Source organism: Pistacia vera, unplaced genomic scaffold (assembly GCF_008641045.1).
Source record: "Pistacia vera cultivar Batoury unplaced genomic scaffold, PisVer_v2 Contig323, whole genome shotgun sequence".
Lineage (NCBI taxonomy): Eukaryota > Viridiplantae > Streptophyta > Magnoliopsida > Sapindales > Anacardiaceae > Pistacia > Pistacia vera.
The window spans coordinates 867,222-924,303 of NW_022196139.1; the positions used below are offsets into that span (position 1 = coordinate 867,222).

The 57,082-nt window shown below is 32.1% G+C and overlaps 4 protein-coding genes and 1 non-coding gene across 5 annotated transcripts; 1 reads left to right on the forward strand and 4 right to left on the reverse strand.

Moving 5' to 3' along the window:
• Window positions 1–23,110: 23,110 nt before the first annotated feature.
• On the reverse strand, window positions 23,111–23,183 carry TRNAA-AGC. Its single transcript has one exon. It is a non-coding gene; the product is annotated as a tRNA-Ala (tRNA).
• A 3,808-nt stretch (window positions 23,184–26,991) lies between these two features.
• LOC116137352 (transcriptional regulator SUPERMAN-like) lies at window positions 26,992–27,576 on the forward strand. Its single transcript, XM_031423037.1, has one exon. The coding sequence runs from the start codon at window positions 26,992–26,994 to the stop codon at window positions 27,574–27,576; it is 585 nt and encodes a 194-aa protein (XP_031278897.1).
• Window positions 27,577–39,265: 11,689 nt separating this feature from the next.
• LOC116137354 (putative MO25-like protein At5g47540) lies at window positions 39,266–43,165 on the reverse strand. Its single transcript, XM_031423038.1, has 10 exons — window positions 43,040–43,165; window positions 42,278–42,439; window positions 42,061–42,179; window positions 41,842–41,916; window positions 41,662–41,755; window positions 41,299–41,358; window positions 41,150–41,218; window positions 40,963–41,061; window positions 40,823–40,867; window positions 39,266–39,343 (listed from the first exon to the last, which is right to left on the reverse strand). The coding sequence occupies exons 1-10, from the start codon at window positions 43,163–43,165 to the stop codon at window positions 39,266–39,268; spliced, it is 927 nt and encodes a 308-aa protein (XP_031278898.1).
• Window positions 43,166–43,880: 715 nt separating this feature from the next.
• LOC116137382 (beta-1,2-xylosyltransferase) lies at window positions 43,881–48,112 on the reverse strand. The gene is made up of 3 exons (XM_031423064.1): window positions 47,335–48,112; window positions 46,693–46,842; window positions 43,881–45,444 (listed from the first exon to the last, which is right to left on the reverse strand). Exons 1-3 carry the CDS (start codon window positions 48,007–48,009, stop codon window positions 44,722–44,724), a joined length of 1,548 nt encoding a protein of 515 aa, XP_031278924.1. The 5' UTR covers window positions 48,010–48,112; the 3' UTR covers window positions 43,881–44,721.
• Window positions 48,113–49,834: 1,722 nt separating this feature from the next.
• LOC116137378 (pirin-like protein) lies at window positions 49,835–51,843 on the reverse strand. Its single transcript, XM_031423059.1, has 6 exons — window positions 51,705–51,843; window positions 51,564–51,613; window positions 51,429–51,467; window positions 51,305–51,333; window positions 50,595–50,761; window positions 49,835–50,506 (listed from the first exon to the last, which is right to left on the reverse strand). The coding sequence occupies exons 1-6, from the start codon at window positions 51,818–51,820 to the stop codon at window positions 50,002–50,004; spliced, it is 906 nt and encodes a 301-aa protein (XP_031278919.1). The 5' UTR covers window positions 51,821–51,843; the 3' UTR covers window positions 49,835–50,001.
• Window positions 51,844–57,082: the final 5,239 nt, after the last annotated feature.

Consider the following 57,082-nt stretch of genomic DNA (forward strand, 5'->3'; position numbering starts at 1 on the left):
TCATTCTGTCTGGCCCTTTGTTGACATACTTGAATAGATACTTGATTGATCTATGTTGATTATATATCTCAATATTTATGTAAGCATCAAACTTAACCAAAAGATTCCTATTATAAGAAATAACAAAACAGTTATCCAGTTTGATACCCTTTTTCTCAACAAATGCTCCATTATTTCGTCTTCTATACATTGGGTATCCGTTGTCATCCACAGATGTTTCATTGACGAATTTCTTTGGAAAATGTTTTTTACATCTTCCTTTTTCCATACATGGTGAATTCTTGTTAACATCACCGCACAGACCGTGGATCATGTGATTCTCCATAGCTGCAAAGGCGCCATCAGTTTCCTTATTTGGAATTTCAGCAGAAACTATTTCATCTATTTTGGATGCCGAAGGATTCTTATATTGGGAATGTAGAAAAACCAATATATGAGCATGTGGGAGGCCTCTTTTAGAACTCGATAGTGTAGATAATTGATAGAAACAATTATAACGTGTTCAGCAATAGTTGGTATAGCATAATTTCATATCATAAATTATCAACGAACTACAATTTGTAAAAAAAAGTAGAAATATTATTCGCTGGAATACTTTCTTGCCACTGTTTCACCAAAATATTCACCTTTTTTTTTATCTCTTGCATTAGCTTAAGCAATTTGATCTCAAAAACTTTGCAAACTGCAGTTATTCTACTTTCTTGATCACATTGTCCAATACAATTCTGTAGATATTATATCTCTGACCACTTGGGATTACAAGTGAACATCAGAAAAATATCTGGATATCCATAACATCTGCAGATCACCATTGCATCTTGATAATTTTGAACACGATATCAGGGACTGCCAGTGTGAGATGAAGGGAGTAATGTAGATTTCCCTAGATGCTATGCATTAACATCATCCTTTGAAATGGCATCCATCTGTAATACCCACATTCAAAAATATGGTAGGGATTATTTTATAGTCACAGTGAATATATTTAACTAGTTTTATAGAGGAATTCCATAAAAGTTTCAATAGGGGCAAAATGATCATTTCACACAGAATCACGTGTTCAAGTGAAAAGTCAATATGATAAATATAATGTATTAAGTGTGCTAGCCATGAGAATAGAGTGGTAGAACGATTATGGAAAATACACGTGATGTGATGCCAAGATAAATACGTGTTTGTAAAGCAATAGAAAGAAATTAAAGAATAAGGGTAAAATGGTCTTTTCACTCACAACTGTATGAGAAAGTGGGAAGTGAAAATGACCAAGAACATGTGTTAAATCCATTGAAAATGAGGATATATAGGTAAATGCACGTATGGCATAATTGGAATTATTATGAAAGTGCAAGGTCAAAATGGGAATATAAATATATATATATATATATTTTTATATATATATATATATATATATATATATATATATATATATATATATATATATTTTATTAGACATAAGGCTTCAATGACAAAAAACTAACCATTTGCACACCAAAAAGGCCAGCCACCTTCTTCCCCCATTTCTCCTCCATTTTCTCAAAGTCTTCCAGGAGAAATACATGAGAATTCATGCCTAAGTGAATATATGTTCATTTTGTGGCTTTCTAAGGTAAGAATTTTAGCAAAAGTTTTATTTGTGTTTAAAGTATGAGTGCTCGTGAATTTATGTGTTTTTAGCATGAATCAATGGAGAAAGTGAGCAAAGGAAGCAAAGAAAAGGATTCTTGCAAGAAAAAGTTAGTAACTAATCTAAGCTTAATTTGAGTAGTATAGTGAAGTTGATTCGTGAGTGTTTGTGTATGATGTATGATAAGAAGTACTGGCTGTTTAGATGCTTGTTTGATGGAGAATAATGTGTAGAAGTTCAGCCAAGATGAGAAGTTATGTAGATGTGATGTTTTGGTTGAACTTTGGATGAAATTTTGAAGAGTTGATGTTGGAATGTGGAAGTATTGAATCTGCCCATAATTGAAGTTAAGTTTGGTGAGTTTTTGCTCCAATTTTGGTGGATTTGGATAGATGTGGAAGTGTGGCCAACCAAGTATTTGCATGTGCATGTGAATTGTTTGATGAAAATTCAAAGAGAAATGCATGCATGAGTTTGTTAAATCTTGTTGAAGAAATTGTCTGAGAAAGGAAAGAATTGGAGTTGAAAGGTTATGTTAGGCTTAACCAAGTGTAAGTTTTAGTATTCAAGAGTGCATTTTGTTATGCCAAAATTTAGAATAACAATTGGTTATGTTAGTTGAATGAAATGAATGGTCTTTAGTGCATGGTTCAAGTTGCTTGAACTTTTAGCATTAGTTTCAATTGCATATTAAATTGTTGCAATAGTGTAGTATTGATGATAGTGAAGGATGGGTGATTATACTATAATATTACAATATGCCACAATAAATTGTCAAGCTTGTATGCTTGAAATTAGAAAGATCATTCAAAGAATGGCTTGGCCAAATGAGGATATTGTTGTTTCTTGTTCTGAGATTAGTTATAAACAATATGTAATAAGTGGTTTTATTGTATAAAGAATAGAAAAGCTTTCCCAAGTATAAATATCAAAGAAATTGAAGTTTAGTTTATGTATTAAATACATGACCATTTTAGAAATTGATTGGTAAGAGTATAGTTTTCATGCCTTATTATATATTACAAGCCATAGAATTTGCTAGAAGATCTTGAGAATATTTTGTATTGGCCAAAAGTTTAGTTAAGAATGTTAATTAGAATTTAGCCAAAGTATATATATGTTGTGCCATATGTTAGATTGAATTTAGAATGATTAATATGGCAATATAGATTAATGTATAGAATGTAGCCAAAAGAAAAGAAGAAAGAAGGGCATGTATAACAATTGAAGTTGATGGTCATGTAAGAGAATGCAAATTTATGGCATTAAGATTTGTATTTAGAAAGTTGTACAAGGCTTGTTTATTACATTAGAAAAATATTAGAGAGTTGTTTAATGACATGGTTATGTGACATATAAGTTTGAGAAAATCTAGTAGCATAATTGGGCAAGTTAGTAGACTTAATACCTATGTTGTGGCATAGCTTTTTATAGAAGAAAATAGATTTCCCAAAATGTAAAATTCATTCCCTAGTTGAATTGTGCCTTTATAATATCTCACTAATAGAATTATAGAAGAGTAGAATTTGTGAGAGATAATGTACTTGTGTACGTTTACATTTTACATAGCATGATAGAATTAAAGAATTATGTAGAAATTATAGAATTGCGTACGTACACACGATGCATAGAATTCAAAAATAAAGAATAAAATAGAAAATGTTTAAGTTAAACGTGTTACTAGAATAGAACTTTGGGCTTTCCAGAAAAGTATAGAAATAAAAGCCTTAGAATTAATAGAATACATGCCAGAGTCAGACACATATTTTGGGATCATGCATAGACAACATATAAATACATGACATAGCATAGCATGTATTTCAGAAATCCTAAAATTATTGGAAAATGTCTAGCTAGTTATTTTGCAGATTTACAGAGCATGTTTTCAAAGGCTGTTGCAATGGGGAACCTATGAGCATTCGCTGCGTTAGTTAGTGGAGACAGAGATGTAGAAGTTTCCCACATGCACGCCGCCATTAGTGAGCAGCTTCAGAATAGAAAACAGAATTGTGTAGTCCGCCAGAAGTGCATGTGGATGAGGTCTGTGCCAAAAAAGAATTGCAGAATACGCTCACACGGCCAGGGTTCCAAATCCATGCCTCATCCTAGTCCGATCGGCAAACCAGAACAAAATACAGAAAGAATTTTAGAAAGAAAGAAAAATAGAATAAGAAATAGAAAACAGAAAGAATTTCATAAAGAATTTAAATAATTTCAGAAAGAATTAGAAAAGAATTTTCAGAAAGAATACAAACATGATCATTTGCATATGCATCAGACATTTTATTTGCATTGCATCTCATGCATTTATGCATAGATTAAACAATTTATTTTATTATTGCATGTCTGACTAGCCAAGATAAGAAAATAGAAACCCATGAGAATAGAAAAGAGAAGAAAATAGAAACCCATGAGAATAGAGAAGAAAAGAAAATAGAAGCCCATGAAAACAGAGAAGAAAGGAAAATAGAAACCCATGAGAATAGAGAAGAAAAGAAAATAGAAGCCCACGAAGACAGAGAAGAAAAGAAAATAGAAGCCTACGAGAATAGAAAAGAAATTAGAGATATACAAGAAAAGAACATAAATTAGATACATGCTAGAAAAGAACAGAAATTAGAAACATGACAAATAGCAAGGAAACTTAGCGATTTGTTGAGTAAAGAAAGAAACATAAAGTTATAATCTAGCATAGAAGAGAAATAAAATGATAAAGACTAGCACAACCCTAGAAGGATTTAGAAAGATTTGAGAAAAATGGAAGACTACTAAGTAGTATGCCTAAGAATAAAGATAGAAAGCAAGCAGAAATTTAGAAGCAATACAGTGAAAACGGGGACAGCGAAGTTAGAGCATAGTTAGATTTGGTTTACTTTCTGAGCATTTATAGCTCACCCCGTTGATTTCCTTATTTTTGCAGGTATTAAATTATAGTGGTCGGGAGACGTCAAGCTGGCGAGAGGATTGCACACACTGTCTCATTGAAGAATTTAATGTGGATTTATATATGTGAGAAATAGTCATTGTGTGATAGTATGTTATAACTGAATTAAGGATAAAAATTTTAGACTTTTAAGCTAGCAATTCTTTGGTTTCTCTCTATAGGATACTCAGTGAATACTTGCCTGGTGAGACATTACACCATCAACCCACTGTACAAATCACTCCTCAATTTTTTTTTATTGTTTCTAATCCAACAAAATCTTTCCTCTTCAACAGCCATATATGCATCTACGATATTTTGCTGCAATAATCTACCTGATTTCAACATAATCTATACTGCTATCGAAATGCATAATATTCTCTCATGCTTAGCATGTTTCTCTTTGAAGACTTTTTGTTAGGAAAGTCTTTATGGTTAATGTCAATTCTGTATCCATCTTCTCCATACGGAAATAATATTGGATAACTTAATGCCATAAAGCTTGGATGCAATTCATTGTTCGCATCAAACATCAATTGCAATTTCTATACTAATTCCCTGTCAACAGTAGCATCGACTGTATTACCTCATACATAATTTAATCTATGACTGGTTTCATACTCTGTGTCATAAATATAAAGCTGCACAAACTAAGGTTTCCTTCCTTCAGGTGGAAGTAATGATCCTATTCAGTGGTAATTCTGTTCGCAGAGTTTGAAAACGTATGGACCACCCCCTTGGTTAATCTCATTGTCAACATGCACTCCCATTGATGTAAATGAGAACAATGAATTGTATATTCTTATTTTAGTCCTGAAACTAATCCCTTTGTTACCACTGGACACATCCAATAAACCTTTTAATGGTTCTTGCGGTTCTTTCAATAACGACAACTGAACTTTGCCATCCATACAACATAATGAAAATAAAGGGATGGCTGGCTCTTGGTTCTTAACAGTTCGCTCTTCATACCACATGACTGATCCACAATGAATGCACTTGTAGGATGGTTCACCAAAGTTCCAAGACTCTTTTTTCACTGTGCAAAGAAATAACGTGTTATTTTTAGAAAGTAGTTGATGTGTTCTGTTAATTTAGAAACTCAGAATGACATCTTTTTTTTTTTTTTACTAAGATTAATACTTGAGTTAACATTTAAATATGTATAACTAACAATGTGACACTTGTTACCTCTTTTTGTCGAACGAGATTTTGAACCTCTATTTGTCTTCGATAAAGATTTCTTTTGTTTTTTCAATGTCTGACCTGAGAATGAACATAATTAAAAAAGATCATCACAATTTTCAACAACACTTGCAATGTCAAAATTGTTTGGCAAAGTTCTGCACCTTTATTTTTACAAAATAATGAAATAACATTATGTTTTTAAGATCTAACAAACTGAATGTTTAAACATATGTTGTCAGATTCAGGGCTCACGATTGTATTGTTCTGCATTAGTAATTGAAATATTAGAGTCAGGCTCTGCACATGGAGAAGCACTTGAAAAACATAGATTTAGTTAGTCAATTTAAGTTATCATAATCTAAAAAATATAGGTAACCACTAATATAATATTTTTTACCTCTCTTCTGTTTTAATACAGACATTCTCTCTATTCTATTTTCCTCACATATCTCATTTACATTTATAGAAGCATTTGAAGAACTTGTAGAACACTTCTCTGTGTTTGATACACATTGTTTATGTTCTTTAGATCTCTCATCTGAATTTAAAAATAATAATAACAGAATTAATACTACACCATGCAACAAATTATATAATTGAAAAGCTTAACCAAAAGGCAAAAACAATAATTAAATATCTCATTTATATTTATAGAAGCATTTAAAGAAATTATTGGATCTTTCTTTGTCTTCGATACACAAGTTACACAACAAATTATATCATTAAAGAGAACAGAAATTGATTTACTCAACCATGTAAGATACAAAATATATGTATGATTGTACCAAAATAAATAAGGTAGTTACTTTTGTTGGATACTTTATTATGGATCATTTTGCTGTGAAATTCATACGTCAAAACACCTATTTATAGTTCATGAATAACTAAAGGAACAAAGATATAGACTGAACTCGTTTACTCTTTACATAATAATTATATGAAGTTCTAATATTAAATATACCTTTTTTTCTTTTTGGAGATTGACTTTCTGACTCGCTTTGGAAATCTAGGCCTTTTTTTGTTCCATATAAACATTCTCAATTTTCTATTCTCCTTGCATACTTTTGTTCTGAAATCAACGATACTTATTTGTCTAGAATCATATGCCAATCTATAGTTTTCAATCACTTGCAAATATAATTCCTGAATGTATGACTGTGTAGTTGCTGCATCTTCATTTGTAAGAACCATTTTATAATCTTGCACCTGACCAAAACAAAAAATATATTGTGTTAATTGCATTCTTTTTTTCACCTCTGCCGAGTCCAGATTTTTATAATTGTATGCAAAAATTGATAACAAATTATTTACTACAGTTTTTTATGTAAATTTATGGATGGACAAATATTTTATTAAAACTTTATAACATAGAATATTATGATCTTGCAGCAAGATATGAACCAAAATAGAGCTTCATCTGTTACAACCACACATTAAAATAGCTTGGCAACATAGAGATTTCCAAACAAAGGAAACATTAATTATTATAAATATGAATAAGTTGTTGGTTCGGTAATGGTCTATCAAAAGTATATCATCCATGTGTTGGTTTGACAACTGAGAATATGATCGACTTTGACATTAAAATGAAAAACATACCTGCATTTATTACAATTATACTTATATTATGGTATTCTTCTTAACTCATCACAATTCTACAGGCCAATTATATATAAATAAATGATTCATCAATTAAATTTTGATCTCATGGAAATCTTAATTGATTACAATTCTAATGAAAAATTATCATTAACCATGAAGTTTTGAGTTTGTTCTTTATTGGTTTTCCAAGAATTTATATAAATATTTTCACAAATTAGGATCGTCAAATTCACTTGTATAAAAAACTTGAGTTATTTGAATCTGATATCACAATCAATATTCAATTTAACAATTGTAAAAAAATAGTTCACGGAAAGAATATATTCATTACCTTTAATAGGAATCACACTGTAACTATAAGGAGCAATCGTTTCATCCAACTGTATATATCTACGTTAACGAATAATAAAATAAAGATGTAAGAGGAATACAATGGTAAGAAAGTTGTAAATATTATTATGCATAAAATATTTAAGAAACAAAAGTAGTACGATATAAAGAAAAAAGAAAATGTAAACCTTAAAGTAGATTAAACACACCATATATAAAATAATACCAGTCTAACGTTCAGATGAATCTCTCTCTCTCTCTCTCTCTCTCTCTCTCTCTTTATATATATATATATATATATATATATATATAACAATGTTATTAATTTCAATAACTAGTCAAACACAATATTCTATAACATTTACAATGTATGAGTCTGTTGAAATTCACATAACTATTTATATATGTATTTATAAATTCCTTGTATTATACCTCATCATTTATTTATAGGATCATATTAATCTCACTTGCAGTTTATTAAGAGCAACAAATTAATGAGCAAATTAAATTTTACAAAATAAATCATTAGGAAATTAATAGTTCGATATATCTTTATATTTTTTTTAAACAATAATGAAACCATGAAGTTCATAATTAATTATATTTTTATTAGGTGTAATTATATTTGGAGTTGGACATCTTCCGCTTGGTTAAAATGTCATCGTTTAACATGCTCATCGTCTTTAAAAGCAAATTAGGGATTAAGGGCATTTTATCATTGACTTCGTAATCACAGTTGCACTTCAAAATTGATTGTTTTTATCAACTCATATTATTGTTCAACTTTGTTTTTACTTGCATCAACCAACAATTTGTGGCTAATTTCAGTCTTTCCTACTAGGTTTTATTTGTATCTCATTTTTCTGTCTAACAATGTCACACATAGAAATTCCTAGCACAATTACTTGTACCGATCTTTTGCAATTTCGAAAACATTACAATATCACCGACGATTTTGATCTATTACCATGCGATGGTTTTAAATCTTTTATAAATTCGAAGACCCTTCCTGGGTTTTTCACCTTTTCTGAAATTTTTCTCCAATGTGGTCATGTGCCTCCTTTCTCTTCGTTTGTGGAAGAAGTCATGATTTGTTATAATGTTGCACCCACTCAGCTCCATCCCAATGCCTGGAGATTAATTTTGAGTTTTGAAAGTCTGTGTTTAATGCACGATATTCTACCCATGTTTTATATTTTTAACTACTTCTATGCATTGAAAAAGAGGCCGAATAGTCCATTTTATTTTATCAAGGGTAGAAAAGGCCGAGTACTGTTAACTGGATTATCAAATAAAGTGCGAGGATGGAGTGATAGATATTTTCTGTTGGGTTGCAAAAAAGGTTGAGGTGGACTACCCACACAATGGACAAAAGCTACAATATCCCACAAGAATCTTGGTAAAATAGATGTGAAGGAACCTGGCATCCAGACATTGGAGAAGTTTATTCAAAATCAACAAACATTCGATGTTTTTGATATGTGGAGAAATACTCTATTCTTCAATTAAAAGAGGTACTACAATTTTTTATATGATCACTTTTCATTTGTTTATTAACTGATTCTCATGTAACTTTTTATTTTTCATTGGTTGTAGTGGATATCAACATTGAATCCCCAAATTTAACAGCTTCAACATCAAATTCTACACCATAATTGATGGGCAGTATTTCTGTGGGACCATCTACATTCAAAAATGAAGATAAATATGAAGATATAGAAGAGCTACCACTGATCAGATGAACCAAGTGTAAAAAGGTGTGTGATGAGGAAGTTCAAGTTATAGCCCCTCCCAATAGGTTAAAAACAATGTCTAAAAAAGATCTTGAAGAACTTACATCAGAAAAGGTGAATTCTGTGATTTAAAATTGATGAATTTGATTTACTTTTAATTTATTAAAAAAATTATATTATTGTTATTGTTGTTGACATGTTTGTGGCGCAGAGAGTTATGGCTTATTTGGAAATTAGAAGGCGATGGCTGGCCTCCGATAAGATCATTGAAGATTTGGAAAGAAACAAAAAAAGATTTGTTGTTTAGAGGGACAAAATCACAAAGGAAATAATGGATTTAGAGAAGCATATGGCAGAAGCTATGAATGAATTGGAGTTTCATAGGAAGAAATTATCAGTGATTGAACAATCATATTCAAATGCAAAGTTAGAAAATGATGTTCTTGAAAGAAAGGAGAAAGAATTGTTGGATTGCAATAGCAAGCTGAAATCTAGCCTTGTTGTAGTTGAAAAGGAAAGAGATAGAGCTTCTGATATTGTCTCACGCATGTTCTTGAACACTCGAGGAATATGTTGTGATGCATTTAAGTCCATATTTCTTGATGAAGATTTCAGTTTCTTAGAGAATTTTGTTCTACAAGAGGAAGAGACAAATCTGGTAAAAGAGGATTGAAACGCAGACATTCCTTGAAGTTTTTTGTTACTTATAGTTTGTTACGGATCTAATTCTTATAGTACTTCCATCAATTTTTTTTTTTTTTTTTTTTTTGGTTAAGATTTGGATTTTTTGTTTTGGAAATATCAATTTTCCAAAAGGGCGATTCGATTCGCATTTGAGAGGTGTCGAATGATAATCTCAAAGAGGAATTTGCTTAAATTCGTGAAATTTTTGATAAGTAGGATTACATAGCCATGGGTATCGAGTTTGCTAGTGTTGTTTTGTGTTTGTCTGGGAGTTTCAAGAATGTAAATATAAGCGATTATAAGTACCAGGCGTTGAAAGTTATGTTGAAATTCATTTGACTGCGGCTAATATTTTCGGATGACAACGAAAATTTACCCACTTGTGGTTTGCAAGTGATTCAGTGGAGATGCTGCGGCAATGCAGGATTGACTTTAAGAAGAATATTGAAAGTGTATTGATGTGAATCCATTTGGTGAGCTTTTGATGTCATCAAGGATTGTGTTGAATGATGGTGTTTACTGGGTTACGTTTCATAGTGGTTTATGTTTGTATCTGTAAAAATATTCCCTGATATATTATTACTAAACTGTGTGTGGAGCTATTATAATTGTTGTACAACCTATACTTGGTTAATCACTGGTACACTCTTAAGATTATTAACTTGGATTGTATCAGCAAATATTGAAATAATGGTATTACAATATTGCAATCCTATTGTTTAACCAATGGAAAATAATTTCAAAGAGTAAAAAAAAAAAAAAAAAATTATACGAGAACAGAGATTTGTTTAATATATTTTAATATCAAAATACATGTGTACGTTGCCTTATATATTTATCAAGGTTTGAAAAATGGTGTAGATTCAGATTTTGTAGTCATCTGATCAAAACATTCTGATTCTACTTTTTGAGATCAATCGAATACTCCTGTGTATTAAGACCAGCAACGATAAGCTTAACATTGTCCATGATTCCAAATAAAGCATCAATCATATCGTTGAATTTTTCTCTTGTACCATTTAGATTTTCAATGTTGTTGCGAAGATTTGGTAGTATCTGTTTGAACTCCTTTTGTCTGTAACCCATTGCCGCACCAATAGGTTTAAAAAAAACAATGAATTTCAATAAATATTTAAACATGCTAAAAATACAAATTGCATCATAACTGTATATATATGAAAATAATAGCATAATATAAAATTGAATTCCAAATAAATAAGTCACTGAAATGTTTAGAGTTCATAATATTTTTTGTTTAGTTTTATATTACATAACATTTGTATTACCTTCTCTCTTGATGTCTTCCCATTTCAAGTCGTTCCTCATCTACAGAAAGCAAAGTATCCTTTGCTTTCAGATCCAAAACAACAGTGACTATAGAATTCATGACCTGCACCAGCAAATGCATGCCTTCTCTTATTTTTGTTTTCGCAGTATTTATATCGGTAACATTCTAGTCGATGTCGCTCAAAATCTGTTGTAAGTCTCCCTTTTCTCCAGCCATTATCGAACCAATTAAAGCTAAAACAGATAAAGAGAGTGTACAAACGTATAAAAGTTATATGAATAGAAGTTGAGATTGATACTTATATATACATACAGTTTCGAGAATAACTTAAATAAGAAGAGCAAACAAACACATGGAAAACAAACAGATATGTCCTATTAAATGAATACGACAATTGAATAACCCCAAAAAATAAAAAACCCAACCAAGGTAACATGCACTAACTTGAAATGTTTCATCGATTTAATAAATTATTACATCTGGAAAATCAACAAAAGAAATAGTAATAAAAAAGTATAATAGTACATGTCTGATTGTTTTCCATACGTTCGGTTTCTCTTCTTATTTAAGCTTTTCTTTATAAGTTATTATTAATTGTTTAGTAGACCAATGGTAAGAATGTTATAGTTCAATGAATGATATAATGTTTATAAACATTATCAAACTCAATTAATATGAAACCGTATATTAAAGTAATTTGATATTTTAATTTGCTTCATCGTTTTATATTAATTAGGTAAATACTTTATTAAATTAGTAATGACATTTTAGTTTTTCATTCCAGTTATATTTCGCCGATTGACTTATTTGAATTAAATATATTTCAACTAATTTTTGCAATATCTAACAATAATGTTGTTTGGAGTATTCATAAAAAAATAAATATTATTTTATTAAAACGTGCACCTTCTATTTCAAAAACATCGGTCCAACTGGTTTTCTATAGTTGGCGGATTAACAGTCATTTATGTTTCATTATTATATTTATTTATCCCGTGTTTCTTTATCTAAAGCATTTTCTATTTCTTTAAGCCGTGTTCACGCCCATTGTCTGTCGAACACGCTTTCAGTGTAATTGTTTCGGCTTTCTCTTCTGTCAATGTCGATTTTCTCTCAAAAGGTTTGAAGCTTTCGTGTCGAGATTTTCTACATTGTCAAATCAGTTATTGTATATCTCATCCCTCTTTTTCATATTGGTCTTTGTTTTTGGTAGTAGTTTCATATGTTTGTTTTTGTAATCTATTGTGAAATTTTGTTTAATGTTATAGTATACAGTTGCATTTGATGGGCATTCCTACCAATTGAAGTTATTTCTATGCAATTATAACACTTGTACAAAAATTTGAATCAAGTGTTATCAAAAATGAAAACCTAGGTTTACCATTCATAAGAAATCAATACTTGAAGGGTCACAAAAAGGGAAGAAACAAAAAATAACTTGTTACAACAATTTTAGAGAGAAATTTCTTGTTTTAGAATTTACATGTTTGAGATAACAATGCTTTTCTTTGTGTTTTTTTTTTTTTTACCGGTTCTTTTTCTCGTTAATATATTTCAGTTTCGTATTTGATTGCTTTATTATGTAATCTTAGTAGAATGGAAAAGACAAATGACAAAATGACAACAAGACTTCAAGGAACAGTTGCGGAAACTAAACGGAAGAAAGTTGGTAGATGTCCTAGAAGGCGCTCTGCAAGACTTCAAGGAACAGTTGCGAAAACTCACAATGATGACATTCAGCGTGTGATAGAATCGGTGGTTTTCACTGACAGCGACCAAGAGATCAAACTGCAATCACCTCAATAGATAAAAGAGCCTAAACCAAGTAATACAATTGAAAATTTGAAAGCAAAGGTTGACCATTTGATACACGTAATAAAAAATTAGCAAACCAAATACAAAGATCTGTACATCGAATCCCAGAAGAAGGTATAAAGACTCTGGTAGAATATCATTTGCTTTTTTAGATGATTTAAAACACTATATCTATTTAAGTGTTGTTAATGATCTTAATGATTTTCATTTCACTCAAATTCAGGTTGAAAACTTAACAGAAGAAAATCATCAATTGGCTTTGAAACTACAAAATGCATCTAGAAAACTTGAAGCAGTATGACTTCTACACATTATTAATTAGATACGTTGTTTTATAGCTTTTATAAACTCACAATATTTTTATAGCAAAATAATATGTCTTTGCACAAACTATATTTAATATATGAAATTGGTGAAAGGAATTTGAACACTTGAGAAGATCAAAAAAAAATTGTTTATTTTGTTTGCTTGCAGACAGAGAAATACACTGGATTATGTCTGGAATTGATGAGTAAACAGAAGAACATGATCTTACTAGCAGATTCAGTGGAAGTTCAAGACACAGACAATGTATTTTCTCAACCAGCGCATGAGCAACAACCTTGTTGCAGAGATAGATCCCCATCAAGCAAGAGAAAGAATATTCACAATTGAAGACCCAATTTGCTTATGTATTTAATCTATTCAGTATGAAATGAATAATTTTATGAAAATTTCAATGTTGTTTGTTTTGAATTGCTTTTATAGTTTTTATGTGAACCCAAAAAACATTTGGCTAGCTTTTTTGTATGAATATTGCAATGTTATGTTGTTTCTTTTGGATTGCTTTTTAGTTCTTTTTCTCTTTTCTAATACCTCTAATATGATTGTATAAAAATGTTCTAATTATATTTTCAGCATCATTTGCTTGTACAATCGATATAATATTTGCAGACATGTTTTTGACATTCGATGTCAATATTTTGCAGTGAATTATGCATGATATTTAATATCATCTTAATATTATCAAGATCAACTATTTAAACTTAAAATTTATACCAATCTTCTGTAATTTTTGTAACTTATAATAATTTTCAAGTTTGACATTGTCTACTAAAACTTTACTCACAACATAGGATTCATATATTTCTTTAAAATCAATAACCTCCAGTCCAGTTCTCAAAATAAACATCGGTTCACACAATTCATTCAAAAATCTTGTTTGTTTAATAATTGAGAACATGATAATCCAATTAATTTCTAGACTACTATATCAAACAACATAAAAGTTACTTTCACAATTTTGTCAGACATACTCACATCTACATTTTCCTGATAAAACATTACTAAAAAATTTACTAAAATTAAATGGATAATGGTCCTACTACAGGACCAACCACAAACATATGTTATACTTGCTTTTATCATTTAAAACAGTAACAAAAAATTTAATAATTTAAAACTATAATTGATTAGAAATTTCATAGTTTCATTATTATTTAAAAAAAAAAATTAGATTTTCATATATAAAAGTATATCGAACTATTAATGTTGTGATAATCTATCCTAAAAAATTGTATTTCCTCAATGATGTATTACTATCAATAAACTATAATTCAAACAAATCTCATCCATGAATAAATATTGACATAAAATCACATGAATTTCAGGGGATAGCATGCATTTAATTCTTTCACAGTAACATCTATGAAGTAATACACAATCTACTACAGCTCAAAATATCAAAACTAAACCATAACGTTTTATACTAATTGTAGTAAACAATATGTTGAACCTAGAATTATACCCGATTATTAATCACTTTTTTGTATTTCTATTGTTGTTATGTGTTATGTAATTTGATCATATTTCATATTCCAAACATACAACTTGATCGTTCGTAGAGTCAAAGGTTCAATCAATTTAACTATTTAAGAATAAAAATTTTGAATTGCTAAATATTCAATTCCAAATTTTTGAATGCCTATGTAATTATTACGAATCTTGTGGTTAAAAACCATCATAAAAATCAAAATATGATTGTTCTAATCCCGTACAATACACATATGGGATTGCAACAATCATATCTTGATTTTGATGTCACTCATTAGTTTGACTTGTTTTATCTACACAAAGCCTTGAAATTGAAGTTGCAACCAATATATCCGATTTCCCTGGAATGCTCTCTCTTTTTTTCTTTTTTCTTTTTTACGCGAAATAGTTTGTTCACTGTTTTATACTAATTGTGGTTTAATGTTATATTTATTTATGTTGGCATCCATCAATCAAGATAAAATATTTACACGAGTGAAGTCACAATTACACTATACACTTAATCCATCAAACGTGACACGATCACTTTATCAAGACGTCAACTTTTTTCTCAGGTTGCTTTTGTAACTCCTACTACTGCTTTTAACATTCTCATCATCATTTTCTTTCTGTTCATTTCCTCATTCCCTCTCTTTCGATGTGTCTAACATGTCTGTACAAGAATTCTCTATTTTGTCTTCAGCATCATCAACATCTACTCCTACCACCATTTTTCCAGACACATCCTTGATTTTTGGTGTCAATATTTCGTATTCAGTCACGTTTGACATCAAGGACTGTGATCCATATTCTCCATTGTTTGCCTGCTGTTTTTTTACAAAACATTGATATCATTTCAAAATTATGAAAATTAACTATTTAAGAATAAAAATTATACTGACCTTTTGCAATTCTCGCAATTTATATTCATCCTAAAGATTCTCATCAATCGAAAAAAGTTTCGTCATAGTATAAGATTTGTATCCTACCTTCAGATCCATAATTCTCAACTTGATCTTAAAAAAGAGCATTTGGCCAGATAGCTCACTTAAAACTTTTGGGATATTATTCTGATCATTACCTTGTTTGTTCAACAGTTACGAACATGGTAACCCAACCAATCTCTGCATCACTGTATCAAACAATATAAAAGTTGCATCGGCAGTTCCATCCGACACTCTTATTTCTACCTTGTACCTGTTATAATATTGACTAAACATTGTTACGAATAAATGTCTTAAACTGAATATACTCCTTATTGCATTGACAATACATAATTACAAACACTAAAAAATAAACAATACTATACATCCTCTGAGGAGATTTTGATTCCTTGTTGCATTTGTCACAATATAAATAGATATTAATATCAGGAATTTTCTTCTTGCAATAGGTGCAGGAATTGTAACACCAACCATATCTATCATCAACATCAATTATCTTGGCCTTAATTTTATACTCCATCACCTATACAATTATAATTTTTGTTCACAAACTATGTTATAATAATCAGTTTAACGTTTTGAGTGAATACTGTATCTCATCAACATCATGCCACAGGAGATTGGTAACTTGTTTCAGTGATGTTCTATTCTCAAACATTTCATTCTCAATTGGAACTTGATTCATAATCTTTTTTTTGTAATTGAATTACTGGCAGAATTTTCATTCTGAAATAACAAATAGTAGATAAAATGTTAAATATCATTCTATCCATGAAATTACTTTAAAGAACTATTTCTTAAACACATACTCTTTCTGCAGAGAATGCACCTCCCCAATATCTAAATTTATATAAATTCTAGATGCCGAGGTTGTATTTAGATATAATCTTCTTGAATGGAAAAAAACATAAATTAGTAATCGAAAATATATTAATTCCATGTAATATATTTTTATTACTTTGGAAATCTTTAACATTCATTAAAGTAACTATTATGACAATTGGGCTAGTACTCGTTGATTGCAAATCTTCACCTATTTCTTCATAAAACTTTCCCCATAACATAATGTCAACTACTTCCTTGAAATTAATATCAGTGTAAATTATTTAAGTGGAAGAATAACGTAAAAATATTAACAAAAGAACTTACTCTGCCATCTGCAATCTAATGTCTCTTTTTTTAGTCTTTGTTGATTTGATCTCTTCAATTTCTCCTATTACATTCAAAACTCCAATGATATCTGCATATAATTTATCATATTTGATATACAAAAATATTTCTCACGCATTTAAAATACAAATATTTGAATTAACTATACCTGATAATAACCTTGTATCATTTGTCATATTCTAAAGATCATTAAGACCAGCAAAATCAAATTTATATCTCGAAATAAAAATCCTCGGTTCTTTTAATTCTTCTGCAATCGTGATCATGAGAAATTGTATATGATATTTTCCCTCAACAGGTCTGTAAGAGGGAGCAGATGGTATAACTTTTATATGTCTGATCAAATATATCAACCGTTCATGAAGCTGATTTTTAAACTTTGCAATCGTATTCTTTGGTATCGAGCCATGCATAACTTGATTCTAAAAAACCAATGAAAACCACAAATTTCAACAAACCTGTATAAATCAAAAAATAAAAATCTTTACATTATTTTTAGAGTGTATTTTATACCTGTTGATCAATCAAAATCATGTCAAGGCTCATAAGTTCGTCACCCATTCTGAAATTCCTACACTCCCACAATCTAGATACTCTGACAATGTCTATCCAATCATCTCTTGATTCATCAATATCATTAAGAAAATTATTAGACATTGTTATGAATTGCCTGCAAAAGAAATTCATCTTTAATACAATTCAATAAAAGAAATAACGATACCCAATAGAGATTTTACAATTAAAGCAAATGTTATAATCTAATTCATACTATAAATATTTCTTATCACAATTTAATAGTATGCAGGATTTTTTTATTTGGCACTGTAATTTTAAACTCCAGAAAAGAACTTACTAATTTACAATCGTCACTACAATATTGTTCGTCAATTTCTTTATTACAATTCTATAATATTATTATACGAAAATTAGTAGCTTTTATAGACAAATTCATAACCCAACATATGCAGTATTACAATAGAAGAATGAAAATAATTGAAGGTATCACATTACCTATAATATGAACTATATCTGAACCATGCCATCAATTTTTTTTTTTTTTTTTTGGAAACAATGATTTGATGATGTACCTTCAAGTACCTTTACTTATTCCTCTTAATCGTATACGACAACATAAACAACCACATATATATAACAAACACATTAATTTCAAAAGTTATGTATAAAATCTTTCACATTCAGATAAACACTCTTCACACTTCACATTAATTTCGCATTAACGATAATAAATAACAAATACAAAGTATAAATCTCTTAAGGATAAATATCTATCCACAAAATTGCATCAACTTCAATAACACTTAATAAACAACATAACAATAATAACAAAATTAAATAACAACTGTGATTTTTTAATTTGTAATTCTTATTTAAATTACATTTCACATAAACTTATACTATTATGTGACATAAACAATATCATTTATTTCATCCACACTTTAATGAGAACACTACATTAAGAACGACATTAAATAGCATAATACAAACATCATCATAATACCGAACACATCAATCAAAAAGGAAGTACATTAACCCATAATTAAACCAAAATTCTAATATCCTGGCCGTTAACAGTAATATCACATTAAATTTATCACATAACAATACAATGCATCAATCAATTTTGTATATATATATATATATAAGTATTTGCAGCGTCAACAGAATGCACCTATAAAATTATTAATAGTACAAATCCAATGCATCAAAGAGGAACAATTGTAAAGCTACAAAACACAATATCAACATACTAACACTATTAAGAACAGTATTAAAAATCAAAACACCAAACATGATCAAAATACCGAACATATCAATGAAAAAGTAAGTGTATTAACCCATCGGGCTGCATGATTAGTTTGGCACAATTTATCTGCATAAAATACCATGATTTAAAAACCACGGCTTTGACATATTGAATAAATTACAACACAGCAAATGGTTTATTACAATGCAAATGATAAACATTATCATTTATAGACTGATACTAAAATTTTCATCTGGGATAGACATCGAGCCACTTCAATTTTTTCACTAATATTATAGTTTGGCAACTTTGCTAATATAAACTCAAGAGAAATTAAGTCACTCCATGTTTTATTAATATTATAGTTCGACATCGTCAAAAATTTGTCTAACGAATTGCATGGAATTCGCTGCCTAACATTGTCCATAATTATATTTGTTCAAAGCCTGTTGTGATTGATAATTTCATTGTCAAACCATCAATTTGGCTATAGAATGGTAATAGTGTAAATACCGATCCATAATTTATCCATCATTTAAGAATTTCATCGAGACCCATATTCCATTGCCGAACCATAATCACGATATAATTAATTACATTTATAATTTCTTATAACTTTTCTAGGAACAGTGCTAAACCATAGATTTGGATACTTACCCATGATTTAAGGATGGACGAAATTTGGATAGTTTGATATACTAACTAATGATGTACAAACACATTAATTTCAAGAGTTATGTATAAAACCCTTCACATTCAGATAAACACTGTTCACAATTCACATTAATTTCGCGTTAACAACAATACATAGCAAATACAATATATCGATTTCTTTCAGATAAGTATATATCCACAAAATTGCATCAACTTCAATAACACTTAATAAACAACAAAACAATAATAACAAAATTAAATGATGACTGGAAGTTTTTTATTTTATTCATTTTTTTAATTTTTTTATGTGGACAGCTTTAATTCTTATTTAAATCACATATGATACAAACTTATACTATTATGTGAAATAAACAATACCATCTATTTCATCAACACTTTAATAAAAACACAATATTAAGAACCACATTAAATATTAGAATACCAAACGTCATCATAATACCGAACACATCAATAAAAAAGAAAGTACATTAACTCATAATTCAACCAAAATTCTGATATCCTGACCATTAATACTAATATCACATTGAAAGTATCACATAATAGTACACTGTACCTATCAATTTTGGATAAATATATATCTTACAGCAAATGGTTTATTACAATGCAAATCATAAACTTAATCGTTTATATACTGATACTGAAATTTTCAATTGAAAGAGACTTCGAGCCGTTTCAATTTTTTTATTAATATTATAGTTCGGCACCTTTAAAAAATTGTCTAACAAATTGTATGGAATTCGTTGCCTAACCATCGTGCATAATTATGATTGCTCAAAGCCTGCTGTGATCGATAACTTCACTGTCAAACCATCAATTTGGCTATAGAATGGCAACAAGGCAAACACCGATATATAATTCATCCATCATTTAAGAATGCTTGAAATTTCAACAGATGAAGGTATCATCGAGGTCTACATTGCATTGCCGAACCATAACCATGATATAATTAATTGCATTTATAATTTGTTTAAAAAACTCGATTTGTTTGTTATAATTCATTCCCATAAAATATCATGATCTAGAAAGTACACCTTTGATATATTGCCTGAGTATTAATAAATACATAGATGATTGGAACACACGGTTGAATATCTCAAAATCACCTTATATTGAACAACCAACAAATCCTTACATCATTAAATTTCAAACTGCAAATGTTCATACAGGTAAAATAACTTGCACAAAAGCAATACTCACAATCCAGCAACACTGAACTGGAATAACCAAATCTTATGTCGCGGACTTTCCTGTTGACTTGGATGAATCGTTGACATCCACAATGACCAACTCCGATACAATAAGATTCCATTCATAAATCACAAAATCGAACCTCAACTACTATCGGATAATGCTACTTTGTGACAACGGTGCACCGAGCAACACAAATCGATAATAGTTGAGGGCCGATTGTGTCACCTAAAAACAGAGCCAGCAAAAACAATATCATACAAGCCTTGTTAACATAAAATGTTCAGTCCCAAAACAAATACTCACATATCAACTTGGACAAATATATAGCATGATAGAAAAAATGGTAAAAAAAATTTTAAACAAAATACAAACTATCAACGTTTAATGTTACTCAGCGTCAACAATATAGGGAAAAACTAATTGCCTATAGTATGAATATACCAACAAAAAATACTCACTATTTGGCCGAAACTATAAGCTGATCAATTCATGTTATTTCATGTAGTTCACATCGATCGGCTGCAACCACAAACATACCAAATCAATAACCTCACCGAAGACTTAATAAACACAACTTGATACAGAACATGCTGACCATTGTATGAACACATCATATTTTTTCCCTGTAACCTGAAAACGAAATCAACAAAATCAACAAATTAACATCTCATGTCGGTCGATTGGTAGAATGGACGCAACGTAAAAATGACTCTACAAACGAAATAACAAACGCATATCCTCATCCCCTTGAAAACAAACACAATAAAACGTAATCAACCTTCATGTCAACATCGTTAACGAACAATTATCCATTCGTATAAAAACTGGTACGTAGAAACGGCAACAACAAAAGTTAATTAATCTTCATATAAAATTATCAAGGAACAGACTGATCGTTCGGAAGGAATACAATTAATCAATCAAATAAATTGACCGAACAAAAACAATCATTCAATCAAATAATAACCGTTAAAATCGATAGGAGACATACTTACAGTTTCACATTAAAATAGTTAGAAGATATATATACTTACAGTTCATAAGAACAAATCAAAATAACAACTCATCTGACAATGTCAATCATACATTGTGTCTCTATTCAGTGCCGATTCATGATCTTTGACCTGTAAACAACAACAAAAACATAAATAGTCAAAAAAAAAAAAAATGAAGAACAGACGTATTATTGACACAAACTAACATGACCTATAAACAATTAACAAAAGACCAAACGTATTGTTGACACCAATTAACAAATTGCAATGATCCACAACTGAACATGCGCCCCTTTTATAACCCCTTATTTAGATCTTTTGAATACCAACGCAATTAAATACGAATTCAATACGAAGAGAGTTTTCCAATGTCAATACAATGCAATAAGTAATAGCAATCCAATACATCTGTATACTTGTTATTAATTCACATCTTTGGAATATCAATGCAATGCACTTGTATTATTATCATTATTATTAATTATTAATTATTAATTATAATGACACTATAAATACCAACTCAGTGTGTCAAAATATAGCAATTTGACTGTCCAATGTGTCAAAATTGGGCAATTCTAGATCTTCCAAAATGTGCAACATGGCAAACAATCCGCATGGGTATTCATGGCGAACAACAAACATGGGTATTCATTAATCTTAGAGTTAAAAATATCTCATTAAACCACATATCCAACGTGGCAAGAGAGAGCAATTCTGGAGCTCCAAAATAAACCAATTTTATAGTTAAAAAAAAAAAAATTGTCCTACTTGTCACTCAAATAGCTATGCTTTTACCTTTGAATTTGGAATACCAATTCAGCAATTAATATCTCTCTACAACATCACCAATAAAATTCAACCACATAGCAACCACAAATCCTATATGTCAAAATGAAACAATTATATGAGTTTCAAAACGTGTCACATGGCAAACAACCCGTATGGACAGTAGCGGATCCAAAAGAATTTTGTTAGGGTGGGCCAAAATAAAATATAATAGCATATAATATTCATATTCTATGTTTTTAGTTGAAATTGTCATAAAAAGAAAAAAAATTCCATATAAATATTTTTTTTTTTAAATTTGAGTGGCCCACCCTCAATATACTATAGATCTGTCCTGTGTATGGATATTCAGTTATATATATATATATATATATATAGTTCGAATTTCAATTAGTATTTATTTGTTTAATACATTTTTTGAATATTTATTAGAAGGATATTTTTATTATTTCAGTTATTAAAACAAAAATACTAATATTTAAAACGAGTGTCCTTTACGTAAGTACGTTGAAACCACATGATGGAATACACTATAGATGTAAAAGGAGAGAGAGTATTTATGTCCTCATACGGTCATACCTCGGTGGGATAAAATTAATATAAACATGGAGATGCGGGGTATCGATCCCCGTACCTCTCGCATGCTAAGCGAGCGCTCTACCATCTGAGCTACATCCCCTCATGAAACCCACTATTAAAACAAAGAAATTATTTATTACTTATGAAGGAAGGAGAGGACCTTTTCTTAGATGGCTCACATGATTTTATTATAAAAATGGAGTGTAATATATATATGTATGATATATTAATGAGATTTATTTAAAGAATTAAATAGAGAATCCAAAGCAATTGAATTAAATTAAATGCTTTAATTAGGTTTAAATCTCTGAAAATGAGTCGGCTCCCATTCACTGAAGCAGACAATTTGGAAGGTGACTAACCTTTTGATTCCACCCTCCACTTGGCTATTCATGCATGAAGACAGAGACACACTTTACTTTAGATTACTCAAATCAATTAATATTATTCAATTCATATATATGTTGAATGATTCTTTCTTATCTAGTTAGTGAACTAATTACCATGGTAATTATGTTCTTACTTATTACAGTTTAATTCCGATGGATAGGTTTATAGTTTGCTGACATAAGGTATGTGGTTTGAGTCTTTTATAACTACTTACATGATTAAACATTATTATTATTTTCCGCTTCTTTTAAGATTGGAAGATACGGCGGAAACCTTAGTTTCAAACTCGGAATATGTTGAAGCAAAATCAAAGATTTTTCTTTATTCTAATTTGACTTGGAGAGACAATATATTGTAAATTTTACTTATATATGAATGGGAACGACATGCTCTAATAACCTCAAAAAGTTGGCCTGACGGTCAAAGAGATTTGTTTCGTTCCTTGAGTTTTTTTATTCAAATCTTGTGACCACATATCACAATAACATTATAGTTTACTTGGTCTTTTGAGTTTATAGGGTATTCAATAGACTCCGAAGATTAATTAAGATGCATGTAAACTGGCCCAGGTATCCCAGTTACAAAAAAAAAACAACATGCTCTAATTAGCTACATGACTTAGCCAAAGTTATAAAATTAGAAAAAGATGAAGAAGAATACAAAATAAATGATGCAAGGCAAAAGGGTTTCATTTCAAGTCCCTCACTCTCTTAACGCTGGTTTAGACTTATGAATTGAAATGCTACATTTGTTGCCTTACTAACCCTGGTTAATCATCAAACCCAGGTGTCTGTTTTCCACTTCACACTTGCATGCATTTTTTACATCTTACTAATTAACCCTAAATAGCTTCAAATTTTCTATCTCAACTTTGATAATTCAATTAGGGTTGAGATCTTTAACTTAAATGACTAATTTAAATTTACAATTATAAATACATTGTAATACGACTAAAATAATATATATCTATGATCCCGACAATCGAACATCGACTTAAAAATATCATTTTTCTTCAAGTAATATTATACATAAATACACCCATAATTTTTTTTTAAATAGTTTTATTTTAGTCCAAACTATCTAAAAATATATTTTATTTTCATGTAAATAAAATAATCAATTTTTATAATACAAATCTTATTATCATAAAGTAGTATTATTACACTCTTACATCTTATATATACATTGTAATACGATTAAAATAATATATATCTGTAATCCTAATAATCGATCATCGACTTAAAAATATCATTTTTCTTCGAGTAACATGTTCTTGTAAATAAAATGCACCTTTATAATAATTTTTTATAATACAAATCTTTTTATCAGGAAGTAGTATTATTACACTCTTACATCTTATAAAAAGGAAAACGTTAAAATCTATTAAAATTATCAAAATTTTTAACTATTTATTCTCTTAATAAATTTATCTAAAAAGCACATGGCAAAAAAGAAAAATAAATAAATGATGATAAAAGAAAATTCTATAAAAACCCTATAAACCAGGCACCTCTTCAATCCATTTGAGTGACTCTCACATTCAAATCTCAATCTCTTCACTCTTCAAGCTCACAAAAATGGCAGCAGCGAAACCCAATTCCGCCGGAAGCTCAAACATCGGAGCAGTCAAAGACACATGGCTGAAGCACGTCAACATTCGCCGCCGTGCCTTCATGTGTAACCGCTGCAAAAAGACTTTCCCCACCCCAAACGCCTTGGGCGGCCACCAGAACGCCCACAGGCGAGAGCGCCTCGAAGAGCGACGAGTCGCTATGGAGGAACGCGTCTTTCGAGCCATCGAAGACAACCCGGTTCTTTACCCCAACGATCACGGGAGCCAAGTTGAAGAACAGAACCAAATCATTGACTACTTGGCCAAGCCAGCGGCGAAACCAAACGGGTTCGGGACAGGTGAGGTGGCGTCATTGCCGTGGTTCGGGTTTGGTGATGAGTTTGTTGAAGATGAGATTGTGTATTTGTGGGAGACTGAAGAGACGATGAAGAAGTATGAAAATTTTTTTCTGAAGTATTTGGGTGAATCCAATGATGGTGATGATGAGTACGTGAAGGAGATTGAGGTTGTGGCGTTTTCAAATGAGGAAGGAGAAGTTTGGAAGAAGGAGGACGTTGTTCTTCCAGAGCTGAAACTGATGAGTGATGAGAAAGGTGAAGCTTCTTCGAGTTCAAGGGGCGCCATTAATGGAGCTGAAATTGATGACCTGGACTTGACTCTGAAGCTCTAATAATTATTAAACCTCCTAATTACTAATAATTATGTGTTAATTAATTATGCTTTTTGTTCTTTAATTTATGTTATTGTTCTTGTCTTGTGTTTTGTTGTCTTGGATTCAAATGTAAATCTTTCTGTTCTATATAATATATAAAAGTATATGAAGTCTGTGCTCTTGCTAATAATATTCTAATTGTAGATTTTCATGAATATTAATGAAGAAGTCAAACAATATTTCTATAGTATACATGGCTGTACTGATACGATAATATTCGAAGAAAATTAATGAAGAGAAAATTAAATTGCTATCCTCTAAGAATGGCACCCATAGAACAAACTGAATCTCATGGAGAGTTTGATCCTGGTTCAGGATGAATGTTGGTGGCATGCTTAACACATGCAAGTCTAACGGGAACTAGTGTTTCTAGTGGTGGACGGGTGAGTAATGCGTAAGAACCTGCCCTTGGGAGGGGAACAACAACTAAGAACAACTGCCAATACCCTGTAGGCTGTGGAACAGAAGGAGAAATCCGCCCGAGGAGGGGCTCGCGTCTGATTAGCTAGTTGATGAGGCAATAGTTTACCAAGACGATTATCCATATTCAGTAGCTAGTCCGAGAGGATGATCAGCCACACTCAAATCTGTAATATGATATAATATTCTAAGGTTTTTCTATGATATATATAGTTGAACTGATGCATGGAAGTAAAACTCTTAAAATTATAACGCAAGAACTGTAAATGTAAATACGAATATAAATTAAATCAGTGTAAAATACACTGGCACAATGTAACATTGTATCCAAACTTGATATTTGATGCGTGACATTATCATATAAATTAATTACCATATTATCTTGAGCAGAAAAAAAAAAAAGGTATCTAATTAATTAAACACCAGCCTCATAATTAAATATTTTAGTTGGCTAATGAACAAAAAGCTTTGCCATACTTAGAAACTATTTGCCCAATGCATGAAGGCAAAAACACTACACATAATCCAAAATTACACACTAAGATATTAGAAAAAATTAGTGACATTTGTCTCTAAAACTTAATTACTTAATTAAATTAATATTGAATTTAATTAAATTGAATTGAATTTAACCCAATTTCAAGTCCGAAATTTCCTTTAAATACATACCTCTCACTTGCTCATTTTCTCATTGTCAGAAACTCATCTTCTTGTTTTCATCATCACCTCCGTTTTGAGTTTCTTTGATTCTCTGCAACTCTTTTTGATTTTGTGTCGTTAATTTTTCTTTAGTTTTTGCCCTAGTTTTTCACCATGCAAGCAGAAGCAAGCTCTGCTGAAAGCAAACTTACTACTACTGCTAGTAACTCTGTCCTTGATATTGATGTCTACAAGTGCCAGAATTGTTCAAGGGTGTTCAAATCTAGCCGTGCTCGCGGTGGCCACCAGATCGCCCACAGGAAAAAAAGGCCTATCCGGAGGAAGAAAGGTGCGCCACCCATGAATCCCGTACTCGCTGCAGTTTTAGCCCATCACATTTCCTCAGACGAGGATGACGATGAACGTCCACCATCACCACCACGGCTCGCCAAAGCTCAGCCACCGGATGACGCTGCCGAGCTCACTTGCAAAAATGAATCGTCATCTTCTTACAAGCCTCAGGAGAAGAAGAAGAAGAAGCAGTTGCAGCTTCAGACCAAAGATCTTTTAGGGTTATGGAGCCCTAGGGCTGGATCTTCAAAGATGTTTTCATCATCATCATCAACTGAGAGAGTCACATTAGATCTTTTTACTCGAGAACCAGAGAAGGACGACGAGAGTGATGATTTGGACTTAGAGTTGAAGCTTCATTCTAAGAATGCTGAGAAAGTCAGCTTGAAGCTGAAATTAGGTTTTTGAAGTTCTAGCTTCAGTACTGAAAAATCTAGGGTTTCATTTTCATGAGTTTATCTTTAGAGTTGCAGTACTCAGTTCTCATTCAGCTTATTAATAAAAAAATAATATATGTTAATTAATTACTTCTTCTCTCTAATTAGAATTCAGAAAATTAATCTATATAATTAAGTGATTAATTTTCTCAGTATTAATTAATTATTGTCCTAATTAACTCAAATTTGCATCAAGTAAATAAAAAATGGTTATATATACTGGATCAAATCCATTATTTACAACAATATTTGATTAATTTCATCAGTTCATAAAAATAATAACTTAACAATGGTCGATCGATCGATCTCATTTTCTACTATTATTGTATTACAATTTTTTTTTCTTTTATATATTGAAAGAGAAATTAATAGAATGTTGCTCTATTGTTCACGTTTTCTAATTTCCAACGTAATACTATCAATTATATCCTTTTGAAAATAAATTAAATGAATAATTGAGTATTAATCATCATAAAATCTTTTTTCACTTTGGAAAAGTTTTGGGTTGGTACTTTAAATATAAGTCAAATATCTGGAAATTTTTTAGACACTCTTATCTTTTTAATAATACTAGATGTACAAACAAATCTTACAAAAATTTATGTACAAATTAATGTGGTATAAAATGAATGGAAGTGTGAATATAAAAAGTCAAACTTATCATATTCACTCTTCCATTTATTTTGTGTCATATAAGTTTGTACACAAATTTTGTAAGACTTTTTTATACATATAGCATTACTCTTATCTTTTACAAGATTCGGCAAATTACCGAACTATAAATTTATCGTGTTCCTGAAATACTAATGATGAATGTATGATTGAAAACTTCTATAACTACCATTGAAAATATGCTAAACGCAACAATAATGACCCCATGGACATGAGTTTCGAATCATGAATACAACAACCATAATGGATTTTACTACAATAGTCAACCAATTAATCTATATACTTTTCAATGAATATCTGATAATTAATTATATAATTTTAATGAAATCTAAGCGTTTGTTGTTACAGTATACGACAATTTCTAATAAAATAAAATGCTATTTAACTCAATATAATGCCATTTCCAAAGGAAATATCTCTCTTTTAATTGTTTTTTATATTGAAAAGGAAAAAAATCATCAATGTTATTTCAAAGCCTTTTCTAAATGGGAATTTCTCTTTTTCCTTTATTTTTATGAAAAAAAAAAAAAATATAATTATTAAAACACAATGTGGGGGCAAAATGGAAGAAGATTATTATATTTCTACCGTAACGGGGCAATTGCAACTGGGATTGCCTTAATTTAATTAATTAAAATTTCTTTTTCCATCAATTTCTGTGCCATTAATATTATTATTAATTAAGACAACAAAAGACAGTGCAGCAATTGAAAGGAAAATTAAATTAAAGAGGGTTCATGCATGTGCTATAATGACAGCCGGATCTTGTTTTTATCAAAAATTTGGAACAAGACAATGCTTTTATGTCATCAAAAATTTGCAGTTACAAATGTTTGTGTCACCTACATTAATTGCCACTGGGCAATATTATAAATGAGACAATAATTAACCAGTGCTTGCCCACTAATTTTAATTAATTTTAAGTCTAATATTATATGATTATATTTCCTTTCTTTTTTAAGAGAAATTGCCTCACAAAAGAGTAACATTTTATCCATTTAATAATAAGATAAGATAAATATTTATGTTATAAAAAAAATTGTTCATTTTTACCCACCCAAGGGTAGTAGAGATGGGTGTTTTACCAGCCCCGCTCGGGACTCGTCCCAAATGGATCGGGGATTCCCCAATTTTTTCAAGTATGGGGGCGGGCATGGGTAGAATTTTATTCCCCATTAACAGGTCGGGGTTGGGGGTATGTGTGTCCCCGCAGGTCCTCACCCCAACCCCGCACGAAAATATCCCTCATGTTGCTGCCCTCAAAAATTACCTGTCTACTTGAAAAAACCAGACTCGTAAATTACTTAACTTGCCCTGAAAAATCCTTGACAATTAAATTAAATATAAAATATAACTTCTTCTCAAACATAAATAAAATATAATGTCACTATTCATATTAATTTAATAATTGGTAAATTAAATATAAACTATTAACATAATATAATAGAAATTGAAACTCTTAATCTTAAATGTAAGACCAAGTTTAGTGTTACATAAAAATCGGAACTCTTAATCTTCAATTTATGAAATTATAAGTCAAAAACTTCAAAATGTCCAATGTCAAAATTTATTAAATTATTTATTTATTTGTTTTTTTGGAAGTAAGTTGATTAATATTAAACACATCCACAAATGATATATATATATAATATTAAATTAATTCTTGGCCTTGAACGTTAATCATAAGAGATATTGATTTTTTCATTGATTTCTTTTTCCTCTCCCGCCCCAACGCCCATCTCTATGCGACTACGCCCTAAACGTTTAGCCAAACTGATTTCCTTTTCCTCTACCGCCGCTGAAACACATTTTCCTTTTCCTCTGCCGCTGCTGAAACACATTTTGTCATTTTCCTTTTCCTCTGTCTCCGTTGAAACACATTTTGTCATTTTTCTTTTTCTTGCCGCCGCTGAAAAACATTTTTGATTTTCCTCTTTTTCATCACTGAAACCCATCTGCCTTCTCCGAGGCCATCGACGATGATGAGCTAAACATGGAATGGAATTTTATGTATGTCATTGCTGCCTTAATAGAACAAGTAAATTCCTCACCACCAAGTGATTTGCCAATAATGAGAAAATTTTGTTTTTCAAGTAATCTGTATTTACAAAATCAACATTGTTTGTAGTATTCCTTACAATATTAATTGCAAGATAATAATATTAATTTGGTTGATTAATGGATCTAATATGTTAGCAACTACATGATATTTGAGGGAAGAATCTAAGGCTTAGAAGTAATACTTTTTAGGTTTTATATTAGAGGGAAGAATCTAACGCTTAGAGGTAATACTTCTTAGGTTTTATATTGGTCAAATTTTGTGGGGCTTGTTTTGATAAAGTTTGGATGAGGGTAGATAGGTTTGTCATTTCTATCAGGCATTATTCATTTCAAACCTAGCTTTTCATATTTCATTTTAATCTTTACCCTTTCTACTATGTCCAGCGTAGTTTGTATAAAACTTGGTGCCTAAGCATGCTTATTCCTAATGTTTTTGTTGGTGTTTTATGTTGTATTCTTTTAGGTTTCACCATGTCCATTCAATACTCTTTACCTAGCAAAAGAAAGAGTCCACATGAGGAGGTCAATCCTAATTCCAAGTCATAAAAAAAAATATCGATTGCGAGTTCCCAAATGCCAACTCCAGCTGATGATAGTGACCAATTGCAATCCCTAGTTGATGAAGTTACTAAAGTAACCGAACCAATGCATTCAAATACTCCTTCAATCCCTATCAGAAGTGGAAAAACTAAGTTAGTTGTATGGTTACATTTCATGAAAGTAAAACTAGATGGCAAGGACAATGTAGAGTGTAACTATTGTCATAAACAGCTTGTAGGTGGTTCTAAAAATAGGACAAAACATTTGCATGATCATCATAGAAAATGCTTGCGGAGGTCTAGAAAGAGGGATCAAATAAGACATTAGAAAATTACCAATTTAATTAAGACGCAGGGAGAAAGGAGCTTGCGAGAATGATAATTCTATATGAGTATCTGCTTAGCATGGTTGACCATTCGAGGTTTAGAACATTTTGCAGCACTATTCAACCATTGTTCAATGTTGTCTCTAGGAGAAGTATTAGGAAGGATATTATGGAGATTTATAAGGTTGAAAAGGAGAAGACAATGAAGTTGTTAAACAAGAATTTGGGTAGAATTGCTACAATTTTTTATTTATAGACTACCAGTAATCAGAACAAAGTATATAAGACTGTCACAACACATTTTATTGATAACAATTGGGTGTTACAAACCTGACTTCTAAGGTATTGTATTTTTATAAGTTTTATTATTCTTATTTCCTCATTGATTTTTACATTTATATTAATGGTTGAATTATGTATTATTTATATTGGAGGTTTGTACATGTGTGTTGTCCCCATACTAGAGATGTGTTTACAACTGCTTTGATGGATTGTTTTTATGAGTAGAATATAGGTACTAAGTTGTTGACATTAACGGTTGATAATTGCTCCACTAATTATACGGTTGTCCAGGATATACTAGGAGAGCTTCCATGTTCCTCCCTTACGCTACATGGTGATATGCTTCATATGCGTTGTTGTGTGCATATTCTGAATTTGATTGTTCAGGATGGCTTATCAATTATTGGAGAATCCATAGCAAAAATCCGTGAAAGTGTTGCTTAGTGGACAGCATCACCTAAAAGGAAGCAAAAATTTGATGAAGTGGCACGTCAAGAAAAGATTGGAAGTACCAAGAAGTTGGCTCTATATTGCAAGACGTGTTGGAACTGAATGTATTTGATGCTTGAAATAGCTTTTATTTATAAAGGAGTATTTTCTCGTTTAAAGTATCAAGAACCACAGTATATATGTTTGCCAAGTGAGGAAGAATGGGAGTTGGCAGAGAACATTATTGAAAAGTTAAAAATATTTTTACGACACTATACTCTTATTCTCTGGAACTAAATATCCCATCGCCAACATTTATTTTCCCGAGATTTGTGAAATTGCAATGGAGTTGTCTAGATGGCTTACATGTGAAAATGCCATGAATGAACATGGCAGCACGGATGGACGAAAAGTTTTCCAAATATTGGGATGTGATTCATGGTGTTATGGTGGTTGCAATTGTATTAGATCCTAGATATAAACTAAAGTTGATAGATTTAGTCTTTCCCATTATCTATGGTGAAAATTATGGTCCACATGAGATTAGGAGGGTTCAAGAATTATTTAGTGATTTGTTTTTTGAGTATCAATCTAAACACAGAAGTTGTGAACCTCAACCCTCGTCATCTACAACTTCTTCTCAGAGATGTTCCTAATTCTAGTGGTCGTCGAAGGATGCTGGATACTTTAGTTGTGATTATGGAGAAAAAATCTACTTCTTTCCATGGCCATGGAAAGTCAGGCTTGGAATGTTACTTAAAGGAGAACCTTGGGCCTAGAACTCCTAACTTCGATATATTGTGTTGATGGAAGTCAAATGGGTTTAAATATCCTACTCTACAAAGGATTGCTCAAGATATCCTTGGAATTCCTCTGTCCACTGTTGATTCTAAGTCAACATTTAGCACTACTGGCAAAGTAGTGAGTCTACATTGCAACATACTACATTCCGATACATTACAGGCGTTGATGTGTTCCCAAGATTGGTTATGGGTTGATATAAAAGGTAATCAAATAAAATTTTGATTTCTTCAATGGAATAAAGATTAAAAAAAATTGATTATGATTTGTTACTCATTAATGTTTATTTATTCTTATGTCAAGTGAAAATACTTGTTCCACAATTTATGATGACAGTGATGCGGACAATGAGGTATGATAGAGTTTAGGAAGGATTTTCTTTCTTTTTTCTTTAGTCATTTCAATAAAATATAATACCACTCTATATAACATATCAACTTAACTATATTTTTTTATTGTTTAATAGGAAATTAAAAAACAAATTTATGATGAAAGTGAAGCTTCTTAGTGCCGTGTCTGGGATTTGGGACTTTGTAATTATATAACTGGTTGTATTATTTTGTTGGGATTTTGGGTGTGTGCAAATTAGGGCTGCAAAGAATAGTCCGAAAACCAAACTGAACCAAATCGAAACCGGTCCGAAAAACCAGTTAACCGGTTTCGGTTTTGGTTTGGAAAATAGGCCAAATCACTTTTTTTGTTCGGTTACCGGTTTGGCCTATTTTCCAAACCGGTTAACTGGAACTGGTTTTTTAAACCGGTTATCCTTAAAACCTAAAAGAGTAATATTGTAAATTGTAATAAGTCTAAGCCCTAAAGACTAAAGTAAAGTCAAACTTAAGTAAAAGTGTAAAACCATATATTACTAAAAAAGTAGAAAGTGTAAAAGTAAATCCCTAACAGCTAACACTTACACTACAAACTCTCTCCTTCTCGCCATCGCCGTCACCTACCATGGTACTCATCTTTTCTTCTCCATTTTTGCCATCATCTACTCACCTTCTCTTCTCCATTCTCAAACCGAAACTAATTCCCTAAGGCCTAAACACTACAGAGTCTCTTTCTCGCCATCACCTATTCTGCTACTCAGTACTCACCTTCTCTTCTCCATTTTCGCCACCATCTATTTACCTTCTATTCTCCATCGTCGTCGCCTTCTTGTGTTCATCATTCTTGATGTCACCATCCATACTCCAGTTCACCATTCTCACAGTCGGCATCTATACTCCATCAATTCAGTAATGTAAGATTTAATGCATCTTATGAGTTTATACTGATTTTATTTTCTGTTGAACACGTATTTGCAGCTTGCTTTCAAAGTTTATTTTCAATCTTCCATCACAATACTTCACATTATTTAAACCTGTAACTTAATCATATTACACGTATTTGCAACTTGACAGTTTTTTGTTTTTTATCATATAGAATTAATTTGGTTTCATTTTTATGGATTAAAGAGACTAAAGTCTGAAACCTTGATCCAACTCACTGAGTCACTGTACTTTTGAATCATATATTTGAGATGAATCATATAATAAATTTATAAGTTGTAAGGAAATATCTTTAGAAGAATGTTATAGTCACTATTCACCTAATTTATTTTTGTATTTGGTGGTATTCATAAAAGTCTATAAGTGGGGCATACACCAAAGAATTTCATAAAGTATTTATAAAGTCTTAAATTCAGCCGAGAGCTTTCATTTTCTTCCGTATCTCAAGTCTTTGCATTCATTGATTTTAATTAAAGTAGATTTGGATTGCTCTGATACATACATAAATCCTAGCTTCTTAGAAGTTGCATGCATGTTGTTGGAATTTCCAGGTTAACCTCCATAAATTTCTTTGAAACCTAATTTCAACATTTAGCAAATACTAGTGTTGACTCCTCCAAGTTGCCACTAAGGTCTTGCCAAATATTATAAAATGCTTGGTACTTTCCTTTCCACTTAAATTTGAGACTGTAAACAAACTTTGAAGGCCATTTTCGTCGTCAGCATGGCCATTGCAGTCCACTTATAGATATAATCTATGAGTAGCTTCTTTAGTCCATTGGTAGGGTTTCAATAGCTCCACTTGTTTTATATTTGTAGCATGGGCTAATTATTTCTTGAAAGTGGACAGTTTAGCAGTTTTTTTCTTTATTTTGCCCAGCAGTATTCCTTTTGCAGTTTTGCAAAGCTCTTGTACGCTGTAGTTTTATTTAGTTACAACCTGTAAACTTATAAACACCTTTATTTGGCTGCAGATGTCGTCGATCAATGACAACAAAGAACCTCCTACTTGTGGGACTTCATATGCCCGTGGCCCTCATGCGTTGATTCCACCAACAAATGTGAGTGAAAATGAAAATACTTGCAATGCACCAGTGCCACGTAGAACCAAAAAACGTGGTACTACTGCTAGGAAGAACACTTTAGACATGTGGGATCATTTCTCTAAGATTGAGTGTGAGAATAAGGATGATGCCACGGCTATCTTGTCATTATTGTGGGAATGTTTTAGCTTGTCCGAGCAAGAGTGGTATAAGTTGTCTACGTAACCATTTTAAGTAGATGTAAGAAGTATCCGTTGAATGTGTTGGAGAAGAGACAAAAGACATTAGTGTTCCAACAAGCATTACAGGCACATGAACGTGATCATACAAGTGGCTCCGCACAATCGTCACTACATTTATGGAAATTTGACCAGGAATTGATTAGAAAGGCTATAGCGAAAATGGTAATTATCGATGAGTTACCCTTTCGAATAGTTGAGCGTGAGGGGTTCCGGTACATGATGAGTGTGGCACAGTCAAGGTTTCAAGTACCCTGTCGAACTACAGTTGCTATAGATTGTATGAAAATTTATATTGAAAAGTACGAAAAGTTGAAAAAGTTGAAAAAGTTCTTTAGTAAGTTCTCTCAAAGAGTGTGTCTGACCACTGATACATGGACGAGTTGTCAAAACCTCAATTACATGTGTTTGATAGCTCATTTCATTGATGATGATTGGCAACTTCAGAAAAGGGTTATATACTTTTGTTTGATCACAAGTCATAAAGGTATTGACATTGGTAAGGCAGTGGAGCGGTGTTTGCTTGAGTTGTGCATTTCAAAAGTTTTCACAATCACCATTGATAATGCAAGCTCAAATGATGTTGGAATAAGCTATCTAAATACTTGTTTTGCAAGTTGGAGGGGGAGTGTTTTGTATAGTGAGTTCCTCCATATGAGATGTTGTGCTCATATATTTAGTTTAATTGTAAAAGAAGGGTTAAGAGATATGGATGACTCAATATTCAGAATTCGATCGGCAGTGAGGTATGTGAGATCTTCTCCAGCAAGGTTACAAAGATTTAAGCAGTGTGTGGTGAAAGAGAAAATTGAAAGTAAAAGTCAATTGGTTCTCGATGTTGAAACAAGGTGGAACTCCACATATTTGATGTTAGATGCAACAATAAAATTTCAGAAAGCTTTCGAGTTGTTGGAAATAGAAGATAGTAAGTATACAGATGACCTTAGTAGTGGGGACAGGTCAAGGGGTGTGCTGACATGCATTGATTGGGAGTATGCTCGGTACTTATTACCTTTTCTGAAGGTTTTTTATGATGCTACTCTACGTGTTTCTGGATCGCTTTATATCACTGGTAATGTGTACATGGAAGAGATTTTTGCTATTGGTTTGCAGATTATAACATGGTGTCATAGTCCTGATCCTGGATTATGTAATATGACTTTACGAATGAAGGGGAAATATGATAAATATTGGTCGAATATTGATAATTATCAACATCATGTTATTTATTGGAAAGGTACTAGATTTTAGGTTTAAGTTAGAATATGTGGAATGGGTAATTCTTGATGCCTATGATTCTGTTATTGTTGAAAGGTTGAGGGAAAAATTGAAGAAAGTTTTGGTGTCTTTATTTGAGCAATACACTTTGCATAAGATGGTCCCTAGTGTACAGCCATGTGAGGAGTCAGATATGACAATTCAGAATGATATTTATGATGCAAATATTGATTCTAGGGCCCTTTTGCAATATAGGTATAAGGAGAAAAAGGCTGAAAAAAAATATGTTCATCACAAAACAGAGTTGGACAAATATTTATCGGATGACTGTGAAGATGAAAATGACAAGTCGTTTAGCATCTTGTTATGGTGGAAGACAAATTTCACTAAATATCCAATTATGTCCATGATAGCACGAGATGTATTAGTTATGCCTGTGTCTACTGTTGCATCTGAATCAGCATTCAGTACGGGAGGATGTGTATTAGATCCATTTCATAGCTCTCTCACTCCTAAGATGGTGGGGGCTCTAATCTGTGCACAAGATTGGATTCGAGCTGAGCATGCACCATTCATCATAGAGGAGATCTTGGACGAATTAGCAAGATTTGAGATGGGTAAAATTCTTTCTTTACTTATAATTTTTTATAACTTTGTATTTGACTATTTGTTAGCTTTGTTAAACATATTTTGCAGCATGTTTTGTCTAACGTATTTGTCTAATGTTGTGAAGAATTTCGTTTTTGAGATTGGAAAATAATCGTGCTTTGGATAATTGAAGTATTGAACAAATGTTCCGTATATGTGGTATATAACTTTCAGTTAATGTAATTTAATTAGTCTTATATGTGTCATATGATATTATGATGTGTGGATAATTTAATCGGCAATTTGGCATACTTAATTTTCTATTTCTTATGGGCTTGGCAGGCTTGGCTAGTTGGTTTAGTAGTTGGGACTTGGGACTTGGGAGTTCGGAGACTTCAAACTTGGCATTCTTGGTTGTTGGCAAATTGGAAATTTGGTTTGCTGTTGTTAGCTTTTTGTAAACTTTTTATGTATTTATAATGGTGGTGAAAATGTTTGTAAGAGCCAAGAGGTGTTGGTACTTGGTTGTGTTTGTGTTTGTGGCTGCTGGAATATTTTTTGTAAGCATTGTTTTGGACTTTTAGTTGCATTGTTGGCATTGCTGCATTGTTTTGGCTGCATTGTATTGTTTGGGCTGCTGCCTGTTGTAAATGTTGCTATGTATTATTGTATTTGGATTTTGGCTGCTGGAAAATGGAAATCATGTTATGTATTTGGCTGCCTTACTTTGGTTTAACAATCTTTTTATGTTGCTAGCTTGCTGCATTGTTTTGGTACTACTACTAGGAAAAACACTTTTGGCTGAATTCAATGCAAATGCTTTAGTTTTGATTTCAATTTTAAGATTAGTCATATAGATTACATATAATTACAAAGATTACTTACAATTTTTGTGAAAATGGTCTTTTTATGTTATGTGTTAATTGTTTTTAGAGATGAGAAATGAGTATATTATTAAATTAAAATAAAATTTAATATTTTTTGCAAAAACCGGTTTATAAACCGGTTAACCGCTAACCGAACTGAAAATTCGGTTCGGTTACTAATCGGTTCAAGGGATAAATCGGTTTGGTTTCGGTTTGCAAAATCCCTTGAACCGAATAACCGGTTCGGTTAGTAATATGGCCAATCCAGTTTGGTTAACTGGATTTCCACACCCCTAGTGCAAATTACCATTTTGCGATGGCTATTCTGTTGGGATTTTGGGTGTATGCGAAATGTGCAATTGAAATTTTGTTCTTTTGTGAACTTGTGATGCTCTACAATCTATAGGATGTAGTTGAGTTATGACATTGGTTTTCGCTTGTAGTTTGACACTCTTACTCTCTAGACTTTGCACCAATTTGAAAGAAAGTTTCCACAAATGTTATAAGTATTTATTATATTTGTTTTTATATATTCTTATGGGTATATAAATATGGCTTGTAAATTGTAATGATATTTTGGGATTTTCACAACAGAAGGTTCTGAAGATTAATAGCCCTTTTCTAGTTTTTTATTTTATTTATTTTGGGTATTTGAATAATTTTTGGACTCATGACAATTGCAAGTTCCCCACCGTGACTCTTTAAGAATTAAGATGTTTAAGCGAAAATTAGAAATTGATCGACAGGGATTAATGCTCATTCGCGGGGAAAATTCCCCATGTCATTACTCCCCAATCGGGGGAAATTACCTGTGGGGATTAATATCCACCAAGGACTAAATTCCCGCAGGGAATTTCTCCCTAAACAGGGATGGGTAGGGTACAAGCGATCATCTCATCTCCGCGAGGAAGGGGAAAGGGATTCCCCGACACCTCCAACTCGGGTAAGGGTATTTTCCCCAAAGTCAAAGACTGGGACCCGACCCAACCCCATCTCTAATGGGTAGCCCAACAAGATGGACGAACTGAGTAGGTTATGCATGGCCTCAACCCACAATCCCATATTCGATTCTCTGCTAGGTGTAAAGACAATAATTTTGCCTATAATTTACCTGGGGTGCGAGTAAGTTGACTCGGACAACTCAGTTAAAAAAAAAAAAAAAAAAAAAATTGTCTAAGTGAGTATATTTGTACGTTTTTTAATTTGAACTTTCATTTGGTGACAATAGTAAATGGTAAAAAACAAAATTGGGAAAATTTTCCATATGAACAGTTTTATCTGAATTTTATCTATACTTAGAAATTAACATTATTTTTTCTGCATACCTATAAACGATAAAATCTACGGATACAGAATGGGGGGTATGATCCCGTGAGGTTGAGGCCACCAGCAATCCGTTGTACCTATACACGCAAGAAAACAAGCGTGAAGTGAACAGAAAACACCGGGGTGGAGTTTGTCGTAGGCATTCCGACACTCAAGTCAACAAAGCTGAATGAGTCTAATTTAGTGAGGGTTAGGGAAAAAGAAGGTTACCAAAAGTTTAGTCGAAGACTATAACTACGGTTGTGATGTAAAGCTCTCAAGAGTGGGAACTATGGGGTTAGAAGGTGTAATGTCCTCCTTCGTGAGAGGGTTGGCCTCTGTTTATATAGCAGTTGTAGGATCTTCGAGTCCTAATAGGACTATGAGTCCTTGGTGGTTGAGGTTTAGTGAATGGGAAAGCCTTTGATTCTCTTACCTTAGTAGGAGGAGTCCTAGTTGGTCTAAGATGCGGATCTCAGACCGATTAGGATAGTGATGGATCTCTTCAATAGAATCTGGATAATACCGAAATAGGAAGTAGGCAACCTTGGGGTCTAAGTAAACCCTAAGTCCAGTAGGTGATCTTGGATCAATGGGCCTAGGCCTGGGCCCAGACAAGTTGATGATGAGGCCTAAACGAATCGGGGCCTTTATTAATTGGGCTCAGACAATGAGCAACATGGTAGGTGTAATGAATAGGCCCAATATACGAATCTGTTGTAGCCCAATCGATAAGTCGTGTTGAAGGTGTCTTCATCTTTAGGTCTATTGAGGCCGAGGGCTTTTTTTGACCCTAGCAATACCCCTAACGAGAAAGTCTATAATACTAGAAATTATCAGCAACGCCACAACCAGTGACGAAGCTAGGAAATTATATTTAGAAGGGAAAGTGTAATGTTTAATGAATGAGGGAGACCAAAATATAAAAGCTTATTTAGAAAATTGTATTCAAGGGGAATAAAGTGTAAAGTTTAAAAAAAAAATGAGCAAAGTGAAAATAACTCATAGAGGATAATTGTTATATTTATTATGTATGAATTAAAAAAAAAGAAAAATTAAGGTTGGGGTGACTATGGATGTAAGTCAACCTGAGGTGTGATCTGTAATTGATTACAAGTCAATGCATGTATATCAAAAGCAGAGACAAAAAAGTAAGGATTTTAAGTAAGGGGTTATAAATAACTAAGTTGATAAACCTGCAATAATGAAGTTTTGTGGTGTCAAAATTATAAATTTTATAAAATATAAAGCTTTTTTTTTTATTTTTTTCAAAGTTTAAGTGCGTTCAATATGAATTTAAGTAAGATCAAATTGTAAATACTATAAAATATAAAACTTTTTTTATTTTTTTTTAAGGTTGAGTGGGTTCAATATGAATTTAAATGGGATCAAAATTATAAATATAATAATGAATAAAACCTTTTTTTGATATTTTTCCAAAATTTGAGTAAGTTTAATTGAACCCATATATTATAGTGTGATTACGTCCCTGGTTACACATTGGTAATTAATTTAATAATGACCACTTATATTAATTATAAATAGATAAAACTGTATATGAACATTTTGAAACAAACCTTAAACACATGGAAAGCATCCATCTGGATGTTCTTGCTTGACTCCTGTTGTAACCAAGAAATCCAGAAACATTAAAGAAGGCGAAGCTTATATGCAAAATATAAATTTGATCTAAAGAGAAAGCTAATTAATATCATACCCTTAAAAGATTCATTAGAATCCTCAAGTTGTCTTTCAAGCTAACATAACGTATCATCACAGCAGAGTTTGAACGTTCAAGTAGGATGTCGCCAAGCAGCTAAAATCAGAAAGAAGATTACTGAGAAGAAATACAGAAGAGTTTTAACATTTGTGGGTTATAGAGGATAATCTTAACATTCAATTACCTTGATAGCCTGTCTTCTTGTGATATAATTACTAGATTCGAGTAACTTGGTATTGTAATCATGGAAGAACTGGAAGCACGGAAACAGATCTTAAAAAGTATCATGTTAGAATCAATGAAGTAAATATTAAGGTTCAGTGACAAACTTACCCAATCAAAATTATTGGAAAGAAATCCAGCAACTGTTGACTTATGCCTCGTCAACAGCTCCTGCAAGTTGCAGTGTGTCAATTCAGTCTCAAAAGTTAAACCAACAAGAGGAGAAGTGATTTGTAAAATTTTGATGTTTCCAATCATGTCACTAATAAATCTAAACATTCCCATCTCAGATACATATTAAAAAGATACATACCAAACATTAAAACAAGCTCAGAATAATTGCAGCAACATAAATAATCTCTCTCCAATAAGGCACAGAAAAGTTTTCAATTTAGTTCAATATTCATTCCAAAACTAGCTTATAAGCAATCCCCACAATAGGATAAGGAGAAAGAAAAAACAAGCAGAATCAACCTTAAAAGTTGCTGTAGCATCTGCTGCAATATCAAAATGCGGAAGCTGTATATAGTCAAAAAACTTCCTGAAGGACTCTGATTCCAAGACACTTCTGAGAACAATCAATGAAGTAAACAATCAACCGTTAAGCTACAATACACAAATTTTCTTAAAAAAGAAGGCCACGGATCAGTTTACCTTGCAATAATCTGATGTCTAATACATTCCCTCAACATATTACCATAATGCAAAGTTATTTCAGGATCCTCATACCTAAATAAACTTCAGTATCAGAAGCTAAAATCCATGGCAAAAAGTTAAAAAGTACCATGAAAATTATCAAATTCTAAGAACTGCTAGTGATAAGAGACTTGCATTTTCGGTTAAAATTGCTGCCATGGAGAACAGCTAGCTTACCCAGAAACCAAAATATCCAAAAGATCTAAGTTTTCTTCCAAATAAATAGGAGCAATTAACCGTCCATCAACATATTGCCTCTGCAAATTTGCAACCACTTGGGTGGCATCTGTGCGAGCCTATGAAAAATCGTCATCTTTATATAATAAAATATGCAACAAATTATAACTAATAGAAGTTCATTCAATCAAAAAATATGCCAACTTCAAAATCCCACCTCTAAATTTAATCTTGGAAGACAGATAATAAGAAGGCGTAGAGTGTTCTCTTTAAAGAACTCTTCTGTCAACTTTTTACAAGCTTCAGCAACCGGCTCGGATTCAGCACTTCCATAAAGAATGAACTTCAAATCCCGGATTAACTTATTCAGCTCAGCTACCTGAAACCAAGTCAGTGCCAAACAGGTAAGTAAATTATATAAAATCATAGGCAAAACCATCAGAGTTATGTCCTTCTCAAGGTCAATCAATCTTTATCACAGGATGAAGTACAATAAACGGGCTATAAATTTTGTATATATATATTAATACTACGTAAATTTTGTATTACTAACCACGCACCATTAAAATATGCCAAAAACAATGATCAATAACCAAACCCAACACACAAACACATATATTTCAAACTCAAAATTTCCTCTTTTCCCTTCAATCATATTGCAGAATTCATCCATTCACATTAAAGGTACTCTAAATACATCATCCCTACATTCATAAATAAGTAATAAAAAAAAAAAAAAAAACCAAGTAATAAAATTCACTTCACTAAGTCGTCAACACTTATCTGCCATAATTGTTATATCTTCAGAAAGATAAAAACATACTTTCATAAAGAGAAATATTAGACATATAACATATAATTTCTTTTAAAAATAACGTGCATGCAATATAATAATTTTTTATTTGTTTGTATTTTAACATATTATTTATAGTACGAAAATTGTCAATGATCATGATATTATATTTAGATATATATGTACCTTGTCATCTCGTTTACGAAAATCAGGTTCATTGGAGAGGAGTGAAACCAGAAGATTACGAGTTAGACGTACAACTTCATCGGAACTTTTTGAGGTTTTTGGTTTGGATTTGAATATACTTTTCATCGTCGTGTAATTATATCTATCTTCACTTTACAGGGTTAGGGTTCCTAAGGGTATAACTTCTTTTTTTTTTCTATTTTTATTTTACTCTTCCAGAGAGTTATACTTGCACTGAGTAAGGAGAGTATACTGTTTGTTTCCCACGAAAATCGGTGGATCATATTTAAATCTTCTTTATCATCAACCACTTAAAAGTGCCCACGTGTTGCTATATATTCTCATGTTAACAAATGGTATGTACTAGGAAGTAAAATTATTTATTGCTTTTTTTTTCTTTTTCAGTTAAATAACTAAATAAGGAAGAATCCAATACTATTTAAACATGAATTATTGTAAATAGATGAACGCAGTTATATCTTGGATATATGTTTTTCATCTCGTTTACGAAAATCAGATTTATTAGATTTTAGTATTCCTTTCATTGTTGTGAAACTGAATTTATCTCTTGCTCGCAATTTAGGATTAGGGTTCGGAAAAAATAAAACTTTTGCTCTTAAGAAAATCGGTGAATAATATTGAAATCTCTTCTCAGAATTCCTTCTCTTGAACCAGTTAAAAGTTGTCACCCTTATATAAACTCATGTATTGTGTATCAAGTGACTATAATTTAAACAAGCAAGTCTATAAAATTATCCATATTTATGATGATTTTTCAATTTTTTTTTTTTTTTTTTTTTTTTTTGAACAATTTGCCACTTCAAAATAGTCACTAGGATTGTATAAAACTATGAGTTGACTGAGATAGTGAGCTTGGATGATCAAGCATCTTTTTATTGATTCTGCAAGTATTCTAGTTGGCCATTAATCTGCGGAATATAAAGCAACTGGGAAATTTGATTGTGACAAGTAAACCCAAATGGGTGCAGCAACTGGGAAATTTGATGTTGACAAGTAAACCCAAATGGGTGGGTGCAGCAACTGGGAAATTTGATATTGACAAGTAAAACCAAAATGGGTGCAGCAACTTTCCTTCAACAACAATACACATTTCCTGAAGTTCAAAGACACAAATGCAAGGCTAAAAAAATTCTGTTATCAGCAACAAAACTGATGTAGTTCTGAGAAAAATGCTTGCTATCGTCTTCATCGAATATCAATATGTGAAATTGAATGTGTAACAGTAATCTATATCACAAGAAGTAATCAGTGTGAGAAAATTTAAAAATAGTAATCTGGAAAAATTACTCAAATTTGCCGCCCCCTCAAGGATTTATTGATGAGGTAAGTGTCTGTCAGGTATCTGCAGCCATTCCAATTCTTGCTCACCGATCTGCCCGAGAATGCCAATGACATTTGCGAAACAAGATAAGGGGCCAGGCTTCTATCTACCTGTAGCATTTCCCGATCCACCTGCTTGGATTGACAACAGATATGGTTGAACTCTTTAATATGATGAAATCCAGTTAAAGGATTTTCTGCACCAGTCTTTCATCAAAAAAATTATAAAATGCATCAGCAGCAGAGCTAAATGTAGAACAGAGAAAACAGAAATGACATTAGATCACTTCCAACTCCGCACTCTCAGAATGTATCAATTCCCGGAAAAATCAAAAAACGATTCAGCATCCAAGATTTTTCACTATGCTGCTAAGCTTGTCAGTAACAACTGCAGGTTTGGCATATGATCCATCAAGATAAATGGCATGATACTCCAAACCCTTCCACTGTGCAATCAATTGAAAATGTGGGCGTCTATATTGGCTTGCAACAATCTCTAGAATCACTGTTTTTGGCATAGCAGATACTATGTGAGTGAGACCAGCACCATGAGCACCGATAATAACTGAAGCATCTTGAATGGCTCGGACTTGATCCTTCATAGACATATGTGCAAACAGTCCATTAACAAGATTTATTTTACATTCCGGATTATTAGATACCCAACTCTGTAATGAATCAAACACTTCTTGTTCATTGCTTAGCCTTGATTCAACTTTACCACCGTGGCGTGGATGGGCTAAATAATCTTCACGCCTTACAAAAAGGACATTATGCACTGAACCTGGCTTTTCAATGCGGTGCCTATTTACTTGAAACCCAAAAGCCGCTCTAATCATTTCTCCGAACTCAGACATACGAGCAGTTTTGCTATCATCAGGGTTTTGCCACAGCTCATGTGCAGATGCTCCATGACAACTTATATCTTCACTCAGCCCCTTGAATAGTGGAGTCTCATATCCCAGAGGTGAAAGAATAGCATGGCGAAAACAAACTGGTCCACTAAAGTTTTTAGCATATCTAATGCTTGAAAACAATGCTTCCCATGTTTCTTCCAACTGTGTCTGAAAATTTTCCATCAAAAGAAATCAGTTCAGTTATATTAAAATAGCAAAACATGGAATACAGAGCAGAGAACTTGGAAGTTGGAACAAATCAAGGATCACTAACTAGCATGTATATAACTATTAAAAAAAAAAGAGGCATAGCTTATAATGTGAGATCTAAAAAAGGACAAGAACCAAATGTGGTGTCACTAACTTAAGTGTAAACAAAGCAAATTTCATCTGCTTAACTATGGTCATCCTTATCAATGTGAATATAAAATACAAGCAGTAAAAAAGTAATATCTACAAGCATCCTCAATATAACGAAAGGACTATAATAATCATTATGCATTCTTCTCACAATCAATAAAGGATAAGTAAACTAAGAGGCTAACTGAGAACTATAGATGCTCAAAAATTTGTCCATAGAGCACCCTCATTGCTTCTATCGGCAAGGAAACCACCAAAACCAAAAGGTATAGGAGAAAAAACAGCTGGAAAGCGATATTTACAATTTAATTCATACTTATTAAATTGACCATAAAACACCCAATTCCCATTTGTCTCAATGCCCACCATCATAGGTCTGACATTAAAATCGTCTTCAAATGGTTTGTACAATACAACTAGACCTATCCATATGAATATCATTAAAGCATTGCAACGCTAGAAATTTTTCTGCAATGCAAAAGATTCTGTCACCAGATTTTGCACCATTCCAAATTCTTCCAGTTGACACTGTTTTCTTTCTTCTTTTTTTCTTTGCATTTGGGATTAAACTGGAGGCACCAGATAGTACCATTAGAGAAGGAAGAAACCAAATAATTTGGTGGATGTTCAACATCAATAGTATAAGTCAAAAGAATTGATAAATAAAGTAGGCCTATGAAAATGATTTTATCAATCTATTCCTCCATGAATCATAGATAGTCAATATATTTACATCGTAACTCTCTGTAATTAGAAGTAAATCTCCTAGAAGTTCCTAAGGAAACTAAATCTGGTCCAAAAGTTCATTCATCAACAAACTTCAGCTATTATGTCAACAATTTCATAAATTGAACAAAATTTATGTATAATAGTTCATTTTTTTGGTTACTTAAATAACCAACAAAAATTGCAAACTAATACAACATTTCCACAAAATATTCTATGATACTGCACTTATCGTTGTTCCAGGGAATTACCCTCATAGTCTACGTTGAGAAATATCAAAGCAGCAACTGATAAAAGAAACAAGTCATGGAATAAATCAAACCCACATACCTGACTGTGGCCATCAACAAAAACCACATGAGGTCGATTTGGCAAGCCGGTAACTCTGGAAGACACATATGCACTGTACCAATCCGTAAATGTGTGAAAAACATTTGCATACTCAAACCGAGTAACCAGAAGTGTCGGCTCCTCCACCCACTGCCAGTAAGCTTAAAACATCAGAAACAATAAAAGCAGCACAAGAATAGATCACTAAATAAAAGTAGAACAATAAGATGACAAAGATGAAGAAAGCAACTAGTCTAAACTTAGTTAATTCATTTCAATTCATTCAAAACCTATTAACTGAAACACTTTTAATATAACCCAGCAGTATATTCAATATATTACCCAATAAAAATATGTTTTTTGCATCCAAAATTACACTAAATTCCTTCCAAACTATCATTAATCTAATTTAAAATCAATCAATGCAGTAAATCACTTTCCAACAAATCAGGAGAACAAAAATGAATCATCAATGAGCATTCATCGTTCCAATAAACCTGGTATTCAACTCAAAAGAGACAATCCAGATCACCAAACCGAACAAATAAACCAATCAAAATAACAACTTCAGGACCACATCAAATTCAATCAAACGAACCCTAAATCAAACCAACAAAAAGATCAAAACTTTAAAACTCAAACCTGCTCACACTCATCAAAAACCTTAGCATCCACAACCTCAATCGACCCAATCAACCCTCTCATTGTATGCATATCAATCCCGCCACGTGGTACATAACTATTAAGAAAATCATCATTTACAAGCCTTTTCCCAACTCTCTTCCCTCTAAAACCCACCACAACCCCATCTCCCTCAATCTGAAACGCACCGTTTTGATACTCCGGCAACTCCTCTTCATCTCTTCGCCCCATCACATCCTCTATCCTTTCACCTCCCTTTGACATCGCAATCTTCTCATGATTCATCTTCAATTTCCCCCCTTCACAAATAGAACTCCTCAGAGTTTCACTATAAAAGCAACGAAACCACCCTCCTCCTCCTCCGCCTCCTCCGTTGCCGGCAGTGGGAGTGGGGAGAAGGTCAACACGGGTTGTGAACCCATTTCCGAAATAGGCCTCGCAAGAGCGGTAACGAACTTTGGGGTTCTGAGACCAGGGTAAGTAGGAGGGGAGAATCGGCCAGGCTTTGGAGAACTGGTGGGGCAGACGCAGGTTTGACCGCTCATTGAAGGGGACGTTGTCGTGAGAGTTACGGTTGTGAGAATGGGAGTGAGAGAAGTAGAGGTATAAAGAGAGAGAATTGAGAGCGAAGAGAGCCAGTAAAATCTTGAGAAGCTTTGATTTGTTTCTGTTCATGGCTTTCAGATTCTTGAGTTAAGATTGTTTCTGGGCTCTGTCTTTGTAAACATAGCAGTTTTTCTCAAAACGTGTATTTACTATTTAGAGAGAAGCAGAGCGACAAAAGTCACAATTCTTAAATTTTTCTTTAATATTTTATGCGTTTTATTAAATCGATTAAATTTACGAAAACACCCTAATACTATTACTAGCCCAAAGGTTGAAGTAAGGAGACGTGCTTTGTATCCCACTAATAATCACATTTTAATGAGGTTTAGAGCGTTGTAATTAAGTCGAGTCAAGCCGAGAATTGAAAAACTCGAGCTTGACTCAATTGAAATAGTCAAAACTCAAGCTCGATTCAAATCAAGCTCAAATAGCTCACGTGCGGCTCGACTCATTAGTAAGCCAATTTAGAGCACAATCCTACTTAGAATACAATATTAACTACAACCTTAGAGAAGTCAAGAGCATCATTTAAACTACTATATAAATACTAAGGACCAAAACCTTTAATATTAGGGTACTAGGTGATTAGATGGTTTGAAAATGTTCTATTCAATACCTTATTAATAGAGATAAATTTATATATCACATTATTAATGAAGTAACTAGCTAGGATATGCTAACCCTATAAATATTGACAATATCTTGTAAACTTACATAATATTATACGCAACATATTGGAAATATAAATGCTAACATTATAGATGGGCATACGATATAGAATTTTACTGAACAACCCAATTTTTCCCATACTTCTAAGAAGGTTTCACATTTACTTTCCCAAGAGTGAAGAATGGGAGTGATTGACATTCAAATTTAGCTTGGTGGGAACATGGAAAATCCTCAAGAGATGCTTGTTGAAGTTTCCATGGAATTTCATTCCATGAGAAAAGATTCCTATGTTATGGGGTCTACAATCACCATATTATTATCAGAATAATCATATTATGATACTTTTTAGAATAATATTTTAGAAAAAGTAAATTTGGGTGGGTATTATGATGTAGGATTTAAAAATTAATAAAAATATCTCATATGTTTGTTTATTTACTAAACAACCCTATAATAAAATATTGAAAATTAATAAAAACACCCCCAACCCACCCATTAAATACCGACAACTGGCCACCACTGTCGGAGGATAGCCGAAGTCGTCGTATTGGCACAAGACTGGCTGGATCTGACCGGTCACGCGCTGATATGGACTTTTTTTACTAGATCTACAGTTAGATCTGGCTATTGACGGCCAGATCTGGCCGCATTTAGTCGTCAACGATGACCAAAGATATGGCTATCGTTGATGGTCAACAACGGCTAAAGATATAACCGTTGTTAACAACTTACTACAACCAAAGATCTAGTCATCAACAGTCAGATATTTGGTAGTAGATCTAACATTTTTCGGCCAGATTCATTGTGGATCTGGCCGAAAAATGCTAGATTAACATACTATAGGCCAGATTCAGGCGATGATAGCCGAAATTTGGCAAATTTAGGTTGCTGGGGTGTTCTGTCAATTTCTTTAAAAAAAAAAATTTGGGGTTTTTAGTTTAATTAATAAACTTAAGAGATTTAAAAGAAATTAAATAATATTTTGAGAACAAGAGAATAAATGTGTATTTTGAATAGAATAGGGAATAGGATACTGAAAAATAGTGTACCAAACGGAGAAATTTTTGGCATATTTGAATAATTTCAACCGGCTAGTACTTTATTAGATTCATTACTTACCTAACAAGACAACGATTTTAAAAAGTATTACATGATTTTTTTATTGCCGAAAATAAGAGATACAAGAAATATTGTAAAAAATTTAAAGATACAAATGTAACTTAGCTTTTACCAAAAAGTAGTAATGAGATTAATGCGAGCTTGCGAAAGGAACCCATCAAATAGATGTCAATTCCTTTGTCTAATCTTTAAACTAAAATATACAAGAGAGATTGGTGATTTTTTTATTACCTACTTTGATAAAGAACCAATAAGTTCTCCCTAAAACATGATCTAAAAATCAAGGCTAATTGCAGCTTCTGATCTCCAATGCCTAGCTTTCTCGAATCCATTAACATAGTTGTCAAAATCATCAATGGTTTGGTCAATCTCTTCTTGTGTGTTCATAACAAATGGCCCAAATTGCACTAAAGGTTCACCTAATGGTTCCCCTCCTACTAGAATAAACCTGAGGGGCTTAGAGGACTTGTTCCATGCCTCCAAGCCATCCCCAGATCCTAGCAGAAGCAAGTGATGTGCTGATACCGGTGAAGATTTTGTGCTCGAGAAGATACCGTCGCCTTCCAAGACGTATACAAACGCGTTCCAGGATTTCGGTATTGGTTGTTGAAGATGAGCTCCTGGTTTTAGAGTGAAATCCAAGTACATTGTTGGTGTTCTTGTGTAGACTGGTGATTTTGTCCCCAAGGCCTCTCCTGCTATAACCCTAACTTTTATGCCATCTTTTGCAACTTCTGCAATGTCCTTACTCAAGATTTCCTGGTACCTTGGTTCAATCCTGCATAAAGACATAAAACGATAAGCATATTCTAACCCAAAAGTTCCAACATCACTATGGATTTTGCCTTGATTTTTTAAACACTTACATTTTATGTTTTGAAGAGAGGTTTATCCACAATTGTAAGCCCTTTTGGGTGCCTTGTGCTGCAGGCATTTCCGAGTGAACAATCCCTCTCCCTGCAGTCATCCATTGCAGGTCACCAGCTCCTATGGTCCCTTTGTGGCCTTCAAAATCTTCATGAGTAACAGCTCCCTGACAGCACAAAGTTATCATCCTCTTAACTCAATCAATCAAATCAATCTTCGCTCAAGATCTAGTGCAATTACTCCTAACATACGCGGGATTTACATTCAACGTGTAAACTCATTACGTGACGAAACTTGAAAACTAAAAACGTAAAACTTGTACTATGCACAGTAAGTATACGCTATAAGGTTGAGTTCACACTCAAAATTCAAATTAAAGACAAAACTAGTCTTTGGTGGCATTATTATTATTATTATTATGTTGGGCTTTCAACTTTCCCCTCAACAACCTGGCAATTCCCTGGTCTAAATTGCATATAATTGTGGCATTTTGTGCCTGCCATAGCTGGCATGGTAGGCTGACTTTATGGCACCATGTTATCAATGTGTTATTTTGAAGCTAACCAATGAGTCTTGATTACCTAATTGACTGATTAACTAACTTTATTATATTATTATTATTATTCAACAAACAACTATACTGTTTACAGAATATATTATAATAAATAGTTATTATCTTTTAGCTTATTTTTTAATAGTAGAAAGTTACCTGTAACATGTATGTCACTGTTTCAAATCCTGTTAAAGAGAAAACAGAACAATCAGAATCACCAGAATTGTGGATGAAAAGGGTGAATTTTCTCGGGAAAATACAAAACCAAACAAAACTAAACCTCTATGTGGATGATCAGGAAATCCAGCAGGAGCAGTGACTGCAAAATATTCAAAAACAAAATAATATTAAGCCATTACAGTTCATGAAGAAACAGAGCAGAAAAAAGAAAAAGAAAAAAAACAGAGGAACCCACCTGAGAATTCATCCAAAACAAGAAAAGGATCAAAGTAACGCAACTCAAACCTGGAAAAACAATAAAACCCAGTTAGAAAAACATCTCAAACTCTTCAAATTTCCATTTCTTTAATTAAATTAATCATTCGTTAATGATCACCTTCCGATGCTTCTTCTCACAATGGCACCAAGGCCTTCATGTTGAGGCCTGGCCAAGAACTTTCTGACCACCGAGCGGGGTTCTTTAACAGCAAAAGAATTGTCTATCTCAGGCATTTTTGGTTTGGGATAAGAAACTGTGGAAAATAAGCGAGATATTCGCAGGTATTTATAGAGAGAAAGTTGAAGAAAAAGATGAAGATTTCTATTGAAAACAGTTGGGGTCAAAGTGAAAATTGTTTGGCGGCCAATATAAGACCCACATGGGAGCTTCCTTAACCTTAAGCGACACTGGAACAGATTCTTTTTTTGCCTTTGTTTATTCGAAGCTTCATAAATAAATCTTATGTCTATATTATGTCAGCATAACGTTTTTATGATGTGCGTTCAGCCTTTAGAATCTTGACCGTTGTGTGATTGCCACGTGGCAAATCAAGATATTATGTTATCTCATAATCACTTTCTAACGATAGCATCACATCTGTTATATTAAATTCGTCATCCTAAATGATGCTCTCAAAAATTTGTGTCAATTAAGTAATCGATTTGAGCTAAAAGGACTTTTTCTTACCCAAATAATGATTCAACGATATTTTCTTATTTATAAATTTTTAAAATATTATTTTATTATTTAAATTTGTATTTTAATAGTAAACTGAGAATAAACTTAGCCTAAATTATTGAGGTTTGTAAAGAGAGAAGGTCGATGAGTTTTTTAGTAGTAGAAAATTAGATTTTGATAGTCGGGATTAATTAGAATTTGACTTGAGAGAGGCGGTTGTACAAACTCTGATAACTTAATTACCAATGATTGGTTGGATCGGTAGGAATAGGATTTGAGAGGTTTTAGTGAGTGATGATAGGGGAAAGAAAAGAATAATGGTGGTGTGGGATTGTAACGATATCGTAATTAAAAACAAAATATAAATTTGGACATTAAAATGATATTTTAAAAGTTTACTGGTGGAAATGTGTCATACGTCATTATTTGGGTGGGAAAAAAGTCGTTTACTCAACCAATTTTTACCGAAAGTCAAGTCACTAGCATAAGTTTAAGGGAGAACTAATTTGATGTGATCCACTTTTGGGCAGCCCAAGCAATAGAACGAATGTTGGGATGTGTTGTTGAGGTACATAGTCTCATATTTGAATCTCTCTAGGTCCCAAGATTTAAACGAGGGACCATGAAAGTTAGTTATTACGCTAGTTTTTTTCAAAAATTAGTCGAGATATTCGGAAGATGACCATAAACCTTGACTTACCGTAAAATTAGGTTTAAAATTGAAAATATTTTTGAATGACACAAGGGTGAAGGGACGATGATGCATGATTTAGTGAAGTGGGGGAAAGAATTTAGTGGGCCCTATGTGTGATTTCTTGGGCCACATATACTATGATTGGATGTCGGCTTTACATTTGGTTCCAAAACTTTGACTTTTATTCACTTATGCCCTTTTGGTCCAAGTCTTGCTTCAAGTTTACCTTTTTCATCATCATAAATCCCTAAATCTCTTCTTACTTGCTAACCACTTTCTCATTGTAATTTGAAACTTCTTCAAAATCTAGGGTATGCTTTGAATTTTCCAAAAATTATTTCTGTTTCATAATATCTTTTACAATCACATTAAATAGAACGACGATTAATTAAGACAACGCTAAATATCTAAAACCATGGATCGTTATCTATCACTCTTTGAAAAATAATGGAAACATTAATATTGATATTAAGAAAGATTGTCAATTTTTTTCATCTGTATTTGATTACAGTTGAAAATGCGCGTTGTGCGATAACGATTTCCAACTTTAAATTTAAATAATTAATTATTACGTTAAAAAATTAATCTAATAATAATTAATTAGAGGTCACCTAATTGATAGTAACACATGATTATGTTTGATAGCATAAAATGATTATTGTTGGTTAATTACATAATAATAATTTTGGGCTTCGTGGGTGGGCCATGGGCTTTGGTATGGGCCCATGATGATGTGGGCGTAGGGAGTTTTGAATAATGACATCATTAATACAAAAGCATGACGCGAGGAGAACCGTTGGATTGGGGAATTGATTAAAATAGTCCGGTCAAATCAGGTGAAGAAATCTCGATGCATGCACTTAACTGTAATACAATAACGCGTAGACTTTAATTGCCATTCAAATTATATTAATTAAGAAATAATGATCTATGAATTTCATCATCATGATCTACCAAATTACAACATCATGATGTGATCAATTTTTTTTATATGGTTTAGTATAATATTATATTACGGTGTTGAGAGGTAACGTTACCCCCTTATAAAATATTTGAAATTTTCTAGCATTGACATTGAATACAATATTTCAACAGAGAATAATGTATATACCCTTCAACATAGCAACTACCTTATTTAGAGTATATTAAGTAACGTTCTCTCCAGAATTTCGTATGATATTGGGGTTCCACATGACATATTTACTGTTGTTAGAATTTATTATGATATGCAACTGAAACAAGTTTTAATTAACGGTTGGAGATGTTCGGGTTAGTTTACATATACCTCGAGTAATCTTGTGAGACCCTGAAGTTAACGACCGGGTATACCCTTTAGTGGCTATTTCTATTAATAACCGAGGTGACTCGAACTCATGATCTATTGAATAATATACTCTCAAGAGTCATTGTCTAACCACTCGGCTACGTGATCAACTGAAACAAGTTATTGCAAATGGTAAAAGGGAGACTTTGAAGGTAAAGGTCATTCTAATTTTACCAAAGGGGTTTGAATTAGGTTTGTCCCACCAAGGTAGGCAATCTGTCTTTTCAAAACTATCGTCCCACTAAAAAAAAAAAAAAAAAAAAAAAAAATTGTGATAGGGTCAGTAGTGTCTGGGTAGAAATATAATGAAATCATTTTTCCTATTCTTCCCCGGACCCTGCGACCTAAAATAAATTGACATTTAGGAATTTTAATTTAATTGGTTGCTTGAATGATGAATTTTACTTATTATATGGCCCTATACTTTATATTTGAATAAAGTATATTATTATCATGTGAAAGTGTACTCTTCCCTCAAATAAAGTTTTGGGTTTCAGTAGCTAAAATTAGTTATGTCAAATTTTAATATTAGAAAATAAGAGTAGTTAGAAGATCAAAAAGTACAATGGCTTATAATTTTTTTTTTTTATATTTATAATTTTAATTTTAAAACTATAATAACTACCCTTACTTAAAGTCATATGAGGGGTTTCTCTGATAACATATTATTTTTAAATTACAATGATTGATTAATATTGCAACAAATAATAGTGAATTTTAATGATTTTCAAAAATTATAAGGGTGGATTAAATTTAATTATGACAGAATTAAGGATCGAAATGAAACATGAAACATAAAACTTGCAAAGCAAAACGACATGTCGTTTTACCCACATTAGTCTGTCGTTTGCTGCATGGCGGTTCCACGAAAGCTTATAAATTCAAGGTTTCTCATAAGTTTCAGCTATTCTTATAATTAATCAATCAGATTTATTTTTATCTCTTCTGCAACTCTTTTCTTCTTCTTCTTCTTCTCCTTCTTCTTCTTCTTCTTGATAAAAGATGAATAAGAAGATGAATAAGAAGAAGAAGTAGAAGAAGAAACGACTTGCAGAAGAGAGGACCAGAGAAACGAAAGAAGAGAACTTCCAAGAAACTGGTTTTCCGTATTGATTTTTCATATTTCAGTTCGTATTAAGCATGCATGCATCATGCATTCTGGCTTTTCAAATAAGATATTATAGTTTATAATTAGCTTGTTCTCTTGATTTAATTCATTAATGGCTTCTCATGCATATAGAATAGAATCTTGTATTAGTTTAATTAATTCTTAATGTTAATGTTAATCTGGGCATTTCTTCTCGACAATGCGTATCCATAGAGTCCTTTAAGTTAATGCTTTTGAATCTTTTCTTTAAATCTTGATTAATTAATTGTTCCCATAAAATTAAAGATTCTAAATTTTGATCCTCTCCTCCTTATTATGTAATTCCCAATGTCCAGACTTCTTTCTATTTAAAAATCTATTATTATCAAGAAGAAGATGAAGAAGAAGCAGAAGAGATGATCAGAGAAACGAAAGAAGAAAGCTTCCAAGAAACAGGTTTTCCGTATTAAGCATGCATGCATGCATTCTGGCTTTTCACATAGGATATTATAGTTTATAACTAATGTGAGATATGTGTTTTTTTAGTTATTAGGCTAATTAAATGATTAGAATATAACCAAGAAATTAGTTCTTCCTTTTCTTGCTATAAGTTCAAACTTGATTCAATTAGTTCGAACATTAATCTATAAGAAACTTGATTCAATAATATCACTAATGCAAGTTCAGTTATATATTGATGCTAGGATTTAATTAAAAATGTTGTATAGTAGTATGATCAATTAGAAAACGCCTATATGATTATATCAGTTACATCTGCTACTTATTCCCCTGAGAATAGGCTGTGTGAGATGAATGAGCTAAACTACTCTAAAGTGTTGACACCAAACATAGCCAAGAATTTGACTGGCTTAATGTACAAGTAAGTGTATCACAACTGCAGGTGAGCTTTTAGCAATGGAATATTTTCATTTAAAGAAGTGAATTAGAGACTACAATTAATCAAGACATTTTTTTACAGATTGTTTCTGTTTATTTTGTTCTTAAAATTTTTACAGATCTCTTATCTCTACGGAAAGTCAAATTGAACTTCACTCTTTTTACTGTAGTGGGTGGGGGAATTTTGGATATAGTATATACTTCTATTGGCCTTGACAGATTGTCTACCTACAGAGACTCGATTGCCCCTTTCACAGTAAGCCAGAATTAGTTTACTAATATTTGGGTCTGGGTCGGGTTAGATTCGAGTAAGTCTAAATGAGGTTAGGTTTCTATTATGTATTTTTTGTAACAGTGAAAAACTTAAGGAGAGAATAGAGAGTGAGAGTGAGCTACCGTTGTAATTGCTACAGAGTTCTGATACTCAATAAAATTTTCTATTTGAATGCTGGACGTAGTTTCTTAATTGAAACGAACCAGGGTAAACTATTGTGTTCTGTCTTTATTTTATACAAAACAATTCATCAATATATGATTCTTCATAGTTTAAGAACTTTCAATGAACCATACTCACTCCTCAACCCTTCCTATTGTCGTTTTAGTATGGTTTTGCTGGGATGTTAAGTTGTCTTCCTTTATAACATCTCGAAGATTCATCAACTCAAGATGAAGAATGAAAATAACAGTCTATTCAATATTGTATACCCTTATACATAATACAAATAAACTTGTTTAAAATATTAAATGAGCTCTAAAATTTATTTATTTAAAAAAGCTTTAAACATCTTGAATAACACTGTCGTTGGAATAGGTTG

Excerpts from the sequence above, each read along its gene's own strand:
- LOC116137352 (XM_031423037.1), top strand. The coding sequence starts at position 26,992 with ATGCAAGCAGAAGCAAGCTCTGCTGAAAGCAAACTTACTACTACTGCT.
- LOC116137354 (XM_031423038.1), bottom strand. The coding sequence starts at position 43,165 with ATGAAAAGTATATTCAAATCCAAACCAAAAACCTCAAAAAGTTCCGAT. Across the intron at positions 41,359-41,661 it reads ATGCTACAGCAACTTTTAAG|GAGCTGTTGACGAGGCATAA; the intron begins GTTGATTCTGCT and ends TGCAACTTGCAG. Across the intron at positions 40,868-40,962 it reads TTCTAATGAATCTTTTAAGG|GAGTCAAGCAAGAACATCCA; the intron begins GTATGATATTAA and ends TGGTTACAACAG.
- LOC116137382 (XM_031423064.1), bottom strand. The coding sequence starts at position 48,009 with ATGAACAGAAACAAATCAAAGCTTCTCAAGATTTTACTGGCTCTCTTC. Across the intron at positions 46,843-47,334 it reads TTTTTGATGAGTGTGAGCAG|TGGGTGGAGGAGCCGACACT; the intron begins GTTTGAGTTTTA and ends GCTTACTGGCAG. Across the intron at positions 45,445-46,692 it reads TTGTTGATGGCCACAGTCAG|ACACAGTTGGAAGAAACATG; the intron begins GTATGTGGGTTT and ends GAAAATTTTCAG.
- LOC116137378 (XM_031423059.1), bottom strand. The coding sequence starts at position 51,820 with ATGCCTGAGATAGACAATTCTTTTGCTGTTAAAGAACCCCGCTCGGTG. Across the intron at positions 51,334-51,428 it reads TCCTGATCATCCACATAGAG|GATTTGAAACAGTGACATAC; the intron begins GTTTAGTTTTGT and ends TCTCTTTAACAG. Across the intron at positions 50,762-51,304 it reads CAGTGACATACATGTTACAG|GGAGCTGTTACTCATGAAGA; the intron begins GTAACTTTCTAC and ends TTGTGCTGTCAG.